This window comes from Hyperolius riggenbachi, chromosome 11 (genome assembly GCF_040937935.1).
Source record: "Hyperolius riggenbachi isolate aHypRig1 chromosome 11, aHypRig1.pri, whole genome shotgun sequence".
NCBI classification, from domain to species: Eukaryota; Metazoa; Chordata; class Amphibia; order Anura; family Hyperoliidae; genus Hyperolius; species Hyperolius riggenbachi.
Window position 1 is genome coordinate 234,981,845 of NC_090656.1, and position 72,089 is coordinate 235,053,933.

At 44.1% G+C, this 72,089-nt stretch overlaps 1 long non-coding RNA gene across 1 annotated transcript; it reads left to right on the forward strand.

The window, feature by feature from the left end:
• The first annotated feature begins 45,204 nt into the window (after positions 1 to 45,204).
• On the forward strand, positions 45,205 to 59,546 carry LOC137538391 (uncharacterized). Its single transcript, XR_011024777.1, has 3 exons — positions 45,205 to 45,466; positions 53,258 to 53,384; positions 58,948 to 59,546. It is a non-coding gene; the product is annotated as an uncharacterized lncRNA (long non-coding RNA).
• Positions 59,547 to 72,089: the final 12,543 nt, after the last annotated feature.

Below are 72,089 nucleotides of genomic sequence, written 5' to 3' on the forward strand. Positions count from 1 at the left end.
ACCTGTCAGTGCTACTCCCTTTTATTCCCTAATAACTTTATTACTACTTATCACATCAAAATGATCTATACCTCGTTTTTTTCGTCACAAATTAGGCTTTCTGTGGGTAGTACATGTTGCTAAGAATTTTCTTTATTCTAAATGCGTTTTAACGGGAAAAATAAGAAAATAATGGAATAAAATCATTATTTCTCAGTTTTTGGCCATTATAGTTTTAAAATTAAACGTTCTCCTGTGGTTAAAACAGACACATTTTGTTTGCCCAGTTGTCCCAATTATCATCACAATGCATGACGACAACATATTATGTGGAAATATAGGTGCTTTTTTTCTGTTTTGTCCGGTCCATAATTACAAGCCCCTATGTAGTAAAGCTTGGTGTATTTGCCTTCTTAAAACAGAAGAAAATCTGCAATAATTCAGCTATAAGTTATAGTAATATAAAAGCCCCTAAATTACTATATATGTATTTTTTTTTAAACTTATTTTTTTCACAAGTTTTTTTTTCTTGGGGGGGGGGGGGGCTTTGGAAGTATAAGTTATTTATTTTAGTAATATTGAGTGTAAGTGTATTTGTATGTATGTGCCTGTATGTGTAATTTTACTCTTTGGCCACAATATGGCGCTAGGGAACACATTCCCATTTAATAGGAAGGGTTCACTTTTTTTTTTTTTACATTTGGTTACACTGTGACGGCTTCCTGTTTAATGAATGGCCGCGGCCCCTGTTCGCGGTCACATCCTTTCATTCCAGGCATTGCGATTGGATAGAATACCTCGGTCTCGGTCCTCTTCCCCAATCATGGAACGCGGTGATCCGACGGTAAACTCCGGCAGGAGCGGCGCGCACAGATGCAGATTGGCGGCGGGAGCGAGCGACTTATGAAAACGTCCTGTTCCCGTTAACAGGGTAAAACAGGATGTTTTAATAAGTCAGATTGCCATTAATAGGTTAAAGAGAATATGAAAATTATCTCCTTGGAGATAACTTGGGTGAAAAAAATTATTGCATATGGGCTCGGTGTTTTAGTCGTGTGTTGGCCCATATGCAATTCACTTTTTCTCCTGAGTTTGTTGCCTTTTAACTCACAAGCAGACAACAACAAAAAAATACTGACAATAATTTTGATAGTACATTGTCACCTATGATTTAGTACTTTTTCCATTGCAAAGTCCTGAAAAGTTATTCTAAATCAAAGATGAAAAATTATCTCCTAGAAGAAAACTCACGAGGAAAAGTGAATTGCATATGGCCCTCGTATCTTGTTCTTTGAAGAGGCTGGAGGAAACTGGACAACCCTGCACTACCTTGTACTTGTACTAAGTTGACTTATAGTAGTCAAACTATATCCACATTTTTGTTAGTATTATCAACAAAAGCCAGTTTCCAATTCTTCAAGAAAGATGAAGCCCTTTAACCAGCATTTTTGTCCTTCACAGTGTTTCACGCCTTTTAGCAGAGATGCATAAATTCATCATTGACTTGGAACCAACAGAGGCAGCTACAACATCTAAACCAACAGAACTTTAACCCAGCGACCCCCGTGTCTTGAAATTGATAAGGTTTAAACTAAAAAGTGCAGATGAAGCCAAAATGTTTTCTTTCTCTTTCTGTGAAAATGAGAAATGTTATGCACAATGATTTCACCCATAGGCAAGTTTTATAATGAGGTCTCCAAGAATAAATATATACAAAGGGAAAAAAAGATGAAGGCTGTGGAATACAAGTAACCTTGAAAAACCACCAACTGAAAGAAACAGGTAAGAAGAAAAGAAAAAACCCAAGGACAAAATAAGGTAAGATGTATATAAGGGAGTGACAGGATGGGGAAACAATTCAAACCGACTTTTAGGTTTAACAGAAAATATAACAAACATTTATATAGCTCAGCAAAGTATTTAATCTGGTTCTTGAGAAAGGAACTCATTGTGGTTCTGAAACCTTGAGGCCGGTTTTATACTTGAGATGTGTGTTTGTGGTATTTTGCCCCGCCCCGCCGTATCGCACAACACAAAATTACAAACATATGACATACTGGTTGAATTCGATGGACGTATGTCTTTTTTCAACCAAAATAACTATGTAACTATGTAACTATGAACCCGCAGCAGAGTGCGACCGACAGGGTCATATTTATAGTGCCACTCTCCAGCACGCTCTTTGCTGCCTTTCTCCCAGTGATGTACTTCCTGCTGGACAGGAAGTATGTCACTGGGATTCCCAGGGATCCCTGTTGCATTCCGTCATTCTGCGCATGCGCGCCACAACACCATTGCCAACCTTTTTAACCACTCTGCGACCGGGGGATTAGCAAGGAAAAAGCATGCACATGTACACCCGCTCCCTCAAGATATTTTACTTTTTTATTTTTGAAAAAAAAACTACTTTTTTTCTTTGTACAGCACATATTATACATAATAAATTTAAAATCATGTTCTATTACTCGCATAATATCTGGGTTCTAGCATGAGCTTTTACTGACAGTACTAAACAAAGTAAAATCCCCATAGGCTTCAGTTCACTAAGTCTAAGATGCGTTTTGTCACAAAAAAAAAAATGGCAGTAAAATTCTACATTCAGGCCCATATGCAATTATTTATTCTCCTGAGTTTTCTCCTAGGTGCCAATAAAATGCCTTTTAATCAACCAGCAAATAAGAAAATACTCAAATTAATTTTGACACTACTTTTTTTTTTTTTTTACCTCGTGGTATTTTATTCAAAACCATTATTATTTTATTAACCATTTTTAATTAATAGTTTTCACCTTTTCTCTGCTCTGTTTTCTCCTTTTAATCACCTTACTGAATTGAGAATTGACATTTACGAGGTAGTTACCTCACAAATTGGTCATTTACTAGTTGGTCATTTCAGTTTTCCAAGCGGGAACAGGCTCATTGAATTGGCATTTCACAAAATATTCAGTAAAATCAGCTGTTCTCTGATTTACCACATGTGGTAATGCTTACTGAATCTAAGCTATAGAAGCTGGGGGCTCAGGCAATAACATGGACAGCCTTTCTGGGGTCCTTCCAGCCCAACGGGTGCTGATGATTGCAGGAAAAAAAAGAATGATGGAGTTAAACAACAAAAACAAAAAGCCTTTCAGCTTGTAAAACTCCCTCTAACGATATCAATTTTGAGAGTGCTGAGTCGTGTCATTATGAGCGCACATTTGTGACTGATGCTGTTTAACACCTCTTATTATCATTCAATTAAATTACTGATTGCTAGCTTTCCAAAATGCTTTATGCTGGTAATAAATACTTCTGTATGGTAACATTGTCAATGGAAATGCTTTTCTGAACTCATTCAAAAGTTGAAAAACCTCTTATTTATTCAATTAGCAATTCAAAAAACTGCCATTTGACAATTATTTATTAAGACGGAAAATTCTGTGCTCGCCCTATTATATTTTCTAATTGAATGTTCCTTTTACAGATTACAGTCTATGCTTAGCTTGCCAACTATTGGTTCATTTATTTTTGTTCTTTTTTTATTTAATTGTATTTCAAATCCCTGTGTTGATTTAAAAATTGCAAACTCACTGATGTAGAGGCTGAGCAAAGTAAATGGTAATAGAAGCTTCAATTATTTTTGAACTCAGTGTACAGTATTTGAGCGTTCTGTTGGGGAGGGGCGGGCTACCGTGTAAAAATGAATGCCGGCTTATGGCGACGGAGATGGCTTGGTTTCAGGAAGCAGAATAAAAATAGTATCCCTACATTTTTATTCAGAGTTAATAACATTACTGCACAGTTCCTCTAGGTCTCCAAAATCAAATAAAACTCAACCTGCTGACATGGACAGGCTTCTACTTAGAGGTTAAAAAATTCACTCTGGGCAGAATCTTCACGTGAAGGTCACAGTCAGGAGCTGATATAATTTCACAGAAGAAAAACAGTTAAACTTTAAGCAAAAAGCTGAATATATAGTTAAAGTGTAACCGAGACAGATGATACCTCAACCCTTGCCACGCATGGACCCCTAAAAGAGATCCATCAGCAAGAGCTTGTCGGATTGCTGATAGTGACACTCTGAAGAAAGGAGCTAAGAAGTGAAGATGTGTCCAGATTTACTTCCACAGTCATGCCCATTTATCTATTATTTGTGGTACCTTATTGCTTGGGAGCAGACCATAGGAGAACGGAGGGAAGCTGTGAGTTGTGATCCAGAGGACGAGCTGAATCAGGTGAATTGGTCAGTAAATGGTTTACTGACCATGGTATTACTGTGCTCAATTGGCCTGCCAACTCTTCTGACCTAAACCCCATAGAGAATCTGTGGGATATTGTGAAGAGAAAGTTGAGAGGCGCAAGACCCAACACTCTGGATGAGCTTAAGGCCGCTATCGAAGCATCCTGGGTCTCCATAACACCTGAGAAGTGCCACAGGCTGATTGCCTCCATGCCACGCCGCATTGAAGCAGTCATTTCTGCAAAAGGATTCCCGACCAAGTATTGAGTGCATAACTGAACATAATTATTTGAAGGTTGACTTTTTTTGTTTTAAAAACACTTTTTTTTTATCGGTCGGATGAAATATGCTAATTTTTTGAGATAGGAATTGCGTGTTTTCATGATCTGTATGCCAAAATCATCAATATTAAAACAATAAAAGGCTTGAACTACTTCAGTTGTGTGTAATGAATCTAAAATATATGAAAGTCTAATTTTTTTCAGTACATTACAGAAAATAATGAACTTTATTGGCTAGCTCTCCTTGTCTACCTGTTTATCAGAGCGGTATGGAAGAATAGATTGCACTGTGCCCATAAAACACGCCTCTTTCACCCCTCTGGCCCCGCCCTTGTATCCTATTTACCTCCTTCTCTGCCTCTCAGATCTCACACATGTGCGCCTGCGCCGCTTCACTACAGTCCTCAGCAGCGAGATCTGAGAGGCGGTAACAGAATAGGGCGTATCACCCGGCATCAATGACACCCGGCGTGTAAGATGACCCCTGACTTTTCAGATGATTTTCAAGGGTTAAAAAGTAGTCTTGTATGCCAGAATATACAGTGTATGTATATATATATATATATATATATATATATATATACATACATATATATATATACATACATATATATATATATATATATATACATACATATATATATATATATGTATATATATATATATATATATATATATATATATATAATCTTTATATATAACCTTTATATATTAACCACTTTACCCCCGCGCGTACGTATTTCTCCGCCCCTTTTTCCATCCTTTAAAAAAACCAGGGACGGAGAAACACGTACTTTCCGCGTTCCCGACGCTGCCCGCGCTCCCGCTCGTAAACACGCCGCCCGCCGCTAGTAAAACCGCCGCCGCCCGCTCGCCCAGAGATCAATGAATGGGAAAATCCATTCCCGTTCGTTGATCTAAGCCCCGCAATGATCAGCTGCTCTCCTATGGGCAGCGCGATCATTGTGAGAAAAAACTCACGTGTCCAGCCTCCTTATCCTTCCGGAAGCTTGGAGGTCGCATTAAAACAAAAAGTTACTGTGGCCATCTTGTGGCCAAATAGTAAACTACACCCTACACATTTTTCACATACAAATAAATGACTTTTACACATAAAATTAACTCATTACCTCCCACACTCCCCATTTTTTTTTTTTTTTGTAATTAAAAAAAAATTTAAAAATTTACAATTAAAAAAAATACATAAATAGTTACCTTAGGGACTGAACTTTTTAAATATTTATGTCAAGAGGGTATAACACTGTTACTTTATAAACTATGGGCTTGTAATTAGGGATGGACGCAAAACTGAAAAAAATGCACCTTTATTTCCAAATAAAATATTGGCGCCAAACATTGTGATAGGGACATAATTTAAATGGTTTTATAACCGGGACAAAAGGGCAAATACGTTTCATGGGTTTTAATTACAGTAGCATGCATTATTTAAAAACTATAATGGCCGAAAACTGAAAAATAATTATTTTTTCCCCCACATTTTTCCTATTTTTCCATTAAAACACATTTAGAAAAAAATAATTCTTGGCATAATGTCCCACCTAAAGAAAGCCTAATTGGTGGCGAAAAAAACAAGATATAGTTCATTTCATTGCGATAAGTAATAATAAAGTTATAGACGAATGAATGGAAGGAGCGCTGAAAGGTGAAAATTGCTCTGGTGCTCAGGGGGTAAAACCCCTCAGTGGTGAAGTGGTTAATATAACCTTTAGCATGGTTGGGCGGGAGTACTTATGACATAGTGAGCTTTGTGGTGGTTGGGGGGGTGGGGGTGATGGGAAGTTTCATAATTTCATTCCGGGGCTATTTCAAACCAATAACACATCTCGCTATCAGCGGCGCATCAATATCACCCTCGCTGCTGAAGGCTCCGGGGAAAGGTCACATGGTGAAGGCAAATAACATTTGCTGATATTTTCACTTAATCAGGGTGTCATCATTGCTCTCAGATCCTCTCTGAGAAAATAAGCAACAGAGGATCATTTTAAAGGTAAACTATATTGTATATTTCTATAGAGTGCCTAAGCCGAGTTCTCCTCTCTGTTTGCCTTGAAGGCATTTTTCGAGCTGACATTTCCATTTCTATGGGGATATCTCTGTGCCATTTCTATGTTTGTATTACCTTTACTTAGGTGCCTATTCTCACTAAATCATTTCATTTTCATCGCTGAGATTTTTGCCCCGGTGAACAGATGCTGAGATAAAACCTCAGGCTCCGGGATGGATGAACTGCTCAGCCCACTTGCCAAACATCAGTTTTTTCTTCTTTGTAGAAAGTGACAATTTCACACATTTCTAATTAGCATTCAGCATTGATTTATTGAACAAGACAGATTGTTTTTTCTTCCCGCAACATGTCATCTAGTTAAACACTTGCCACACTATACTGTATATTAGTACAGTATCATTATTGATTTATAAACCACCACCATATTCCGTGGTGCTGTACAAAGTAAAAAACCAACATGGGGGTACATAATAATAAAGACAATGATGTACACCATTATACAAAATACAAAATTGGTGCAAACAGGGTTGGATCTATTAACAATGGGGCCCCTGGGCAAAATTAACCAGGGGCCCCTCAATAGACAGACCCTGACCAAAAAGCGGCAGTAGGGATCCTTTGTTGCAGCCAAAGTTCCCCCCAGGGCCCCCCTGGAACAACAGTCAAGTTGGGAGGAAGACACCTTGTGGGCCCCTACAGGCACTGGGGCCCTGGGGAAATTGCCTCCTTTGCCTCTATGGTAGCGCCGGCCCTGGGTACAAAAAACAGAAATGGTTATTAGTGACAAAGATAACATGATTAATAAAATGTTCAACCAATTCCAAGACACAAAAGGGTGTAAGAGCCCAGCCCTTGCATGCTTACAATCTAAAGGAATAGGCGGGAAACAAGAGGTGTAGTAATATACAATAATCATACAAAAATCATACCTAGAGGAGGTCAAAGAAGGAATGTACTAAGGTAGAGCATATGCTTGTTAGAAAACGTTAATTTTGAGAGAGCATTTAAAGATATAAAAAGTTGGAGAGTGACAGACGTGTTGTGGAAGGGCATTCCAGAGGAGGGGGTAAAGCCCTATCTACACCATACCATTTTTTGTGCGATTCGATTCAGTTAAATTGGATTCATTGATTTGATTTGATTCAATCCGACATGTCCGAGCGGGATTCGATTCGATTTATTTTGCCTTTGCAGAACAATGGCAAAATGAATCGAATCAAATTGAATCCCGATCGGACATGTCGGATTGAATCGGAGTGAATTGTATGGTGTAGATGGGGCTTTAGACTTGTGAGAAATCTTGTACACATGATTTAAGGAGATGATTCTAGAGTAGGTAGTAGGCAGTGGGGAGACTGCAGTTGGGTTGGTATCTGGAAACTACTGAGGAGGAGATGTACACAGGAGAGAGATTGTGGAGAGCTTTGTAGATTATGGTTAAGAGTTTGAACTGGATCCTCTGGCTAATTGGCAGCCAATGAAGAGCTTGACAGAGAGTAGCAGCAGAGGAAGAGTTAGAAAAAAGATAAATGAGACAATGGGCCGTATGCAATTCACTTTTTCTCCTGAGTTTTCTCCTAGGAGATAATTTTCCATCTTTAATTTAATCTCCTTGGCGGTATGGACTAGCTTAGCTCGTCCATGTACGCCAAGGAGGATTGCTCAGCCCCTGGAGGGTCTTTTTACTTAGTTTTTTTTTCAGAACATGTAGCTAGCACTTTGCTAGCTACATGTTCTGTCCGATCGCTGCCACTACCCGCCGATCCTCCGTGATGCACCGCTAAAGGGGCTGCCCCCCCCAAAAAAAGCCTAGCGAATCACCGTCAGGCTGCGCAATGGGAAGGATTGGAGCTCCCCATGATGTCATGTCCGATCATCACCATGGCAATGGGAGAAGCGACGATAAGAAGTCACGCTTCTCGCGGGATCTCGGACGCGTAAGTATGCCCGGCGGGCATTGGGAGGGTGGATGCGGACGGCGTGGCGTACTGCTGTAGCTAGCAATACGCTAGCTACAGCAAGCGGAAAAAAAATATTAAACAAAAAGGGTAATCCGTACTTATGTACGCATTACCCAGAACGTCAGGGAGGTTAAATGAACTTTCCAGCACTTTACAATTAAAAAAGTACCAAGAATAGGTGAAAAAGCACTGTCAAAACTATTTTGAGCATTTGTTTGCTTGCTGGTGGTTTAGAGGGCATTTTATTTACAAGTTGTCAAAATATAACCTAGGAGAAAACCCACGTGAAAAAGTGAGTTGCATATGGCCCAATGTATATCTATCTATCTATCTATCTATCTATCTATCTATATACTAGCTGATTGCCCGGCGTTGCCCGGGTATGTATTTGGCTGGTGTTGGCTCTGCATGCTTTTTCTAACCCTAACACACAATTACTTAATGACCAAGTTTGTGAGCTTTGCTGTCTTTGGTATCAATAATTTGCATTGAAATGAAAAAATCAGAATAGCTGTTTGTGGCTCCACACCCTTTTCTGAATTTGAACCCCAGTCACCCAATAACCAACTGTACCAGGTTTGAGGCCTGTGCCATTAACAGTTCAAGAATGGTAGCAATTAAATATTCCCCTTGAAAAGCAATAGGTGGAGCCTAATTTTGTAGGCTCCAACCACTTTTCTGAATATTAATCCCAGTCACCCAGTGACCAACTGTGCAAAGTTTAAAAACCCTGCCATTAACAATGTAAGAATGGCTGCAGTTTACATTTTCCCAGTGAAATTTGTATTTGTCTCCACCCACTGATGACCCGGCGTTGCCCAGGTATGTATTTGACTGTTGTGGGCTCCACCCACTTTCTAACCCTAACACACAAACACTCAATGACTAAGTTTGTGAGATTTGGGGTCCTTGGCATCAATAATTTGTATATTCCCATAGAAATTAAACACATCAGATAGGCCATTTGTGGCTCCGCCCCTCTCCAGCATTTGAACCCCAGTCACCCAATGACCAACTGTAGCAGGTTTGAGGCATCTGCTATTAACAGTGTAAAAATGGCAGCAATTTAAATATTCCATTTGAAAATCAACAGGTGAATTTTGATTGGCTGCTGTAGGCTCCACCCACTTTTCTGAATATTAGTCCCAGTCACCCAGTGGCCAACTGTGTCACGTTTTAGAACCCTGCCAATAACAGAATGGCTGAAATCAATCTAACAAATCTGATTGGCTGTTTGTGGCTCCACCCCTTTAGTGAATTTGGACCCTAGTCACTCAATGACTGACTGTATCAGGTTTGAGGCCTCTGCCACTAACAGTGTGAGAATAGTAGCAATGGGAATATTCCCCTTGAAAATCAATAGGTACATTTTGATTGACTGTTGTAGGCTCCACCCACATTTCTGAATATTCATCCCAGTCACCCAGTGGCCAATTGTGTAAAGTTTGGAAACCCTGCAATGTTAAAAATGTAGTTGTTGGCACCGCCCACTTTTTCTAACCTTGACATACAGTCACTCAGTTATCAAGTTTATCGGCTTTGGGGTCCTTGGTATCAATACTTTATATATTCCCATTGAAAAATAAACAAATATGGCTGTTTGTGGCTCCGCCCCCTTTCCGAATTTGGACCCCAGTCACCCAGCGACCAACTGTACCAGGTTTGAGGAATCTGCTTTTCACAGTATAAGAGAATGGTAGCAGATGAAATATTCCCTTTGAAAATCAAAAGGTGAATTTTTATTGGCTGTTGTAGGCTCCACCCACCTTCCAAAATCTTAATCTCAGTCACCCAGTGACCAGCAAAGTTTGAGAACCCTGCCATTAACGGTGTAAAAATGGCTGCAGCTTATATTTTCCCAATAAAAGTTTTTTTTGGCTCCGCCCACTTTTTGTAACCTTGACACACACAGTCACTCAATGACCAAGTTTGTGAGCTTTCAGGTTCCTGGCATAAAAAATATGTGAATGGAAGCAGTTTATTCACCAAGGAAATCTGATTGGCTGTATGTGGCCCCGCCCCTTTAGTGAATTTGGACCCCAGTCACCCAATGACCGACTATAGCAGGTTTGAAGCCTCTGCCATTAAAAGTGTAAGAATAGCAGCAGTTTAAATATTCCCCTTGAAAATCAATAGGTGAATTTTGATTGGCTGTTGTAGGCTCCACCCATTTTCTTGAATCGTAATCGTATTCACCCAGTGACCAAGTGTACCAAGTTTGAGAACCCTGCGATTAACAGTCTAAGAATGGCTGCAGTTTACATTTTCCCATTTAAATGAATGGCTGAAATTTAATTGGCAGTTTTATGCTCCACCCACTTTTCCTGGATTTGTAACCTCGGTCACCAAGTGACTAACTGTGCCATGTGTGGGGACTCTGGCTTGATTACTGTGAGAATGGCAGCCTTTTACATTTTTTCCATTGACTTGAATGGGTGAAATCTGATTTGCTGTTTGTAGCTCCGCCCACGTGTGCAGGGGGGCCGCGAGACCCCCAGAACATATCATCCCAGGTAGTAAGGGATCTGTGTACCAAGTTTCGTTCAAATCGGTCAAGCCGTTTTCGCGTGATCGCGGCACATACATACATACATACACAAACACACACACACATACATACATACACACATACACACATCCGATTTTATATATATAGATATATATCCTAATCAGGTTGTGGGTAGGGTTGCGGCTACTGTGAGCAAGCAAGCATGAGATAATTTAGCCATAATTTAGTCAAAAGTAAAAAAAAAAAAATATCTTACACTTCTTTGGCTTTGGTTTGTGTATAAAAATAGGTTTAACTTAATTTACAGCCTTCCACTGAGACTACCAATGTATATTTTATAATAAATTGGGAAAATCGGGTCGCGGGTCAGTTGCAAGTCTGGAGCCCTGCAGGTCGGATAGTTTACCAGAATTACCTGAAAGCGGGTTGGGGGTCGGATGCGGGTAGCGGGGGGCTGTGGATGCAGGTCAGGTGCAGGTCTGAAAAATTAGACCTGCGCAGGCCTCGTATCGTAAAGTTTTCATTACTACCTACTACCTAGAAGTTTTTGGGTATATTGATGAATGGCTATCAATGTCATCACTGATCTCTAAGTGCATGATGTTGAGAGATTATGCCAGAAGCGATTACAATCAGGCTGTTGCCTTTGTTGTGAAATTTGAGCCATTGGCCAGGGCTCAAATCCTGGCTCAAGCTAGTACATAAAACAGTAAGGAGTCTTTGGCAAGGCTCCCTAATGATCCTGCGTGCCCTAAGTGGTTGCAGCCCTAAAGGGCTTTCAGTCCGCTAGGAGAAAAACATGATATAAATGCAAGTGTGTAAAGTAAAGTGTGAGACTGGAAGGATTGAGGCTTGCAGTGTGATAAAGTCGCTGGATAGTTTATTGGTTAAGGACCTTTGACATGGGACACCAAGGTTCAAATCCTGGCTAGGGTCAGTACTTGCTCAGTAAGGAGATCAAGGCATAACTCCCTAACACTGCAGGGTGGCCTTTTGAGCGTTTCCCAGTGGCTGCAGCTTTTTAACGTGGCTTTTGAGCCCAACAGGAGAAAAGCACTATACAAATGTTCAGATTATTATTAATGTTCTTGCATTTGAAGGGTAATCGTGCCCATAGTACCCAACCAAAAAATCCTGTTCCAGCTATGTCAGCATCTGCCTTGAGAAGTCAAATAGGGCTTGAGTCACTAAAGTGTGCTAGCACGTGATATCATGTGCTACGTATCATTATCACGTGAAGTCATTGCATTGACGTGCATGGAATGTAAATCATGAATTATTACTGTATACATGTGCTTACATTAACATGTGAGTTAATGTAATACGGCGCACGCAAAGTCTAATGCGCATCGCTTTATGTACTGTATACAGTAATAATTCATGATCTACATTCCGATCGTGTGATCTGCAGTGACTTCATGTGATAATGATACTTAGCACGTGATAATTACATGTATGTGCTGATATAGTAATTCCTTTTCCTTCCTTTTTCTTTGTATAGTAATAAAAAAAGACTATTGCAACTTAAACGGTGTGCTAGCCTGGATCTACATTTGGCTATATGTATTTGGTGCTTGGGCTGAGCACCTACAGCACCCGCTTTACGGATAAGGTGTGCCACTTCCACCGCTGTTTTGCCTTAGCACGTGATAATGATACATAGCACGTGATAATGATACTTAGCACGTGATAATGATATGTTGCATGTGCAAAGCCTTTACACATGATAACTGAGTTATCACGCTTTTGTGAATTAAGCCCATAGTATTTGTTTGTGAAAAGGGGATAGCGAACCTGAAAACCCGGCATGCAGACACCTTAGACATGTGCAGCTCAGCTTGAATAATTTTCCACACACGACCATAACTGAGGCCAGTTTCATTCATGATCATTTGGCTGGTTGTCCATCTGTCTTCCAGGTTTAACCTCTCCACTTTCTTCACTGTGGCGGCATTGTCCCTCAGTGATGGCCTTCCTGGTCTTGGCCCGTCTATGGAGGACATGTGACCACTTTGGAAATTCCACCTCGCAATAGTGTCATAAGATGGCCAATCGTTTCCATAAACTGCCGTCATCTCATCATGAATTTACCGGCCACTATTACCCTTCACATGCAGGAACTTTATCACGCTGCGAGCCTCCGTCTTTTCCATCTCACGCTTTAGTCACTTCCGGCACAATCTGCAAAAGAAATAAAGCGTATGATGAGCTGATTTTCTAAACATCACACACTTAGGGACCAATGATGAAACTGACAACATTTCATCAATATACCATAACAACTTCCGGGTGATAATTAAAACCTAATGTTACCCCCTCATACTTCCTATATATGTGATTGTTCGTGTTTCATGAAAAGCACTGAAATGGTTAAACACTTTGAATTCTTCGACAAATGCACTTTCTCATAGACTATTAAATCATTACATTTTAACCAAATCGATGCTAGGCTGTCTTTCAACAACATGAAATATATTTCACAATCAATTATTCTTTAATCAATATCTATTGATTGTGTCTAGTACATTAGTGGTATTAAATAAAGGGAAAAAAAGAGCAAAATGAATGCCAAAACATACTAACATATGATTTTAGTGAGGGGCTTTTAGATTATTACAGTGTTATGCTTTACCATCCAGTAAAACCCAAAATGGAAATGGAAATTCTAAAAGTGCCCATACACAGTACAATCAAATCGCTTGAGTTCCCTGTTGTTTCGACCAAAACAATCGAATAGAGTAGAAATTGAAAATCTCTTTTTCATTTTATAAAAAACAACAATTGATTATTCCGTTTTTTCAATTACAACCTTATTGGATGTGTTTTAAAAATCAGGTTGATTGCTTTGAAAATTGAATGGTGCATGCAGAACCGGGACAAGGCCCTCCAGCACCCAAGGCTGAGACACCAAAGTGCGCCCCTCCATCCCTCCCACCCCAGCCGTCACACACTAATTGCTATTAGGCTAAGAGGCACCCCAGGGTGCATGATAGGTTTGATAAATAACCTAATAGATTAAAATCTTTTTTGAAAACATTTAATGATTGAATTGTGTATGGCCATATAATACAATATAAGCCGTGTACAGAAGCACAACACTGAACAAATGACCATTTTCATAAGCTTTCCCTCCTCAGCTGCTGATTGAGTCCGTAAGACATACTACATTAGCTTCTGTAAGTAGTCTTGTATTCCGACGAAGACCTTAAAAGTCATGGGGCCCCCCAGCAAATCTTCGAGGGGGCACCCCAATGTTCCCACCCTTTCCCTTGCCTACCCTTGTGACCCACACAGCCTGTGGGCCCATCTCACAAGGGTCATTAGATAAGTGTAGTCACAAAAACACCTGATCGGAACAATGGACCCCTTTATTGGAGTGAGTGAAGTAGTAGTTGGGGCTCGCTAACTGCTCTGTAAGGATGGTCGGAAATGCCGATTTCCGATTCAGCAGAAATTCCAATTTCCGTCAAAGGCTGATTACGATTTTGCAGATTTCCAAATTTTTATGGTAATTTTTTTTTTAGCATTCTCTGATTGGCCAAATCCTTCCAAGTTGACTCTCCAGTCTCTGATTGGTCCAGTGCTTCAGAGTTCTGTGATTGGGCTAAAATTCCCAAGTTGCGGTAATTTTGGTATTTCTGCAGAAAGCTGATTTCCGTTTTCTGACCAGAACTGCTGATTTTGAATCAGAAATGCGGAAATTTCAATTCCACAACATCCAAAACCCTAGTGGCTGCAGCTCTCACACTTTGAGTATGCAAAGTGAGAAAAGCGCAATGTAAATGCTCTTTCTCTTTTACTTGGTATCAAGTTGGAGATGCACAGCCATTTCAATATCTTGATTGTGGGTGTAAGGGCCCGTTTCCACTATAGTAAATCTGCATGTGTTTCCTGCATGCAGATTCGCATAACCCAATACAAGTGAATTGGCCTGTTTCCACTTGATAATAATTATTTGTGGTTTTCTGTGCAGGAAACATCTGCATGGCAGAGCCATCACAATTCGTGCACCGCCTAGCGGTGTGCAATTCGCATACAATGTATATAATAGGAAATTTGCATGTGTTTTTGCTATGCAAATTTTCCATGCGAATTCGCGTACGTTGTTACCTAAAAAACAATGTAAAAGCACACAGGCACTGACATGGTTAAATTTGCATACTTACACAAAAATGCGAAAATGTACGGGAATTTGCGGTAAAATTTGCATACAAATTCATTTTCCCAATTTTCGCAACGAATTCCCACTGCACAAGTGGAAACGGGCCCTTAACGATAAACCGTTATTGAAAAAGAAAAAAAAAAAAAAAAGAGACACTGGCAGCCCAGATGGTGTAGTATGTTCCAATATTTAAAATGGAGTAATATACAAAACTGTGGTACTCACGAGGGTAGGTTGCAGTATTGGGCAACCATCCAATAATCACCTGTGGATAATAACCATCTCCAGACAGGTACGTGAGAACCCGCACATCAGTCGCTCTCTCTGAAAAAAGGGCCCAAGCACTTGGGGGTTTCACCCCTCGCAGAAGGGGAAGCAAGGACGACACGGGGGAGAGGTGCCCAAGAGATAACATAATTAAAATGTTAGAATGATGAGGCAATGACAACACTTACGGCCCTGTTCAAAAGAGTTTATTAGCATAAGACAGCGCGTTTCGTGGACTTAAATGTCCCAATTCTTCAGGCCGACAAGCTGCGCCTAAAAATAAGTACGTCACTTTTTCACACGTGTCCAATGTTCCCATTCCGCTACCAAAGTGGGTGGCCATCTTGAATGTAGCAAACGATGTATACGCTACTCAGTCAGCCATATTAACTGGGGCATCCTGTTGGAATCTAATTGTAAGTGGGATGCAGATGTGTGATACGAGTACAACCTCACCATACCGCTGCCGATGCGGCACCATCTTGGATGTGGCGAGCAGCATGTATGCCCCTCAGCCATCTTGGATGGGGCCTCTTATTATTATATATAGAACCCATAAATAAATGATAAGTATACCTATTAAAAATAAAATTGAAAACAAAATGTTATTATAACCAGCCCTCTAAAAAATAGAATGGGCTGTGATATAAAAATAAGAATGAATGAAGAGTAATGAGTGAAGCTTAGATAAAAGCGCCTCTCCACTGTGTCTTCCTTTTCAATAAATATCCGGAAGGGGGCAACTTAATGTTTACTAACAAGGATGGAAAATTACATGCTCAGAGCCGGTTCTAGACTTTTTGCTGCCTGAGGTGGATGGGCCAGATCTGATCAGTGGTCAGGCCAGATATGATCGGTGGTTGGGCGAAATATGATCGGTGGATGGGCCAGATATAATCAGTGGTCGGGCCAGATATGATCGGTGGTCGGGACAGATATGATCGGTGGTCAGGCCAGATATGATCGGAGGTCGGGCCAGATATAATTGGTGGTCGGGACAGATATGATCGGTGGATGGGCCAGATATAATCAGCGGTCTGGACATATATGATCGGTGGTCGGGACAGATATGATCAGTGGTCGGGACAGATATAATCGGTGGTCAGGCCAGATATGATCAGTGGTCAGGCCAGATATAATCGGTGGTCAGGCCAGATATGATCGGTGGTCAGGCCAGATATGATCGGTGGTCAGGTCAGATATAATCAGTGGTCAGGCCAGATATAATTGGTGGTCAGGCCAGATATAATTAGTGGTCAGGCCAGATATAATCACAGGTCAGGCCAGATATAATTGGTGGTCGGGTCAGATATGATCAGTGGTCAGGCCAGATATAATCACAGGTCAGGCCAGATATAATTGGTGGTCGGGTCAGATATGATCAGTGGTCGGGCCAGATATAATCACAGGTCAGGCCAGATATAATTGGTGGTCATGCCAGATATGATCGGTGGTCAGGTCAGATATAATCAATGGTCAGGCCAGATATAATCGGTGGTCGGGCCAGATATAATCAGTGGTCAGGCCAGATATAATCAGTGGTCAGGCCAGATATAATCACAGGTCAGGCCAGATATAATTGGTGGTCGGGCCAGATATAATCGGTGGTCAGGCCAGATATAATCAGTGGTCAGGCCAGATATAACCACAGGTCAGGTCAGATATAATCGGTGGTTGGGCCAGATATAGTAGTGGTCGGGCCAGATATAATCGGTGGTCAGGCCAGATATAATCAGTGGTCAGGCCAGATATAATCAGTGGTCAGGCCAGATATAATCAGTGGTCAGGCCAGATATAACCACAGGTCAGGTCAGATATAATCGGTGGTTGGGCCAGATATAATAGTGGTCGGGCCAGATATAATCGGTGGTCAGGCCAGATATAATCAGTGGTCAGGCCAGATATAATCAGTGGTCAGGCCAGATATAATCGGTAGTCGGGCCAGATATGATTGGTAGTCGGGCCAGATATAGTAGTGGTTGCTCACATCGCATTAGTTCTCCATCGTAAATCATGCAGCGTTTTACTCCATCCATCTGTACCACTACCGCCTACAACGTCCCCAGCAACACAACTGCTGCCACTTCTCGTTTGTTCATCGCAAAGAGCGACAGCATAATTCTCCTAATTATTTTTCTGTCAGGGGAATTTCTGGGCTTTATTTTTCATGTATTTATGTTTTCTTTTAATATTTGAAATTGCCAGATCCCCCCTTTTATTTGTATCTCTCCATAAAGTTGTTAATTAACACAGATTCTAGGCTGTGTGCACTAAAAGATTTGCTGTTCAATTAATCAACCCTGAGATGAATATTTAACTGAACACGAAGCAGTTTATGTAATAAGCGCAATCAGTAACAATCAATACATTTGTGCGAGATTTGTAGCCGCCGCAAGCGTGTGCCGTTGTACAAGTAAATTGTTAACTCTGAGTGACCCAGGCTATATAAATCGAGTATATATATATATACTGGTTGAACTCGATGGACGTATGTCTTTTTTCAACCAAAATAACTATGTAACTATGTAACTATATATATATATATATATATATGTATATACAATATATACTGGGTGGCCAAAAAATGGAGACACTCCTTATTTGAAATTAAACCAGTCCAACAGTGACGCAGAATGACATAACCATGCAGAGTTGCCTATGCGAGGAACGCTCAGTTTCAGACATTGGCCTCAATTCACTAAGATCATGCTGGAGATAATAAGGCAAGAGAAAACTTACCACCTCACAGTGAGAGAGTTATCTTATCTCTTCATTCCTTAAATTACCTCCTCTGTAGTTAATTTACCTCCTCTGTAGTTATTTTCACACACAGTTAATAAACAGCCTGTCTTTAACTGTGGAGTTATTTTAAGGATTGAAGCATTAACTTAAAGAGGAACTCCAGTGAAAATAATTTAATAAAAAAAAGTGCTTCATTTTTACAATAATTATGTATAAATGATTTAGTCAGTGTTTGCTCATTGTAAAATCTTTCCTCTCCCAGATTCACATTCTGACATGTATTACATGGTGACATTGTTACTGTGGGCAAGTTATGTAGCTGTTTCTAGCTGCTCTGGCTGTTACAGACAGCTTTAAACAGCCATTTCCTGTCTGTGAACATTGTTACATTGTGGCAGTTTGCCCAGAGTACCGCGGTATTCAGAGCCTCTTGTGGGAGGGGTTTCAGCACAAAATTAGTCACACAGCGCCCCCTGATGGTCTGTTTGTGAAAATCATTCAATTTCTCATGTAAAAGGGGGTATCAGCTACTGATTGGGATAAAGTTCAATTCTTGGTTGGAGTTTCTCTTTAAAGACAGAAGAGTTAACTTTAGGTTTGCCTGAGGTAAAATGTTTCCTGAGTACTACATGCCTCATCACCATGGTGACAACGCTAGAAACGTTATTAAAGACAGGAGATAAGCTTTGTGAATTGAGGCCTATGTAGTTATCATGGAAGTTCATGTCAAAATGGGTAAGACAAAAGATTTAAGTGATTTTGGGATAGGATGAGCTGGTGCTAGCAATTCTGAAACATTGGCCTCAATTCACTAAGATCATGCTGGAGATAATAAGGCAAGAGATAACTTACCTCCACACAGTGACAGAGTTATCTTATCTCTTCATTCCTTAACTTACCTCCTCTGTAGTTATTTTCACATGCAGTTAATTAACAGCCTGGCCCATATGCAATTCACTTTTTCACCTGAGTTTTCTCCTAGGTGATATTTTCACACAATAAAATGTCCTGTAAGCCACCAGCGAGGAAGAAAATACTCAGAATTATTTGCCAGGACTTGTTCGCCTACCTTTTTAGTATCTTTTCAATTGTAGAGTGCTAAAAAGTTATTTTCAACAGAAGATGAAAAATTATCTTCTAGGAGAAAACATAGGAGAAAAAGTGAATTGCATATTTTCTTTTTAATTTTTCCTGTTTTTAACTTTAGAATTCTGGTGTTATTTTAAGGATTGAAGAGTTAACTTAGAGATCTCTCCTTAAAGAGGAACCTCGGCCTAAACAAGCATACTGTCATTAAGTTACATTAGTTATGTTAATTACAATACATAGGTAATATCATCTCTTGCCCATCCTGTTTTAAAAGAACAGGCAAAGGTTTGTGATTTCATGAGGGCCGCCATCTTTTTATTAGAAAGGAGGTGACAGGGAACATGAGACACAGTTCCAACTGTCCTGTGTCCTGAGCACTTCTCCCAGTTGCTAGGCAATGTGAATAACAACATAGGAAATCCCATCATGCTTTGCACAGGATAAGGGAAAAAAAGTCCAGGCAGTTTTCTTTGATGGGTGGAGCTTAGCTAAAAATGCAGCTAAAAATGATGCTTTGGTAAGAAAAACAAAGTTCTGATGTTGTGAAAATGACACTTTGTGAAAAAAAAACAATTAAAATCAATTTCCGCTTACTTGTGACAAAAAATAAAATCTTCTATGAACTCACCGTACTCCTAACGGAATACCTTGGGGTGTCTTCTTTCTAAAATGAGGTCATTTGTCGGGTTCCTATACTGCACTGGCATTTTAGGGGCCCTAAACCGTGAGGAGTAGTCTTGAAACCAAATGTCGCAAAATGACCTGTGAAATCCTAAAGGTACTCATTGGACTTTGGGCCCTTTAGTGCAGTTAGGGTGCAAAAAAGTGCCACACATGTGGTATCGCCGTACTCAGGAGAAGTAGTATAATGTGTTTTGGGGTGTATTTTTACACATACCCATGCTGAGTGGGAGAAATATCTCTGTAAATGGACAATTGTGTGTAAAAAAAAAATCAAAAAATTGTCATTTACAGCGATATTTCTCCCAACCAGCATGGATATGTGTAAAAATATACCCCAAAACACATTATACTACTTCTCCTGAGTACGGCAATACCACATGTGTGGCACTTTTTTGCACCATTGCAAAATGGGAAAATTCTTCTTTTGCACCTTAGTTTGTAAACGCTATAACTTTTACCCAAACCAATAAATATACACTGAATGGTTTTTTTTTTTTTTTTCTTTTATCAAAGACATGTAGCAGAATAACTTTCGCGCTCAAATGTATAGGAAATGCTACTTTATTTGAAAAATGTCAGCACAGAAAGCTAAAAAATTCATTTTTTTTGACAAAATTCATGTCTTTTTTGATGAATATAATAAAAAGTAAAAATCGCAGCAGCAATCAAATAGCACCAAAAGAAAGCTGTATTAGTGACAAGAAAAGGAGGTAAAATTCATTTAGATGGTAGGTTGTATGACCGAGCAATAAACCGTGAAAGCTGCAGTGGTCTGAATGGAAAAAAAAAGGCTCTGTTCCTTAAGGGGTTTTATGACTGCAGTCCTTAAGTGGTTAATGAACCACCAAGACTTTTCAGTTCTGCTGAGTAGATTTTTAGTCTGGAGGTTCACTTTAACTTAAAGACAGAAGAGTTAGCTTTAGGTTTTCCCTGAGGTAAAATGTTTCCTGAATACTACATGCCTCATCACCATGGCGATAACTCTAGAAGTGTTATTATAAGACAGGAGATAAGCTTAGTGAATTGAAGCCATTGTCTCTTTTAGGATTTTCCTTTTTAAGAACAGTATCTCGGGTGCTTGGAGAGTGGCAGTTGAGAATAAAATTTCAAGTGATAAGAACTATTCTCGTTAAAAAAAAGCTGGTGAATGAGAGAAGTGAAAGGCAAGTAGCATGCATAGTCTGCAGCAATAGAAGGGCAACAACACACGAAATTACAGCTGAATTTAACCCCGTCGGGACCGGCCGCCTAATCCCCCCTTCAGGACCAGGCATTTTTGCAGAAGGGGGGGCGCGCTTTTGTGGGTCAGCCAGCCAGATCCCTGCAGGGTCTGGCTGGGCAGTGTCCCCCCCATGGTGGCCAGGTGTCCCACCTGTGTGCAGCAGCCTTCACTCACCTTACAGGCTCCAGCGACGAGCTGCAGCGGATCCCTCCGCTCCGGCCGGCATCTCCACTCCTACTGCCACTTAGTTCCGGGTCGCAGCTTGATGACGTCATCAAGCCGGGACTCGGTGCTGATGTCAGAAGGAGCAGAGATTGCGGTAAGAGTGGTGGGGGTCGCCGATTGTCACGGGAACGGCAGGGAGATGAGTGGATCCTCTTCTTTTCCCCCTACTGCCGCAGCTGTCAAATTGTTCACTACGATCTGACGGCGATCGTAGTGATCACGTGATCAGCAGCCATACGCGATGGCTGCTGATCACTGAGGGGAGATGCCAGCTGTCATATGACAGCTTAATCTCCCCTCTCTGGTGCGCACGATTGCGTAGGGACGATTCGTTAACGTGGACGTTGAATCAACGTCTGGTCAGAACGGTGGCACCACCTGCTGGACGTTGATTCAACGTACCTGGTCCCCAAAAGGTTAATGCAAGTGCATCAGGAAGCATATCCTAATGCACAACAAAGTATAACCATGGATGCCAAGCAACACCCAGAGAACAGTCCAGTAGTAGAAGAAATTGGTTAGCACTCCAGGTTCTCAGTGAGCAAAATTTATTCTCAAATCGTATGTCAACACTCAAGTTAACAATTGTTTTGGGGCCATCAAGGGTCCCCTTCTTCAGAACAGTGCACTGTTCTGAAGAAGGGGACCCTTGATGGCCCCCTTTTTTTGAGAATACATTTTGCTCACTGAGAAGCTGGAGTGCTAACCAATTTCTTCTACTACTATAATGCACAACAAGACGGATTTTGCAAAGAATGGGCTTTAGCAGCAGGAGGCTATCAAGAGTGCCTTTGTTATCACAGAAAAATAGGAAAAGATGCCTGCTGATTGTAATTATCCGCTCAGCTGGATGCACTGGCAGACAGCTGTTTGACCATCCCTCTAGTCTGTGGGTTGCAGGTCTCTGCAAGAGAGACCTGTCTTTCCATTACAAGTTTCTGAACTGTTCTGCTGCTGAGGAATTTGCATACACCCGTTATGCAAATCCCCTACCTGCCTCCTTTGATGACTGGCAGTATAAAGAGCTATGTTTCCCAGAGTCTTTTGCTGGTCATAAGAGTTAGTCCTGTGGAACACTCCTGGGTGTCAGCCTTGCTCATTGTTTGAAGATTAGCTTAGAGTAATTCCTGGAACTGCACTAGGCAGTTTCCCTAGTGCAGTTAGGATTGCATATCTGTTTTGCTTGTCTGTTGCGATTGTCCTGTCCTAGCGGTGGTCGACAGGAAGTCGTTCTGATCTGTTGTTCTTGGAGTATAGCTGGAGCAGCGGTTGCTACCAGCTATCTCATCTGATCTGTCTTGCCAGGATCGCACTCACCTTGCGCTAGTGGTGTGGATCCGTCTGATCTCCATCTCTCTTTCTATACTTGGATCGCACTCGCCTTGCGCTAGTGGTGTGGATCCTTCTGTTCTGCTACTCTCTTGCTGTACTTGGATCGCACTCGCCTTGCGCTAGTGCTGTGGATCCTTCTGTTCTGTCTTCCTGGATCGCACTAGCCTCTTGCGCTAGTGCTGTGGATCCTATCTCTCACTTATTCCTGTTTTCGTGTATCTGTCTTGTCTGCTACGAACGCTTGCTGGAGGCTCGGTGAGGTAACCGTTAAGCAAGCGCTCGCGTCCCCTGTTTCATGTTTGTCTGTCGGTGGTTAGTTAGACATGCTTGTCTCTGTTGTGCTTATCACGCGGAGACCGCACATAAACGCGTGCACTGTTGCGAATGAGTGCGGTGTTCGCGTTTAGCTAGCGTTTGTTATTTTCCGTATCTTCTCATTGTATGATTTGCTGTGCCTTTGCTACTCTCGTGCTCTGCCTTGCTGTAGCCTTGTGTCGCCTCTGGCAATCGCCTCTCTCGCGATTGCGTTCCTACTTCATATCTGCTGTTGTGTATGCACCGTCGCGGGTTGGCGACTAGTTTGGTGCACACACATACAATCTGTCCCTTTGCTCAATCTCATTCAGGGCTATCTTGCCCTGCGTTTCTTCCCTTCATGCAATTCCTGTCTGGCGTGTGTGGTAGGGCAGAGGAGCGGTTCCTCTGCACTCCACAGCTCCACCTGCCGACAGGAATTTCCCTCTACAGGTGCATTGCACCTTTTGCTGGGTTCCCTCAAATTACACGCTTGTGGAGGATTTATGCAGTGTCAGCGCACGTCTTGTGCGCTGATCACGGAGAGAATTCCACAATCGTTACATTGATGGTCTCAGATTGGTTTGAGGAATATCAATCACTAGAGTTGGGCCGAACGGTTCGCCTGTGAACGGTTCCATGCGAACTTCCGTGGTTCGCGTTCGCGTCCCGCAGGCGAACGTTTGCAGGAGTTCGGTTCGCCCCATAATGCACCATGGAGGGTCAACTTTGACCCTCTACATCACAGTCAGCAGGCCCAGTGTAGCCAATTAGGCTACACTAGCCCCTAGAGCCCCACCCCCCTTATATAAGGCAGGCAGCGGCGGCCATTACGGTCACTCGTGTGCCTGCATTAGTGAGAGTAGGGCGAGCTGCTGCAGACTGTCTCTCATAGGGAAAGATTAGTTAGGCTTAGCTTATTCCTGGCTGCATACCTGTTCTGTGAACCCACCACTGCATACCTGTACTGTGAACCCACCACTGCATACCTGTTCAATGAACCTGCCACTGCATACCTGTTCAGTGAACCTGCCACTGCATACCTGTTCTGTGAACCCACCACTGCATACCTGTTCTGTGAACCCACCACTGCATACCTGTTCTGTGAACCCACCACTGCATACCTGTACTGTGAACCCACCACTGCATACCTGTTCAGTGAACCTGCCACTGCATACCTGTTCAGTGAACCTTCCACTGCATACCTGTTCTGTGAACCCACCACTGCATACCTGTTCAGTGAACCCACCACTGCATACCTGTTCAGTGAACCCACCACTGCATACCTGTTCTGTGAACCCGCCACTGTATACCTTTTCTGTTCAGTGAACCCGCCACTGCATACCTGTTCTCGCCATGGTGCGCACCAGTCCAGCACGGCCGTCACTACACAAACAGCTGTTTGTGGTGCGTTACACGGTGAGTTTGGTGTGTCAGTGTGAAGCAGTACCTTAATTACACTACTTGATTGATGTATACACATGCAAGATGTTTTAAAGCACTTTAGGCCTGTCATTTAGCATTCAATGTGATTGCTGCCCTTAAAACGCTGCTTTGCGTCAAATCCAGATTTTTCCCGGGGACTTTTGGCATGTATCCCACTCCTCCACCTGGGGGTCCAGGTGTTAGACCCCTTGAAACATCTTTTCCATCACTTTTGTGGCCTGCATAATTTTTTTTTTCAAAGTTCGCATCCCCATTGAAGTCTATGGCGGTTCGCGAACTTTTACGCGAACCGAACCTTCCGCGGAAGTTCGCGAACCCGGTTCGCGAACCTAAAATCAGAGGTTCGGCCCAACTCTATCAATCACCTGCTTCCATGGCCATCTCAGTCCTTGCCCTGACCTCATTCGTATAGAGCATGTGTAGGATGAAGTCAAAAGATCACTTCAAAGCTTGGAAATGCCACCATCCAATCTGACCCAACTTAGAGCTGCTATTATGTCAGCATGGGCCAACATTCCTCAGCAACGGTATCAGTATTTTTATTGAGTCTATCCCAAGAAAAATATTGGCTATATTCAGAGATAAAGGTGGATGTTGATGCATCTAATTGCCATGTATGTTGGGTATGATGTCAGTACTGTCCAGCGATGTGTGACATGATAGAAAAGCCATTTAACCCTTTGCACACTGACATGCAAATATTCATGCAGCACATATCCTGACGTCCTCTCTTGGGACAGTGCATCAAACTAATAAGCCAACAAGGAAGCTCATAAAAGACATGAGTGTGCACCATACGCACCAGCATAAGCTGTGTGCATGCTGACAATGGTCACAGACAGGGGAAGAGGGAATGTAACGGACTAAACCCTGACCACAAGGGTTAGGTGGAAGGAACACATAGATCCAGGCATATCACCTCAAGTTAGGACATTTAAATAACTTACAGCGGAAGTCCATCAGTGATTGTCACAGGCTACACCTGCAGCACCTGACCCGTTTCTATGGGCGAGCGAGGTGGGGGCTTGCCCGGGGCTCTGTGAGGGAGGAGGGCACATTCAGAGCAGGGATGGAGGGGGGAGCAGCAGCACACTTGGACTCTGCCCCCGGAAAGGGGAAACCGACTCCTCCCTTCCTCCCTCAACTCAGTGCCCCCCACAATGCATGGCAGCCGGAGCAGTTAAGTAAAGACTCACCTTCCGGGCTACATGCAAAGATCACTGCCGCTGGGAATGTTCTGTCTCCAGCCACTTACTCTTACTACTTCCCGATTACAAGGAAGTAGTAAGCGCCTGGAGACAAAACATCCCCACTGCAGTGATCTTCGCATGGAGCCCGGAAGGTGAGTCTTTACTTCACCACTCCCGCTGCCAGGCATTGCTATGATGGAGGGGGGAAGCACAGAGGGGACCCACGAGGTGAGGGAGGGAGGAGTTGGGTCCCCCCTCCCAGCGGCAGAGTCCCAGCATTCTGTGTCTCCCCCCCTCCAGCGGGGTCACCTATACCTAAGCTAAGCTATACCGCGACACCTATACCTGGCTAAGCTATTGTGGGGTCACCTATAACTGGCTAAGCTATCCTGGGGTCACCTTTACCTGGCTATGCTATATTGGGAGCACTTATACCTGGCTAAGCTATACTGGGGCACCCATATCTGACTAAGCTATACTGGGGCACCTATACCTGGCTAATCTATATGGGGGTACCTATACCTGGTAAGCTATACTGGGGTCACTTATACCTGGCTAACCTATACTGGGACATCTCTACCTTGCTAATCTATACTGGGGGCACCGATACCTGGCTAACCTATACTGGGGGTACCAATACCTGGCTAAACTATACCGGGGACATCTATGCCTGGCTACCTATACTGGAGGGCTAAATACTACATTGAAAATAACATTCTTGAGCTTGATTTGGGGAGGGAGGGGGGGGGGGGCTCAATTTTGACAACCTTCCCTTGAAACAATTTAGCCTATAAACTGCCCTGTGCAGCACATACACTGCGGCAATCCATCAGTAATTACCACAAGCTCCAACTGCAGCACATGCACAGCGGCAGCCCATCAGTGATTACCACAAGCCACAACTGCAGCACATGCACAGCGGCAGCCCATCAATGATTACCACAAGCCACAACTGCAGCACATGCACAGCGGCAGTCCATCGGTGATTACCACAAACCACAACTGCAGCACATGCACAGCGGCAGTCCATCAGTGATTACCACAAGCCACAACTGCAGCACATGCACAGCGGCAGCCCATCAGTGATTACCACAAGCCACAACTGCAGCACATGCACAGCGGCAGTAGATCAGTGATTACCACAAGCCACACCTGCAGCACATGCACATCGGCAGTCCATTAGTGATTACCACAAGTCACAACTGCAGCACATGCACAGCGGCAGCCCATCAGTGATTACCACAAGCCACAGCTGCAGCACATGCACAGCGGCAGTCCATCAATGATTACCACAAGCCACAGCTGCAGCACATGCACAGTGGCAGTCCATCAGTGATTACCACAAGTCACAACTGCAGCGCATACACAGCGGCAGCCCATCAGTGATTACCACAAGCCACAACTGCAGCACATGCACAGCGGCAGCCCATCAGTGATGACCACGAGCCACAGCTGCAGCACATGAACAGCGGCAGTCCATCAGTGATTACCACACGCCACAACTGCAGCACATGAACAGCCGCAGTCCATCAGTGATTACCACACGCCACAACTGCAGCACATGAACAGCCGCAGTCCATCAGTGATTACCACAAGCCACACCTGCAGCACATGCACAGCGGCAGTCCATCAGTGATTACCACAAGCCACAACTGCAGCACATGCACAGTGGCAGTCCATCAGTGATCACCACAAGCCACAACTGCAGCACATGTACAGAGGCAGTGCATCAGTGAGTACCATAAGCCACACCTGCAGTACATGCACAACAGCAGTGCATCAGTGATTACCACAAGCCACAACTGCAGCACATGCACAGCGGCAGCCTATCAGTGATTACCACAAGCCACACCTGCAGCACATGCACAGCAGCAGTCCATCAGTGATTACCACAAGCCACAACTGCAGCACATGCAAAGCGGCAGTCCATCAGTGAATACCACAAGCCACAGCTGGAGCACATGCACAGTGGCAGTCCATCAGTGAATACCACAAGCCACAACTGCAGCACATGCACAGAGGCAGTCCATCAGTGATTACCACTAGCCACAACTGCAGCACATGCACAGTGGCAGTCCATCAGTGCACATGCACAGTGGCAGTCCATCAGTGAATACCACAAGCCACAACTGCAACACATGCACAGCGGCAGTCCATCAGTGATTACCACGACCCACAACTGCAGCACATGCACAGCGGCAGTCAATCAGTGATGACCACTAGTGTTGGGCGAACAGTGTTCGCCACTGTTCGGGTTCTGCAGAACATCACCCTGTTCGGGTGATGTTCGCGTTCGGCCGAACACCTGGTGGTGTTCGGCCAAACTGTTCGGGTTCGCCCGAACGGCTCATTGCCTGGCCGAACAGGGCCCCTGTCCGGCACGAACAGGGCCCTGTTCGCCCGAATACTGCCCCCCTATGGGGTCGCAGGCATAAGGGGGGAGCATGCCCCGATCGCGGGGGGGGGGGGGTCGGAAATTCCCCCCACCCCCTCCGCTAGCGCTCCCCCCTCTGCCCGCTTCCCCATTCAAAAGTTAGGAAGTGAAACTGTACCTGTGCGGTAGTGGGTGGCTGGCAGTGGGCGGCACTATGGAGTGACTGAGGAGGAGGAGGAGTCCGGAGAGTGACGCGTTGAGGGAGGCCGGGCAGTGGGCGGATCAGCAGTAGTACCGTACTACTGCTGATCCGCCCGCTGCCCGGCCTCCCTCAACGCGTCACTCTCCGGACTCCTCCTCCTCCTCAGTCACTCCATAGTGCCGCCCACTGCCAGCCACCCACTACCGCACAGGTACAGTTTCACTTCCTAACTTTTGAATGGGGAAGCGGGCAGAGGGGGGAGCGCTAGCGGAGGGGGTGGGGGGAATTTCCGACCCCCCCCCCCCCGCGATCGGGGCATGCTCCCCCCTTATGCCTGCGACCCCATAGGGCCCCCAAAAGCGGGATGTTCGGGGAGTTCGGGGTTCGGCCCGAACATGCCGAACATTGCGGCCATGTTCGGCGAACTTTCCCGAACCCGAACATCCAGGTGTTCGCCCAACACTAATGACCACAAGCAACAACTGCAGCACATGCATAGCGGCAGTCCATCAGTGATTACCACAAGTCACACCTGCAGCACATGAACAGCGGCAGTCCATCAGTGATTACCACAAGCCACAACTGCAGCACATGCACAGCGGCAGCCCATCAGTGATTACCACAAGCCACAACTGCAGCACATGCACAGCGGCAGCCCATCAGTGATTACCACAAGCTACAACTGCAGCACATGCACAGCGGCAGTCCATCAGTGATTACCACAAGCCACACCTGCAGCACATGCACAGCGGCAGTCCATCAGTGATTACCACAAGCCACAACTGCAGCACATGCACAGCGGCAGTCCATCAGTGATTACCACAAGCCACAACTGCAGCACATGCACAGCGGCAGTCCATCAGTGATTACCACAAACCACAACTACAGCACATGCACTGCGGCAGTCGATCAGTGATTACCACACGCCACAACTGCAGCACGTGCACAGCAGCAGTCCATCAGTGAATACCACAAGCCACAACTGCAGCACATGCAGAGCGGCAGTACATCAGTGATTACCAGAAGCCATATCTGCAGTACATGCACAGCGGCAGTCCATCAGTGATTACCAGAAGCCATATCTGCAGCACATGAACAGCGGCAGTCCATCAGTGATTACCAGAAGCCATATCTGCAGCACATGCACAGCGGCAGTCCATCAGTGATTACCACACCCCACAACTGCAGCACATGCATAGCGGCAGTCCATCAGTGATTACCACAAGCCACAACTGCAGCACATGCACAGCAGCAGTCCATCAGTGATTACCACAAGCCACACCTGCAGCACATGCACAGCGGCAGTCCATCAGTGATTACCACAAGCCACAGCTGCAGCACAGTCACAGCAGCAGTCCATCAGTGATTACCACAAGCCACAACTGCAGCACATGCACAGCGGCAGTCCATCAGTGATTACCACAAGCCACAACTGCAGCACATGCACAGCAGCAGTCCATCAGTGATTACCACACCCCACAACTGCAGCACATGCATAGCGGCAGTCCATCAGTGAATACCACAAGCCACAACTGCAGCACATGCACAGCGGCAGTCCATCAGTGATTACCACAAGCCACAACTGCAGCACATGCACAGCAGCAGTCCATCAGTGATTACCACAAGCCACAACTGCAGCACATGCACAGCGGCAGTCCATCAGTGATTACCACAAACCACAACTACAGCACATGCACTGCGGCAGTCGATCAGTGATTACCACACGCCACAACTGCAGCACGTGCACAGCAGCAGTCCATCAGTGAATACCACAAGCCACAACTGCAGCACATGCAGAGCGGCAGTACATCAGTGATTACCAGAAGCCATATCTGCAGTACATGCACAGCGGCAGTCCATCAGTGATTACCAGAAGCCATATCTGCAGCACATGAACAGCGGCAGTCCATCAGTGATTACCAGAAGCCATATCTGCAGCACATGCACAGCGGCAGTCCATCAGTGATTACCACACCCCACAACTGCAGCACATGCATAGCGGCAGTCCATCAGTGATTACCACAAGCCACAACTGCAGCACATGCACAGCAGCAGTCCATCAGTGATTACCACAAGCCACACCTGCAGCACATGCACAGCAGCAGTCCATCAGTGATTACCACAAGCCACAGCTGCAGCACAGTCACAGCAGCAGTCCATCAGTGATTACCACAAGCCACAACTGCAGCACATGCACAGCGGCAGTCCATCAGTGATTACCACAAGCCACAACTGCAGCACATGCACAGCAGCAGTCCATCAGTGATTACCACACCCCACAACTGCAGCACATGCATAGCGGCAGTCCATCAGTGAATACCACAAGCCACAACTGCAGCACATGCACAGCGGCAGTCCATCAGTGATTACCACAAGCCACAACTGCAGCACATGCACAGCGGCAGTCCATCAGTGATTACCACAAACCACAACTACAGCACATGCACTGCGGCAGTCGATCAGTGATTACCACACGCCACAACTGCAGCACGTGCACAGCAGCAGTCCATCAGTGAATACCACAAGCCACAACTGCAGCACATGCAGAGCGGCAGTACATCAGTGATTACCAGAAGCCATATCTGCAGTACATGCACAGCGGCAGTCCATCAGTGATTACCAGAAGCCATATCTGCAGCACATGAACAGCGGCAGTCCATCAGTGATTACCAGAAGCCATATCTGCAGCACATGCACAGCGGCAGTCCATCAGTGATTACCACACCCCACAACTGCAGCACATGCATAGCGGCAGTCCATCAGTGATTACCACAAGCCACAACTGCAGCACATGCACAGCAGCAGTCCATCAGTGATTACCACAAGCCACACCTGCAGCACATGCACAGCAGCAGTCCATCAGTGATTACCACAAGCCACAGCTGCAGCACAGTCACAGCAGCAGTCCATCAGTGATTACCACAAGCCACAACTGCAGCACATGCACAGCGGCAGTCCATCAGTGATTACCACAAGCCACAACTGCAGCACATGCACAGCAGCAGTCCATCAGTGATTACCACACCCCACAACTGCAGCACATGCATAGCGGCAGTCCATCAGTGAATACCACAAGCCACAACTGCAGCACATGCACAGCGGCAGTCCATCAGTGATTACCACAAGCCACAACTGCAGCACATGCACAGCGGCAGTCCATCAGTGATTACCACAAGCCAGAACTGCAGCACATGAACAGCCGCAGTCCATCAGGGATTACCACAAGCCACACCTGCAGCACATGAACAGCGGCAGCCTATCAGTGATTACCACAAGCCACAGCTGCAGCACAGTCACAGCAGCAGTCCATCAGTGATTACCACAAGCCACAACTGCAGCACATGCACAGCGGCAGTCCATCAGTGATTACCACAAGCCACAACTGCAGCACATGCACAGCGGCAGTCCATCAGTGATTACCACAAGCCACAACTGCAGCACAGTCACAGCAGCAGTCCATCAGTGATTACCACAAGCCACAACTGCAGCACATGCACAGCGGCAGTCCATCAGTGATTACCACAAGCCACAACTGCAGCACATGCAGAGCGGCAGTACATCAGTGATTACCAGAAGCCATATCTGCAGTACATGCACAGCGGCAGTCCATCAGTGATTACCAGAAGCCATATCTGCAGTACATGAACAGCGGCAGTCCATCAGTGATTACCAGAAGCCATATCTGCAGCACATGCACAGCGGCAGTCCATCAGTGATTACCACACCCCACAACTGCAGCACATGCATAGCGGCAGTCCATCAGTGATTACCACAAGCCACAACTGCAGCACATGCACAGCAGCAGTCCATCAGTGATTACCACAAGCCACACCTGCAGCACATGCACAGCAGCAGTCCATCAGTGATTACCACAAGCCACAGCTGCAGCACAGTCACAGCAGCAGTCCATCAGTGATTACCACAAGCCACAACTGCAGCACATGCACAGCGGCAGTCCATCAGTGATTACCACAAGCCACAACTGCAGCACATGCACAGCAGCAGTCCATCAGTGATTACCACACCCCACAACTGCAGCACATGCATAGCGGCAGTCCATCAGTGAATACCACAAGCCACAACTGCAGCACATGCACAGCGGCAGTCCATCAGTGATTACCACAAGCCACAACTGCAGCACATGCACAGCGGCAGTCCATCAGTGATTACCACAAACCACAACTACAGCACATGCACTGCGGCAGTCGATCAGTGATTACCACACGCCACAACTGCAGCACGTGCACAGCAGCAGTCCATCAGTGAATACCACAAGCCACAATTGCAGCACATGCAGAGCGGCAGTACATCAGTGATTACCAGAAGCCATATCTGCAGTACATGCACAGCGGCAGTCCATCAGTGATTACCAGAAGCCATATCTGCAGCACATGAACAGCGGCAGTCCATCAGTGATTACCAGAAGCCATATCTGCAGCACATGCACAGCGGCAGTCCATCAGTGATTACCACACCCCACAACTGCAGCACATGCATAGCGGCAGTCCATCAGTGATTACCACAAGCCACAACTGCAGCACATGCACAGCAGCAGTCCATCAGTGATTACCACAAGCCACACCTGCAGCACATGCACAGCAGCAGTCCATCAGTGATTACCACAAGCCACAGCTGCAGCACAGTCACAGCAGCAGTCCATCAGTGATTACCACAAGCCACAACTGCAGCACATGCACAGCGGCAGTCCATCAGTGATTACCACAAGCCACAACTGCAGCACATGCACAGCAGCAGTCCATCAGTGATTACCACACCCCACAACTGCAGCACATGCATAGCGGCAGTCCATCAGTGAATACCACAAGCCACAACTGCAGCACATGCACAGCGGCAGTCCATCAGTGATTACCACAAGCCACAACTGCAGCACATGCACAGCGGCAGTCCATCAGTGATTACCACAAGCCACAACTGCAGCACATGAACAGCCGCAGTCCATCAGGGATTACCACAAGCCACACCTGCAGCACATGAACAGCGGCAGCCTATCAGTGATTACCACAAGCCACAGCTGCAGCACAGTCACAGCAGCAGTCCATCAGTGATTACCACAAGCCACAACTGCAGCACATGCACAGCGGCAGTCCATCAGTGATTACCACAAGCCACAACTGCAGCACATGCACAGCGGCAGTCCATCAGTGATTACCACAAGCCACAACTGCAGCACAGTCACAGCAGCAGTCCATCAGTGATTACCACAAGCCACAACTGCAGCACATGCACAGCGGCAGTCCATCAGTGATTACCACAAGCCACAACTGCAGCACATGCACAGCAGCAGTCCATCAGTGATTACCACAAGCCACAACTGCAGCACATGCACAGCAGCAGTCCATCAGTGATTACCACAAGCCACAACTGCAGCACATGCACAGCGGCAGTCCATCAGTGATTACCACAAGCCACAACTGCAGCACATGCACAGCGGCAGTCCATCAGTGATTACCACAAGCCACAACTGCAGCACATGAACAGCCGCAGTCCATCAGTGATTACCACAAGCCACACCTGCAGCACATGAACAGCGGCAGCCTATCAGTGATTACCACAAGCCACAGCTGCAGCACAGTCACAGCAGCAGTCCATCAGTGATTACCAGAAGCCACATCTGCAGCACATAGACAGAAAATTTGCATATTCAGCAGTGATGCATCATGGGAGACATCACATGCTCACTACAACCTGAATTATCGCAAATACCTTTTGTTTTAAGAAGGCAAACTAGTCTTGCTTAACATTTTAGTAAGAGGGCTTTTTGGTCCTTTGTAGCCCCGTACACACTCCAATGAGTTCTGGTTCATCCTCAGCTTGCTGAGGTAGTCTGTAACATAAAAAAAATTAACAAAAAAAACCCTACAAAAAAAAACAAACATTTTGCTAAATTATTTTTGAAGGCATTTTTCCTTGAAAGTTGAATTTTACATTATTTTCACAAAAAAGCATAAAAGCGAAAAGCATATCAGCATTTTCACTCACTCAATGCCCGTGATCTACCATTCTACGCCGTAGGGTGGGGTCACAACATAGGCAGGTCCCAAAACTCACATGTAATCTTTGCTTTATTGGGCGGCACAATTGATACTCCAAGCCGTCATGTGAGAGGCTGAGCCAGCCCTCCTGCATCCGCTGGTATTAGAATTCTGCAGACTGACCACACATAATCATTTCTGTAAGAATTACCTACAAAATAAAACCTCATTATCGATAAACCCTTACGCACTGTGGTTAAACCTGAACGCCTCTTGCTTGTTAACCATAGGTTCCAAACTTACATAGACTTCGGGCCTTCAGTTAACATTCCTGCAAATGTGACTTCTTTGTATTGATAAAACAAACTTTGCTCGAGGTTCTTCCAGCGAGCACGGAGGAGAGAATATTTTTTATTTTGTCTACGTTATGACTCCCCTGTTCTGTTCTCATGCAGAATCCCGCTGCCCAGCCATGCTGAAAATGATCCCAGGGCGGCTAAGTCCTAATGACGGATTACCCCTCGAATGGCCCCAGCGATGCAGTCGAATAGGGACTGCTTGTAATTCAACGCTGCATTAAAAATGACGGATGGGTCACAGAGCTGGCTGGTGATCATAAAAATGATTGCCAGTGCAAACTCTAACATGGACTTCCTATAGAGAAAATGATTAGTTTGTTGTTGATGATCAGTCACACTAATTTAACTCGATAATCTGCACGGGGCGGCACAGGCCAGGCCGATGATGAATCCACACTGGGAGGAGAAAGACAATAAAATAATGGGAGCTTGTTCCTCGTTATTTCATCAAATGTTCTCAGGGATGAACTCACAACGGAGGTGCGAAGGATCTTAACACAGCAAGGTCAGCCAGGAAGGATGTGTTTTACCGCCAAACTCCAGGCGAAAGTATTACTATTCCTTCCAAAGGCTGATGCGATAAGTTTTAGAGTAGGGGTGGTCGGAAATGCCAATATCCAATTCCGCTGTAATTCCGGGTTCCGCCAATGCAAAGAACGGTTTCATAGATTTCCGTTTTCTGATTCCGATTTCCAAGGAGTTTTTTTTGTGCTCATTTTTTGCATTCTCTGATTGGCCAAATACTTTTGAGTTGACTCTGCATTCTCTGATTGGTCCAATGCTTCCGAGTTCTGTGATTGGGCTAAAATTATTGAGTTGTGGTAATGCGGTATTTCTGCAGAAATCCGACTTCTGGTTTTCGTTTTTCCAATTTCCGAGGAGTCTTTTTTTGGTCATTTCTTGCATCCTGTGATTGGCCAAATGCTTCCAAGTTGACTCTGCATTCTCTGATTGGTCCAATGCTTCTGAGTTCTGTGATTGGGCTAAAATTACTGAGTTGCAGTAATGCGGTATTTCTGAAAAAAAAAATCTGATTTCCGATCAAAAATACTGAATTTTTATTTCCATGGAATCCCAATGAGCATCCTTTTTTTAGAGTCCACCTAAACCCACTATAGAAGGAGGAAAAGTCTGTAAGCAAATTGAAAGGAAAGGAGGAGTCCCAAAAATATACAAAATATCTAAAAACTGTTTAAAAAATAAGAAAACTTACCTAAAGAATGAAGCACAGTAAGAATGAATGTAGTACATTTATTGAAAAACACCCCAGACAATGGGCTTGATTCACTAAGACAAATAGCACGCCTTATCAAAGTTAACACGCCTTATCAGAGTAGCATAGCAAACTTATGCCTGCTAATTGGCAATGGCACTTGTCCTGCCCTGAGATCCCGCGGGTTCGTAGCGCTCACTATGCTACTCTGATAAGGCGTGTTAACTTTGATAAGGCGAGTTAACTTTGATAAGGTGTGCTATTTGTCTTAGTGAATCAAGCCCAATGTGTTTTACGGATATCACCACCACCTGCTTCATCAAGTCAATGCACAGTGTCTTGAAGTAAATATAGCATGACTATGACTTTGACCTGATGAAGTACTTGATACCCATGAAATGTGTTGTCTGGTATGTTTTTCAATAAATGGAATACCTTTATTTCTACTGTGCTTCATTCTCGAGGAAAGCTTTCATACATTTAAAACTCATATTAGCTATGTTATATATTTGGGGGATGTAGGGACAGAGGAGTGAAAACACACTACTTTGCGTAATAGAGGAGTATGTATTGTGGTGGCATTGCTTGAGTTGTGTGCCAAATGGTGTCGTTACTTAGTAGTAAAATATCAGTAATTGCATCACCAGTATTTTACGATGCAATACTCGGCACACATTCTCACTTAAACCCTCTCATCGGAGTGCAGAATGAGGAGCACACATGGGGGTTGGTTCACAAAAGCGTGATAACTGCTATCACAGCAGTTATCGCGTGATCTGCGCGCGCAAAGCATTACTCCGTGTGGTAAACTAATGTTTGTGCACGAACAAGCGTGTGATCGTGCGCAAACGTTTGTTTATCACATGGAGTAATGCTTTGCGCGCGCAAAGCTCGCGTGATAACTGCTGTTATCACGCTTTTGTGAATCAACCCCATAGTGTGGTGGAACAGAAGAACAGTGACAACAGGAAGTAGGTTGGAATAGATGGCCATAACATGGAACACACAGGGGTTAGTGGGTCAGGCCAGTGAGAACATGCAGTAGGGTAGAATAGATGACAGGAACATGGAACATACAGGGAGTGGTGGTACAGAACAGTAAGAACATGCAGTAGGGTACAATAGAGGACTGGGATGAGGAGCACACAGGGGGTGGTGGGACAGGATCGTGAGAACACACAGTAGGGTAGAATAGATGACAGGAACATGGAACATACAGGGAGTGGTGGGACAGAACAGTGAGAACACACAGTAGGGTAGAATAGATGACAGGAACATGGAACATACAGGGAGTGGTGGGACAGAACAGTGAGAACACGCAGTAGGATAGAATAGATGAGTGGAATGAGGAACACACTGTGGGTGTGGGACAGGACTGCGAGAACAAGCAGTAGGGTAGAATACATGACAGGAACAGACAGGGGGTGGTGGGACAGGACAGTGAGAAAACACAGCATGATAGAATAGAGGGTCAGAATGAGGAGCATACAGGGGGTGGTGGGACAGTGAGAACATGCAGTAGGGCATAATAGATGACAGGAACAAGGAGCCCACAGGCAGTGGTGGGACAGGACAGTAAGAACATGCAGTAGGGTAGAATAGATGACAGGAACAATGAGAATTCAGGGGGTGGTGGGACAGGACAGTGAGAACATGAATAGGGTAGAATAGATGACAGGAACAAGGAGCCCACAGGCGGTGGTGGGACAGGAGGACAGTGAGAACATGCAGTAGGGCAGAATAGATGACAGGAACAATGAGCATTCAGGGGGTGGTGGGAAAGGACAGTGAGAACATGCAGTAAGATAGAGTAAAGGACCAGAATGAAGTGCAAATCTATCTGATGCAGGTGAACAGAAGTGCCAACAGGATAAAATAATAATACAAAAAAGTTTAAAACATGGACATGGTAGATGTCATAGGAGCCCTAGTGGTCGTAACACAATTTGCCTTCCAGTCGGTTTCAGCACACGGATCATGCAAGCTGTGGTCGCGATCTTTGCGCAGAAACCGACAGAAATTTGGGCAGCAGCCCGACCAGAAGGGAGCCTGTGGGGTTACGGAAATACAACTTTACACACTATTTCAGGGTATCTGCCACCACCACTGGCATGGGCCAGTGGACCCGACTGACTGGTCCTGCAAATAAAAACGGTTAAACACACTCTATTCTGTCTGACTAGTAACAACAGTACAATAGTAACGTCTCTCCAGAAGTCTGGTTCAGTTTGTGCGGCTGAGAAGCAGGGTAGCGGAACAATGAATGATTTTGATAAAGTCTTTATTCACGGGAAATATAAATAATTAATATATACAGACAATTATTAAAATCAACAATTATTGAATCATTAATAGCCAGTATGAAAAATAAAAGAAAGGGGGAAAAATACTTAGTTTTATGGAAAGATGTCCTTTTGTGGGAAGAATCATAAAGTCCTAGGTAAAGTCCTTTGTTCAGCTCAATTCTAAAGTCCAAGCAAAATGGCCACCATTTGTTCCTCACGGTGGCCATGAGTTCATCAAGGTGGAAAATGGAGGAATGAGGGAAGGGCCCCTCGCAGATACTTTTGATGAAGCTGGTTTGGGGGTGTGGCAATGCCGGCCCCCTCTGAATTACCCACCAATGACAGTTCACTCCTTCTGAGAGATTTTGGGTTTAAACTTATAAAATGCCATAACTCACAAACTATACAAGTCATATTTAGTTGGATAACAGGTTCATACTTGTCAGAAAATACAGATTAATATGACATCAGACATGGCTAGTGCAGCTTCTCAGGTTCCTGAGAAGATTTATACCGCAATAACCAGACGAGATATTGCCATGAGCGTTATATCAGCGCGTTGGGCAGACTTTAACGAATAAGACTATATGAATTTTATAGCTGTGCGATATACGGTCTCCATTTTATAGGTAAGAAACCATATCCCACGTGCTTTCATATTTGCCTTGTCGGTGCCGCTCCGGCTGCTTTGTTATGGCCCCCCTGGAGAGCCAGTTTCCTTTCTCTTTTCAGAGAGCCATCTGGCTGTGGGGGGAAGGATCTGGTCCCTGCAGGGAATCCAGCCACGTGTGACATTCCTGAGGGGGGAGGCATTCCTGAGGGGTGAGGGGAATACTTTGCTCACAGGGGAACAGATCTCTGGTTTTAAAAAAAACACAAAAATGTCATTTCTAATCACTTGCACGACTACACAACCTATCTAGATATAGCACGTCACTGGCAATCAGTGCAATAAACCGATTGCGATTGCGTTCTCGTTTCTCACGGCTGTTCCGTGACAGTAGAGGTGGACTCTTAGCCACTCCAAAGGACACGACAACAGGCACATCTTAACGTATAACATAAAAATGTATTTATACACTCCACAGTATTGCAACACGTTTTACAGGCATGACCCTGCTTCCTCAGGCAGTTCCTACAGAAGAATACAGCAATTGCTGTCCAGGTCTGTACTAAGCGCCTCTGAGGCGCCACAGAGGCGCTTAGTACAGACCCGGACAGCAATTCCTGTATTCTCCTGTCTGACCTGCCTGAGGAAGTGGGGTGATGCCCATGAAAAGCGTTGCAATACTGTGGAGTGTATAAATACATTTTTGTGTTATACGTTAAGACGTGCCTGTTGTCGTGTCCTTTGGAGTGGCTAAGAGTCCACCTCTACCACGCCCATGTTTTAAACTTTTTATATTATTTTATCCTGTTGGTGCCTCTGTTCACCTGCATCATATACCAGCCCACCCTTGGTGGAAGGGCGGAAATATTTATCTTTCTTCCTATCTACAGAGAGCGACTTCTTACTCCTGAGTGGGGACAGGCTTGTTCTACCCACCTGCTGTTATAGTGGCTGCCCACGGGGACCTTTACACCCTCCTTTCCCTAATCCAACACATACTACACTATATTGAGCTCTCTGTGTCCCTGTGTTTTCTCTTCCAAATCTATCTATACATTTAATGCGGTTGGGTTGATTTTCAAGATGATCTGTGGTTGGCTTCTCAGCAGCCCTCTGCATTCCCCCTGGCTGCGTTTAGCCCTGCTTTTGTGCCTACTTCAGGACAAGCTCACTCAAACAAAACAAAGGGAAAAAAATAATGAAAATCAGAGCGGCAATGGGAGCAATTCATAGGAAACAGTAAATACAATATCACAGATTTCAATTTAAAACAAGCTGTTTGCCCAGAGGAGACGAGAGGGAAGTAAATGGCAATAAACGCTGAGAGATAACGGCAGGCTGTTCCTGGGGGACGGGAGGTGAATGTGCACGCCATCTGCTGAGCCAGGCCCGCATTTTATTCTTAGAAAGCTGTACACTCATGGCTCACAGGCATTCCCATAGACGCCCGCGCACCAGGCTTCAGCTTCTGCCCACACTGCACTTACTGCAACTTACTTCTGGGGCCTCTTCCAAGAGGCAGAATGTGCGGAAAGTATCAGAAAGTTCATCGAGAGTTTCTCGTACATGGGTGTCCTGTGTCTCTCCAAACATATAAATAACAGAGCTGAAGTCGCACACCATTCCCGAGGTGCTGGACCAATGTAGCAAACAGAGCAATCCAAAGGCTCCACACACTCAATAGTAGAATAAATATTTGTTTATTCACAAATCGTGACAACAGTCAATGAAATCAACCAACGGCCACTTTTCGGGGGCCACAGCAGGTCCCCTTTGTCAAGGTAACAGAACAGAATGGTGTTTTGATTATAACATTCTGTTCTCTTACTTTGACATAGTTGACCCGCTGTGGCCCCAAAATGGTTGCTGGTTGATTGAATGGACTATTATTATGATTTGTGAATAAACACAGATTTATTTTACTGTAGAGTGTACAAACCTTCTAGATAGTTCTTAAAATATAGTTGTTGTTTTTTCCAGGGACCCATGTATGTTCTGTGGTGTCTACAAAGTGCACTTACCTCTGTTATAAACACCCGCTCAGCATACAGTACCATTTATTATTTGGATTCAGTCATTTTACTTAGCTTTAAAAAACATTTGGGATTTTAAGACTTCAAAGTTTTATTGATCACTTTTGTTTAAAAATTTATTTCTACCTTTTTTAAACTGATTTTGGACAGATCATTGACATGATCACACTGCTTTGTAATTTCATATTAAAGAGGCACTGTAACGACATAAAGTAGAATGCAGCAGTGATGGGCACAAATTTCACATAAATGTAATTTTGCATCGTAATACGACACAAAATCGAAATGCACATTTTTGGGGAAAATGGTAACTATTTTAGCATGTAAACGTAATCAGGGACCCTCATTTTACAATTTCAAGTAATTTTCGTGTAATTTCTTGCCAAATTTAGCAGTTAATAGCAAAGCCCTCATATATGCTATCATCACCAACATTGCTACGTATGTTGATGATAATAGTGGGAACTAAGAAAAAAAGAAATTGTTCAAAAATACCTTGTAATTTTTGAGAAAATTGATTTTGAAAATGCAAAGGAAAAATGTTTTTTAAACTAATTTTTAGAAAAACCTTTTCCTTTGCATTTTTAAAATAGAGTTTCTTAAAAACTACAAGGTCTTTTTGAAAAATTGTGGTTTGGACTTATGCCCAGTGCCCACTATCCTCCTTAACATGCATAGCAATTTTGTGACAATAAGCTGTATGGAGCCTTTGCTATTGAGCGCTAATTTGGCACAAAATTATGCGTAAATTACACAAACCTTATGCGAAATTATGGATGGATCACACAAAATCAATCGAAATTACAAATCGTTATTGCGCATAGCCGTAATTGTAAAAAATTACATGAAATTTGGCATAATCATAATTAGCAGCTTACGATCGTTACTAGGATGCAGTACGTTATTCAGGATAACCAAATACTTTCTATATATATATATATATATATATATTGCTGTATTTCAAAGGTAGTCCTGCCCTTCCAATGATGTTTAACTTAGGCTGATTAGCTATGGAGAATTCTTTCCCCAGAACATTCTGGGAGACCAGGTATATTTTGTACTGGCTTCAGAACTCTCAGCAACCAACCATTCCGCAGTGAAAAGATGTCACCACCTGTGATTTAATTTCAGAATGTAAATCAGGAAGAGGAAAGCTTTTACAATGGGTAAGTACCCACTAAATAGTTTATAAATTAATATTGTTAAAGAAAAAAAAAAAGCAATTGTATTTATTACATTATTTTTCTACAATTCCTCTTTAAAATGTACTTTTCTTCAGCCAGCTATGGTTCCTGAGAAATACTGAATTATGTGTTGTCATGGCAACGATCCAGCGTTTGTTTAGAAGTTTACATGGGCACCTCTGTTGGTGGTGCAGGATGGGCATCGCCAGTTGAATGATTTGAGTCAGGGGTATAAGTACAGGGGAGCAGTCCTTGTAATTGCAGAGGGGCCCAAAGCTGTACAGCCCCATCTACACCATACAATTTTTTGTGCGATTCAATTCATCGATTCGATTTAATCCGACATGTCCGATCTGGATTCGATTCAATTCAATTTGCCATTATTCTGCAATCACAAATCAAATTGAAACGAATCCCGATCGGTCATGTTGGATTGAATTGAATCAATGAATCGAATCAAATTGCACAAAAATTGTATGGTGTAGATGGGGCTTTAGGGCCCCAAATACTACTTCACTCCATCCTAGAGATGGTCGGAAATGCCAATTTCCAATTCTGTGGTAAATCCGCATTCCGCCTGTAACGGTCAGCCGACCGTAACATCACGGCTGGCACCGGCTCCTGCCCTGCGGAGTTGCAGAGGGACAGACGAATGGTCTAATGCAAGCCGGGTCGTTATCAGAATCAGATGGCAGAAGCACACAGGGGCGAGACAAAGAATGGTCGAAATACAAGCCTGGTCAAACACTGGTGTCAGATGACTGAGGTATAAAGGGACAAAACAGAGCGTGGTCTAACTACAAGCCGGGTCAAGCACAGGTATCAGATCAGGGAGCAATGACTGGAACTGAGTCACAGCAGCCAGGAACTCAGGCTAACCTAGCCAAGAGCAACGCTGGGACTCAGAAACCAAACAGAGGCTTATTACAATAACAAAGTCTAGAGCAGGCTCACACTAGCCTATATGCGGCAAAATACACGCTATAACAGGCGTGCGGCTGCGTTCCGGAAACACTTATAAGCCTACCGCACGTGTCACTTCCGCCGCGTCAGACGCGTACGTTCCGACGCGTCACTTCCGGTACGCCTGCCGCCTGCTCGCATAGGCTGAACGCGTACGTCCCATGCGTCCTTTGGAACGCACGCCCCTGCCCGCAGCCGCAGACTGAGACGGCGTGGAACGCAAGCTGGAAGAGCCCGACTCGTCGCAGGCACGGGGATCAGGTTGTATCGTTACACCGCCATTGCCAATTACCGCTACTGCTACTGATTCCGCTTTCCGCTACCAATTTTTGCATTCCAATGCGGATTTCCATCGGAAATCGTGGAAATTTCCACCGACTTTAACATCGATTTTCTCAAAAACTATAAGGTCTTTTTGAAAACAAAAATGGAATTTTGGAAATTGCATTTCCGCTGAATCCAAATGAGCATCCCTACTCCATCCGATAAAGGGGTCCATCCTTCAGATCAGGTGTTTTGGTGACTACACTTGTTTTGGAGTTGAAAATAATGATGTCCACACTTGTTTTTTGACCCTTGCAAATGGTCCCCTGGCTTCGAAGGTCACAAAGGGGTTGGCAAGGGTGTGAACATTGGGACGCCCATCAAAGTTTTGCTGGGGGGCCCCGGCCCCATGATTTGTAGTCACATTCCTGATTTGAGTGCTGCACTTTATTTTCCGGCATGTCATTAGGGTTGGAGGTTGAGGGACATGGACTCTGAAGCTCAGCAGTAGTGCCCAGATCCTTCCATGGCTCTAAATAGTCCCACTTTAGATCTCCCTTGCGCAGACTAGAAGCAGATCAGCAGCAGAGTGGTCAGCCACATGTCGAGGTGCATACATGTAAAAAAGCCACCCTGGTAATTGGGGGATTGGTATACCCGCTAGTAGAGTATCGCTAAATTACCAATGTTCCACTATTGAGCATGAGCAGTGGCTAATCCCGATAGTAAAATATTGGTAATTTTTACCGATATTTTACTATCACCTAACCTAACCCTCTTCTCACTAACCCTCCCTCTACTGATGCCTAGGACTAACCTACTCACTACGTCGCAATCTTGGCCGATAACTGTGGTGCCTTCCCCGCTAAAAACTCCTTCCACCGATATTTGTGCCTTCTACTACCAATATTTATTGTGCACCGCTGCAGCCCACATTACCCCCTGGGCACTAATATTAACATTGCTAGAGCTCAATTTACCAGCTTCGTCCTCGGTTGTCTTTAAGTGAGTGATGCAGAGGGATATGTGCTGCAGACGCATCACCTGGGAATTCATTATAGTATGGCCCTACAGGCAAGTATACTATTTAATCGTAAACATATTTCGTTCACCCACAGCAGTTTCAGCACCCTTGCCTCAGATCCATATGCTCAGTATTCACAGTGCAAGCTTTGGATTGTTGTTAAAGAGAATCTGTATTGTTAAAATCGCACAAAAGTAAACATATCAGTGCGTTAGGGGACATCTCCTATTACCCTCTGACACAATTTCGCCGCTCCTCGCTGCATTAAAAGTGGTTAAAAACAGTTTTAAAAAGTTTGTTTATAAACAAACAAAATGGCCACCAAAACAGGAAGTAGGTTGATGTACAGTATGTCCACACATAGAAAATACATCCATACACAAGCAGGCTGTATACACCCTTCCTTTTGAATCTCAAGAGATCATTTGTGTGTTTCTTTCCCCCTGTTCTCATGCACTGAAGTTTCAGGCTGCTGTTTCTCCTGCAAACAGCTTTGCCTTTGTCTGTAATTCTTCAGTATGTGAAAGCCCAGCCAGCTCAGAGGACAATTTATCCAGCTTGTAAAAGATAAGAGAGCAGAGAGAAGCTGCACTAATCTAAATAACACACAGGCAGTGTGCAGAGAGGGGCCTGGAGGGGGGAGATGCATCACAGAACCACAACACTGAAGAACTTGGCAGCCTTCCAGACACAGGCTGACAAGTCTGACAAGAGAGAGATAAGTTGATTTATTACAGAGACAGTGATAGTATAAAATGCTGCAGTAAGCCAGAACACATTAGAATAGCTTTTGGAACTTGTAGGATGATAAAAAACAGGATGCAATTTTTGTTACGGAGTCTCTTTAACTTTGCAGTTGTTTGGCTGCCACATTATGCAATGAGATAATCCCTCTGTCTGGAACTGTCCTTTAAACTGTAGTTATTCCTTTCCCTCCGCTTCTAAAGTTCCGTTAAATATCCATGGCGGTACGTGTGTTTGCCTTCATTACCCCGGCAACAACCAATATTTGTTCGGCTTTGGCAAGCCTTAGATAAACTCCCAGAAACAGCTCTTTAGAGAACATCCAATTGTATTATTTTGGCTGAACAGTGAAGACATTGGCTGAGTTACAAACCAATATCACATACAAAGGTTCTAACATCGGGAGGACAATGCTAAGGCGTCCATCATTGCTTCTTCATTCCATCCTTGTACGCATTTGCTGAATGAGCTGGAAATTACAATCCCCCTGATATTGGAGGCCAGATGCCCTGACAAACGGAGGAACAAAGGCTGTGCCGTGTCTACATGTGTTTTCCCCCGGCTCAGAGATGGACTTTATCCTTTCTAAAGGTAGTTTGGCTCCATCGTATAGAATAACCATTACAGATGAAGAGAAAGGAGGGTGTAAAGTTCATCAGTAAAAGAGGCCTTCAACCTGAATACTTCTCATTAGCAGATCCCTGTGGACAGTAGACAATTACTATTATTATTATTACTACTAATATTTACTAAGTATCAGAGCAGTGATGAGCTTTTCGCATTAATTTTCACAAAAATTATGTAAAATTCGACTTTTGAGCAAAAATGCTCTTCAAAAATCATTTCCTAATATGTTTATGAATTTGTTTTTTGCGTTTTTAGCAACTTTTCACTTTAAAATGTGTGGTTTTTCGAGTTTTTGCTATTTTTAGCTTAAAAGGGTAATTTGCACTTAATTCATGAATGGCACTTAAAGGGGAACTTCAGCCTAAACAAACATACTGTCATCAAGTTACTTTAGTTATGTTAATTAGAATAGATAGGTAATATAATCTCTTACCCACCCTGTTTTAAAAGAACAGGCAAATATTTGTGATTCATGGGGGCAGCCATCTTTGTCATGGGGGCAGCCATCTTTTTGGTTGAAAGGAGGCGACAGGGAACAGGAGACACAGTTCCAACTATCCTATTTCCTGATTACCCCTCCCAGCTGCACACGCTAGGCTTCAAATGTCAAATTCAAAATGTAAAAAAAAAAAAGTTTGCACCAAAACAGCAGAACGAGAACAACAAAATCAGAAATCCCATCATGCTTTGTACAGCATCAGGGGAAAAAAGCCCGGGCAGTTTTCTTCTGTGCAGCTAAAAATGAGGCTTGTGTAAGAGAAACAAAGTTCTGATGCTGTGAAACTGTTAAAGAAACACAAAGCCTTTTCAGTGATGCTGAGTCGATTTTTAGTCCGGTGGTTCACTTTAAGGTGAAAATTCTGGCAACTTTCGCAAACATCTTTTTTTTCGAAAATTTACATTGCGAAAATAAAATGTATTTTCGCAAATATACTTTCAAAGTCGAAAATAGCATTTTCAATGTGAACATTTAAAAGCAACACTGAATCAGCGAGGCAAAAAAGAGGACCTGTAGTTAAAATAACACAATGATTCATTTTTTTTTTTTTTTACAACATTTTTACAATATTCAGTTATAGATGATTTAGTCAGTGTTTGCCCACTGTAAAATCTTTCCTCTCCCTGATTTACATTCTGAAATGTATCCCTGGTGGTGACATCTTTAGTCCTGTCAGGGGACACTCTGCCAAACGTTGTTTCTGAGAGTTCAGAAGCCAGTGAAAATAAGACATGGTCTCCCAGAATGCTCTAGGAGGAGAATGTTGAATAGCTAAACAGCCTAGGGTAAACATCACTGGGAGGGTGGGGCTACATACCAATATACAGCAATAAATAGATACAAATCACATAAAGAATTACCAACTACTGAATAATTCAGTATTTTATGATTGTGAAACTAAGCAGAGTTATTCTTTAATCAGAGCTAGATTGTTGGTAAGAGTAACCCTTTATGTTTCCTCTTCTCCACAGTAAGCCTGCCTGTTCCCTGTATAAGGCTACATTTATATTATGATAAGCACTGGAGAAGTGTTCAGATTTCACTTAGTTCTTGCTGCAATGCAACACACACAGCAGAAGCCCTAAGCCTGCTATAAGCTGATATATGTTAATTGGGTATAGTGAACATTAGAGTTGGGCCGAACCTCCGATTTTAGGTTCGCGAACTTCCGCGGAAGGTTCGGTTCGCGTTAAAGTTCGCGAACCGCAATAGACTTCAATGGGGATGCGAACTTTGAAAAAAAAAAAAATTATGCTGGCCACAAAAGTGATGGAAAAGATGTTTCAAGAGGTCTAACACCTGGAGGGGGGCATGGCGGAGTGGGATACACGCCAAAAGTCCCAGGGAAAAATCTGGATTTGACGCAAAGCAGCGTTTTAAGGGCAGAAATCACATTGAATGCTAAATGACAGGCCTAAAGTGCTTTAAAACATCTTGCATGTGTATACATCAATCAGGTAGTGTAATTAAGGTACTGCTTCACACTGACACACCAAACTCACCGTGTAACGCACCGCAAACAGCTGTTTGTGTAGTGACGGCAGTGGCGGGTTCACTGAACAGAACAGGTATACAGTGGCGGGTTCACTGAACAGAACAGGAATACAGTGGCGGGTTCACTGAACAGAACAGGTATACAGTGGCGGGTTCACTGAACAGAACAGGTATACAGTGGCGGGTTCACTGAACAGAACAGGTATGCAGTGGTGGGTTCACTGAACAGAACAGGTATGCAGTGGCGGGTTCACTGAACAGAACAGGTATGCAGTGGCAGGTTCACAGAACAGGTATGCAGTGGTGGGTTCACTGAACAGGTATGCAGTGGTGGGTTCACAGAACAGGTATGCAGTGGTGGGTTCACTGAACAGGTATGCAGTGGTGGGTTCACAGAACAGGTATGCAGTGGCGGGTTCACAGAACAGGTATGCAGTGGTGGGTTCACAGAACAGGTATGCAGTGGTGGGTTCACAGAACAGGTATGCAGTGGTGGGTTCACAGAACAGGTATGCAGTGGTGGGTTCACTGAACAGGTATGCAGTGGTGGGTTCACTGAACAGGTATGCAGTGGTGGGTTCACAGAACAGGTATGCAGTGGCAGGTTCACTGAACAGGTATGCAGTGGCAGGTTCACTGAACAGGTATGCAGTGGTGGGTTCACAGAACAGGTATGCAGTGGTGGGTTCACAGAACAGGTATGCAGTGGTGGGTTCACTGAACAGGTATGCAGTGGTGGGTTCACAGAACAGGTATGCAGTGGCAGGTTCACTGAACAGGTATGCAGTGGTGGGTTCACAGAACAGGTATGCAGTGGTGGGTTCACAGAACAGGTATGCAGTGGTGGGTTCACTGAACAGGTATGCAGTGGTGGGTTCACAGAACAGGTATGCAGTGGTGGATTCACAGAACAGGTATGCAGTGGTGGGTTCACAGAACAGGTATGCAGTGGTGGGTTCACAGAACAGGTATGCAGTGGTGGGTTCACAGAACAGGTATGCAGTGGTGGATTCACAGAACAGGTATGCAGTGGTGGGTTCACAGAACAGGTATGCAGTGGTGGGTTCACAAAACAGGTATGCAGTGGTGGGTTCACAGTACAGGTATGCAGTGGTGGGTTCACAGAACAGGTATGCAGTGGTGGGTTCACAGAACAGGTATGCAGCCAGGGACAAGCTAAGCCTAACTAATCTTTCCCTATGAGAGAGTGTGCAGCAGCTCGCCCTACTCTAACTAATGCAGGCACACGAGTGACCGTAATGGTCGCCGCTGCCTGCCTTTTAGTAGGGGGGGAGTGGCTCCAGGGGCTAGTGTAGCCTAATTGGCTACACTGGGCCTGCTGACTGTGATGTAGAGGGTCAAAGTTGACCCTCCATGGTGCATTATGGGGCGAACCGAACTTCCGCAAACGTTCGCCTGCGGGACGCGAACGCGAACCACGGAAGTTCGCATGGAACCGTTCGCAGGCGAACCGTTCGGCCCAACTCTAGTGAACATAGAGCTATTCATTAATGAGTTGATTAATAATGGACCTATATATATTAAATTACCGTATTTTCTGGTGTATAAGACAACTGGGCGTATAAGCCGACCCCCAACTTTTCCAGTTACAATATCAATTTTGCGAAATACTCACCGTATAAGACTACCCCTCTTGACTGTTGGACATTTGTATACTGTACTGTATGTACTGGTGCTATACCGTATAAACAGGTACAGATACTGGTGCTGTACTGTATGTGGTACCCAGTATACAACAAGCAGCCAATGACGGCAAGTGATGTACCTTACCGGCGATTGGCTGGTTGTTGTAAACAAAGCCTGCTTGGATTGGTCAGCTATCCCTGTCTCCAAGACTATTAGAGTGGTAACGCAAACATGCCCCTTTCACCCCTCTGGCCCACCCTTGTATACTATTACCTCCATCTCTGCCTTTCAGATCTCGCACATGTCCGCCTGCGCCGCTTTACTGCGAGATCTGAGAGGCAGAGAAGGGGGTACAGTAATAGGGTAAAAGGGCGGGCAAGACGGGTGAAAGAGGCGTGTTTTTCTAGGCATTGCGCCACTCTTTCTCTTTTTTTCATACCTCGGGCGTCCCGGACGCCTGCAGCTTGCTCCGCCCTTCATTTACACCTTCCTAGTGAGATGCCCTCTCACCTCGTCATCGGGAACGTGTTAAGTTAAGTCACTTCTTTCCACGAATCCTGGTGAGTGTATTTTCTTCTACCATACTTGTACAGCACCGCCCTTGCTGCTTTCATACCCCACCATATGCGGCAACTGCAGATTCTCCAGTCCGGCTCAAAAGTTTCAGCAGCCACCCTATGAGACAACACCCGGCGTATAAGACAACCCCCAACTTTTGAGTAGAATTTTTCTGGGTTAAAAAGTAGTCGTATACGCCATGAATTACAACAAATGGCTGTTTGTTATGAATACAAAAACAAAAGATTAAAACCATGTGACCCCTCAGATGACATAAAGACAATCCCTGTTAAGTAATGATTTACCAAAGAACATATCAACTTCCTAAAATAAGATACGTTATGAACATACGTGATTTATTTTGGCTTACCTAACTCCGGTTAGGAGTATCAGATCTAAATAGATGTCATAAGGACAACACTTGTGTCATAAGATCTAATTAAAATGTTTATTGATGTCATTTTGATTAAAAAAATATGGAGGTTGTTTATGTTAAATAAGCCAAGTGACGTCATATATATATATAACGCACCTGCTCAGATAATCTGATAGTTTAAAATGTCACAATTTGGAGAATGTACAAACTAAAAATAAGTATAATTATTGTGCGTCACATTTTTTTCAGTTGAGCCTCAAAACTCGACTGAGGACTAGCTGAAAGAGAGACTGCCTTCCACTGTGATTCTAGAATCCAAGAGAGGGGATATGCATTATTCTTGGTGATTTATTGACAATCCTCTATAATAAAACCCCTGTGTCTCTGCGTCCCGTGTCCGTGTGTGTGTGTGCCTGCGTTTGCGCTACTTCGCATGTGCCGCAGGGACACCCTTTGGACAGGGAGCAGGACGGGCCAAGGTGGCCGCCGCCGGACGGGCGTGCGCGTGCGGCGGGCATGTGCGCGTGGTGGGGGCGTGCGCGTGGGCGCGTTAGTGCGCGCTTACTGTGTGCAGTGGCGGCGGTCACAGGGAAGGGAGGGGAGGAGAGAAGAGGGGAGGGAGGGGGCATTCCAACACAGACCTAGAGCCCATTTTTAAAAGGGCTTAGGTCTACTAGTAGCTTATATAAATGCTAAGAACTTGTCATTTCAAATCTTCAGCAATTTAAAGTTTTTAATATCATTTTTTTATACCAATCAGTAAGCATTACTATTTACAGTACATATAATTGAAAGCTTAGGAACAACTACCCAGCTTTATCTACTTAAAATCTTTATATAAGAAGAGAACTCTATATACTACTGATAAGGATAAAGCTATATCTGTGTGCACCATACATCGTACAATCTCGAGATAGCAATTATCGATGGAGGATAAAACCTACAGTAGAAGAGTTGCTATATTAACCACTTAAGTACCAGCGGTCTCTGCCCCCTTAAGGACCAGAGACAGCTGGTACCAGAAGCGGTTGAATTGTGACGAATACCGACGAATCGCCGCACATAGTCGTCACAATCGCCATCACCGCCGCACGTCGGGAACCTGGGCCACCCACGTCTCTATGGCGGCAGAGTCATGTGAGCAAGTTAGGAGCCGCTTTCATTGGCTCCTGACGCTGCCAACAATGTAAGCCAATGGGAGCGGCTTATGTTGATAGACAGGGTCAGGAGCCAATGAAATGGCTCCTGACCCGCTCTCAGGGTGAGCTGCGCCAGGGAGACAGCGGTGAGATCATCGGGAGTGACAAAAGAGGTGAAAACGTGCGGTGTCTGTGGATTGAAGTCTACGCCCTGGCAGCCAGGTAGCCATCAAAAGAGGGCGTAGATTTCAGTCACTAAGGTCCTTAAAGGGAAGGTCCAGGCTAAAAAAGAAAAAAAAAATCCACTTACCTGGGGCATCCTCCAGCCCCTCCCTGCCGTCCTGTGCCCTCGCCGCAGCTCCGATGGCTCCCGCTGTCCAGTGCTGCAGAAGCCGACCTCGCCAGGTCGGCTTCTGGGTCGGCTTCTTGTGCGCTCCACAGTCAGGTGGTCCCGCCGACATCATCAGCATTGTACTGCGCAGTACCTATCAACGTCAGCGAGATCACGTGACTCGCACCGTGGAACACAGCAGCAGCAGACCCAGAATCCAACCTGGTAAGGTCGGCTTTGCCAGCGTCAGGGCCGGATTTCTGGGAAGGCCACCAAGGTCAAGGCCTAGGGCGATAAAAATCAGCAGGGCGCTGGACTTTGAGAGATAAGAGGTCACATGTCAAAGTAAATCATCTCCCCTGCTTTGCTCTGGTCTGCCTGAATTCCAGAGATCCATGCATCTCTCTCACTTGTGTAGAGTGTTTGAGGACAGTCAGTATGTGTTATCACCTGAAGATTATGCCGTATGTATGATGGTGGGGATATACAAGCTTTTGGGAGAAATGCCAGCCTGGGTTTAGTAGCAGAACTCTTGAGTTCTGTAAGTTTTTTTCATGCACAAATTCAGAATCACAAACAGGAATCTTCTCCCTCCGCTGTCAGATTTATTACTGGTCTGGTCAGCTCTTAAAGACCTGTGACCTGTTGAATTTATGGTTTGTTTGTTTTTTCCTAGGGAATGACCACATCATTCTGGGTGCTACAGTTTAACTCTTTCCTGACTCATTTTAGAAGAGCATTGTACTTTGCTAGCTAGCTATCAGTGAAACAGGATGGCAATTATATTATATTTATTTATATTTGCAAAACAAACTATGTATCTCCTTCTGATGCTGAATGTATATATAGCTGTGTGCTTTAACATCTTGTTAGTATAAAGTCTACAAACATATACAAAGTCTGAAGAAGCCAAAGGCTCACTTTTATATTTACAGTTAGCTAATAAATGTTATCATTCTGTTTTAATAACTTCAAAACTTCCTACTGACTCATCTGTCCTTCATTGCCTTGCCCTAAGTACTATATTGTCACTGTTTAAAGCACATCTATGTCAGCAAGTGTAGTTTTAGATCTTCTACTCACATGTTCTCTGTTTTGGATGAGCGTCTTTCAATAGCGTTGCGCTGTCACCTGTTTGTGGCTCTGACTGTCTGTAGCAAGTCGCACAGAGGACAAAGAAGCAGCACATGCTCTGGCTACTCGTGCTCCTTGCAATTTCGCACTCAGATGTGCACAGCAGCCGAGGCCGGGAATGCATTGGGCATGCACTGCTTTTTTGCCAAATGAGGGGCAGAGCAGCAAAACAGAGGGGCGCTCATTCAAACCAGTTATTGCTACTCAGAGGGTTTGAGAGAATTTGATGGGGGGGGGGGGGCGGTTGGTGTCAGCTGGCCTAGGGCACTTGGAAGTACAAATCCAGCCCTGGCCAGCGTAGGAGACCGGGAGGCACCAAAGCTGCGGCGAGGGTACAGGATAGCTGCAAGGGGCTGGAGGAAGCCCCAGGTAAGTGGATGTTTATTTTTTTTTCCTGCCTGGACCTTTACTTTAAAGGGGGCCTTAGGCAAGGTAATGGGTTTGACTTCTCCAGCTTTTTACGTGGTGAGTCTATCTATCTATCTATCTATCTATCTATCTATCTATCTATCTATCTATCTATTTATCTATCAAGTATGAGTGTGCAGTAATAAACTTGTGTCCTCTCTGCATTCAGGCTCACAGTCTATACGAGAAGGAGAAGCTGGTATTCAGGGAAGATCCTCAGAGTTTTGTCACTCAGCCAAGCATGAAAGTGACACTCAGAATGGCGGACGGCCTGTCATCTGGATCCATTAACACTGGTAATGTAGGGAAAACATGTAATCACGGCAGCCGATATAACCGGCACTGTCGGCCCAATGCTCTTATTCCAATTGGATTGGGCTGTAATGGTATTTTTATTTATTTATTTACTCACCCGGGGTCTTCATGGAAAATGATTGAGGGGTGCATCAAATTTTTTTGTCTGTCCTTCAGACAGGCCAGATAAACACAGGTTACGATACGGAATATGAAGAGGAATGCAAGCAAAGAAAATGGATTTGTTTATTGTAACAGGATGGGATTTATTGATGCAGAAAACACTTTGGGAGCTCTTGCAGAGTCTTAGCTACCAATCTTGGATTATTTTAACCACTTCCCTACCAGAGGTTTTTTTTCTCCTTAAAAACAAGAGCAATTTTCACACCATGCTCCTCCCATGTATTCGCCAATAACTTTATTGTTACTTATCCCACCAAAATGATCTATATAATGTTTGTTTGTTTTTGTTGTTTTTTTAGGTGGTAGTTTTTGCTAAGAATTATTTTATTTTATATGCATTTAATTAAAAGGAACAGTGAGAAAAAAAATGAAAAAAAAATCATAATTTCTCAGGTTTCAGCCATTATAGTTTCAAAATAAAATATGCATTGATACATAAAACCTACATGTTTAGTTTACCCATTTGTCCCAGTTATTAAAATGTTTAAAGTGAACCAGAGACGTTGGACAAAAGTTTTTATACATACCTGGGGCTTCCTCCAGCCCCATAAGCCTGGATTGCTCCCACGCCGCCATCCTCCGCTGCTTCTATCCACTGGTACCGGGTCCCGTACTTACGGCCAGTCGAGCCAGTCCACTGCTGGTGGATGCGGCCAATTGTACGCAAGAACAGGGACTTCTCCATACCCTTACGCATGCGCCTCCATACTACGCAGGCGCATGCATAAGGATATGGAGGGAGCCCCTATTCATGCGTACAATTGGCTGCGTCTGCCAGAAGTGACGGGACCCGGTAGCGGCAGAGGATGTCGGTGTGGGAGCGATCCATGCTTATGGGTCTGGAGGAAGCCCCAGGTATGTATAAAAGCTTTTTCATTTTTTATACACTGGTCGTCTCTGGTTCCCTTTAAATTGTGTCCCTAGTACAATGTATGGTGATAATATTTTATTTGGAAATAAAGGTGTATTTTTTTCAGTTTACTGATTTTAAATACTATATCAGTAATTACAAGCCTTTATTTGAAAAATAACAGTAATATACCCTCATGACATACATAATAAAAAGTCCATAAGGTAACTAATTTTTTTTTTTATTTTTTTTTTTTACAAGTGCTTTATTTTGGTAATTATGGAGTAGGGGTGTAAGGGGTTAGAAATGTATACAAATGTATGGAATTCTATACATAATAGTAAATGTGCATACATTTTTACTTTTTGGCTACAAGATGGCGTTACAGTAAATTCCAGATTATTGTCAACAATAAATGAAAGTGTTTACTTTCACTTTGTTAATTAATTATTAATATTATTTAGTATTTATATAGCGCCGACATATTACGCAGCGCTGTACAGTGTATATATATATATATTGTCTTGTCAATTAATGCTGGTGTCTCGCTGACACAGGCTTTCAGTCATCACAGGCACTGCGATTGGGTTTGGGAACAAGCTGTTCCCATTCACTGATCATAAAATGGCGGGATTGCAATGGAAATGAATGGCAGTGGTTACAGCGATCAGGAACGCCGAGGTAAATAAATGAGTACGGTATGTATACTTATCTACATAAATATATGTACCAGCAGTGGGGAACTGGTTAAAGAAATCATCCCACACTATTGTCCATATAAAGCAAACCTGTGACGAAAAAAAAAAAAAAAGGAAAAACCTTGGTAAAGAGAAGCCTCTAAAGAGAATAATTCATATTGGTCTGTTAAGGAACCGATGAGGAAATACAGCAATACTTTAAAGATGCTATACTTTAACCACTCTGCAACTGCCTAACGCAGGATGGCAGCTGCAAAGAGGATTCCTTGTTCCTCGATCATGCCAGGGGGCGTGATCTTGCAAGGAGTGAGATTTTCAGGGAACGAGCGCTCACTCGAGCATGCGTTTTCCTGCTGTAAGCAAAGCATGGCTCTGTGATCAGCCTGCCAGTCATGATTGGTGCTGGCAGGCTGATTTTAAGAATAAAGAAATAAATATGTGTACATCGCTGTGACTGTCCCCTGCGCTGTACAGGGGACAGCACTGTCACTTAACTGTCCCTCCTAATGGCTGACAATCTAATCTCTATCATAGGCTGATGCCTATTTATGTGTAGCAGGGCAGGATTTACCATAAGGCATTGTAGGCACGTGCCTGCAGGCACCTGATGATGGAAAGGCGGCTCAATCCCCTCCTTGAGAGCCTCCCTCTCTCTTTCCCTATGCAGGGTCCTGATGAGAGTGTAAATAAGAGGTTACTCACCCAGCTCTCGGCATTCCAATGAGGACATCTTCCTTCACTCAGGGGCACCTCTAGCTACCTAATACTTAGGGGCACCTCTAGCTACTTAAAGGGAACCAGAGATGAACGTTTCACACAAAATAAACATATCAGTCGATAGCTTGTAAAGAATAAATGCTCTACCTGATAATTTTGCCGCTCTGGTGTGCCTTTTTTAGTGTTTTTATCCATTATTGCTCCAGGAAAAATCAAATATGGCCGCCGGCTCATATCCCTTCTGCTTCCGGGTTATAAGTTGTTCTGGATGTGCTGTCTAGGCTATATGAGACTATGCTGCTATCTAGGCTAAATGCAGCCTTTCATCTATGTGCTTTCATATTGGTATGATCTGCCTGTAGGAAGTGTCACTGATAATAACTGCAGTTTCATTCCTATGAGAATCTAGTGCACACAGAGCACACAGGGATCATATTACAGTCACAGAGCTTCTCTCAGGAGCAGCAGCCCCTCCCAGTCATCACAGCTCTCAGTATGCAAAGCAGAAGATCTAAGCCAGGAGGGGGAAGGCTTGGGCTTGAAAGGACTCCACAGAAGAGTTACTCAGCTATAATGATTCCAGGTCAAACCTCGACTGAATAGTCAGTGGATTCTTATCACAGTTGCTAATAGACTAATTAAGCAGATAACAATGAAACTAAAAGCAGGGTAGGTGTTTACTGTCATGTTCCCACTGATAAATGTAATAAAATACATGAGGGTGCTTCATCTCTGGTTCTCTTTAATTTTGAGGGTACTTCTGGCTACCTAATACTAAGAGGCACCTGTAGCTACCTATGACGGGCATGGTAAGTAAGGGAGGAGTGACAGCTGGGACAGGCTGCACACTTGCAGTTTGGCCGGGGTTTGTTGGTTCATGGAAGGCGGAGTCTAGGGTGACTGGACATCTGTGCCTATAGGCTTCTGTGAGGTAAATCCGGGCCTGATGTGTTGTGTAGTGTATGGATCGCAGTCTAGGGCCAATTTAAGGGGGAGGGGGGAATAAGAGAGAGGGGTTTTTTAATAAAAAATTGAACAAATATTGATTAAAAAAATTAAATGGCAGCAGCAATCAGAGACCACCAAAAGACTGCTTTATTAGTAGGAAGAAAAGAAGGTAAACATTCATTTGGGTGGTAAGTTGTATGACTGAGCAATAAACTGTTAAAGCTGTGAAGTGCTGAATTGCAAAAAAAAAAAAAAGGCCTGGTTACTAGGGGGTATGAACTCGTAGTCCTCATGAGGTTAATATAGCAAGCCTCCACCCTACAACAGCCAAAGACAGGGGGGGGGGGGGTCAGGCAGGTCTCTTGCCCCAGGTACAGTTTGTTTAATTCTTAAAAAGGCAGAAAAATTTGGATGGGGAATGGCAGTTTAGGCGCCAAAACCTGACCTTGCCCCAGGCGCAACTTGGTCTAGATCCGTCCCTGACAACAGCTGCCAGCACCCACACCATCATAAACCCCTCCCCTAGGCACTACATCCACAGGCATGGGGATAGTTACCCCCAGGGCAGCTTTCCGCCCCTCTCTCCCAGAGTCCCCCCATTATCATAGACCATGTGCGGTGGTATAGCTCAGGTTGCGGAGCCCCATGAGGTCTCTGAATTCTGTCTATACCAGCTTGCATGAGTGACAAGGGGTTACAAAGGCTTTGTGGGGGGACCCCACATCATTTTTCTTCATTATTACTCTTATTAGTGCATTCAATAGGTATATTTGCCAGGGATCCTTATACAGCAGTATTGCGGCTGTACAGCCATCCCTGGCCAGAGTGTTGCCACTTTCACCGGGATTCTGCGCTCCTCTGAGGACAGTCAGTGACATGACTATGTACTCTGTAAAGTGCTGCAGAAGATGTCAGTGCTATATAAATAATAATAATAATAATAATGATAATGATAATAAAATAATATGGTAGAACATTAGACTATGACTATGGTAGGATTAGAGTGTGAGCTCCTCTGAGGACAGTCAGTGACATGACTATCAGTGTTGCCAACTCAATCCTTTAATTACTGACACATCTAAGTTATACAGGTTCTGGGGATACTTACACATAATCAGTGCCTTACCTGCATCTACCTAGCCATGAAACCTGTATAATTCATATGTGTCAGTAATTAAAGGGATGAGTTGGCAACATTGATGACTATGTACTCTGTAAAGTGCTGCAGAAGATGCCAGTGCTATATAAATACATAATAATAATATGGTAGGACGTTAGATTATGACTATGGCAGGATTAGACTGTGAGCTCCTCTGAGGACAGTCAGTGACATGGCTATGTACTCTGTAACGTGCTGCAGAAGATGTCAGTGCTATATAAATACATAATAATAATGTAGTAGGGCGTTAGATTATGACTATGGTAAGATTAGATTGTGAGCTCCTCTGAGGACAGTCAGTGATAGGACTATGTACTCTGTACAGTGCTGCAGAAGATGTCAGTGCTATGTAAACAGAAAAATAATCTTAAAGGATACCCGAGGTGACACGATGAGATAGACATGGGTATGTACAGTGCCTAGCACACAAATAACTATTCTGTGTTCCTTATTTTCTTTCTCTGCCTGAAAGAGTTAAATATCAGGTATGTAAGTGGCTGACTCAGTCCTGACTCAGACAGGAAGTGACTACAGTGTGACCCTCACTGATAAGAAATTCCCCCTTTTTATCTCTTTCCTGCTCTCAGAAGCCATTTTCTGCTAGAAAAGTGTTTTGTAGTTGTAATTTCTTATCAGTGAGGGTCACACTGTAGTTCCTTCCTGTCTGAGTCAGGACTGAGTTAGCCACTTGCATACCTTCTATTTAACTCTTTCAGGCAGAGAAAGAAAAAAAGGAACACAGCATAGTTATTTGTGTACTAGGCACTGTACATACACATGTCTATCTCATTATGTCACATTTCAGTTGGGGTATCCTTTAAGTCCCAACCTTGCATTCTCATGCCTGAATATGATCCACAATATCTGCATGCCTTACAGCAGTCTTACAAACATCTTCCCTTGACCTCTGCTGTCTTCTTTCCCCAGACTCCAGTTGAGTAAAAATGTTGCAAACTGCCTTTTTGCGCTCAGTTTTTTCCATAACGCTCTTACATCTATGTATTGTCTAGGTCCAGGCCTGATCAATAAAGTGATGTATTGATCCCACAGACCATTTTATACAGAAGGCTGGATCGGGATTTCATGATGAATGTGGCAGGAGCCCTAATTAAAACAGACGGTAGATGATATATATTTTTTTCCTTTTCCCGGTTGAGGGTCTCTACCTTGCCTTCGGCGCTATAGGATTTCAATGCAACACCTTGCTTTTGATTAAGAGTGCTGTAGAGAGCGGGGAGAACAGGAGGGGGGGACTCTGAGAAGAACAAGCAAAAACTTCGCTAGCCTTGGGCAAAAAAATAAAGCACATTTAAACAGAGGCTTGTGACAGCTCTGCAGGCTGCAGCATTGAGCCGGCGAGAGAGAGAGGAGGGAGGAAGAGACGGAATCTTTATAGGACGATGAAATTGCAACTTTCTCCCACTGAGGTTTTTGGAGATCATGAGAAGAGTAAACAGCGGATGAGGGTTTTATAGCTCTCTGGAGGCCGTGTGTGTTACAGTGGAGTCATTAGCCTACTTCTCTTGTAAATGATGATTTGTGCCACTAGCAGCAGCTCTGGATGCCAGAGAAATCTGTCTTTACAAAGAAATAAAGATTACACTCTAAACATCCTGATTTCGGGTGCTTCACTGGCAATGCTGTCTGGGCTATAGAAAGAAAGAAATATACTACTAGCTGCAATTCAGTATTTTAGTTTTCTGTAAGAAATATCATCCCTCCTTAGTGGCTGGATAGCGTAATGGTTAAGGGCTCTGCCTGTAATACAGGTGATCTGGGTTCCAATCTTGGCTCGGCTTGCTCAGTAAGTCAGCACCTATTCAGTAGGAGACCTTGGGTAAGACTCCCTAAGGGCTGGTGCGCACCAGAGTGGTTCTGGAGTGTTTTTGAAAACGCTAGCTGTTTGAAAACCGCTTGGCTAATGAAAGTGAATGGGATGGTGCACACGAGAGCGGTTCCTTTTTTTCCACAAACGTAAACTCGGGGGCTGCAGCATTTTTTAGATTTCTGAGGCGTTTCTGGCTCAATGTTAAAATATAGGAAAGTGGAAAACAGCTCAGAAAAACGCTAGATCGGAGCAGTTTTCCAGGCGTTTTTGTTACAGAAGCTGTTCAGTAACAGCTTTACTGTAACAATATATGAAATCTACTACACCAAAAATGCTCCAAGAAACCCTAGGCATGTATAGAAATCCTCTCTAAACATGCCTAGAATTGCTCTGAAATCTGCTTCAAAAACCTCTAGCGTTTTGCGGATCTGCTAGAGGGTTTTGGTGTGCACTGGGCCTAACACTGCTACTGCCTATAGAGCGCGTCCTAGTGGCTGTAGCTCTGGCGCTTTGAGTCCGTCAGTAGAAAAGTGTAATATAAATGTTCTGTGTCTCATATTTTTATGGCAAAGATGGGCCCAGAAGAACATAATGAATAGAATGGTATGCTTTTTATTGTAAGAATTTGAGAGTACAGATTCTCTTTAAACAAACAAGAAACAGTGAGAGACAGGCGGAGATAAAGTGCTCCAGAAAATAAAATTGCTCTCTAACTAAATTAGCCGGGGAGCTCAGAGAAGCTCTTTTGCATAGATAACTACTGACGTTTCTTAAAGAGACTCTGTAACAAAATTTTGAGCCTTATTTCTTCTATCCTATAAGTTCCTATACCTGTTCTAATGTGGTCTGGCTTACTGCAGCCTTTTCTAGTTGCACTGTTTCTGTAATAAATCTTATCTTCTTTCCTCTGTCGGCTCTGTCGGGCTCAGGCTGGAATGTATGGAATGTGCAGCACTGCTTGTGATAGGCAGAAGCCTTACACACCCTCTCCAAGCTCTCCTCTCAGCCTATCACACTCTGGTTAGCAGCCATGTCTTTTGTTTGTAAACACTGCCTAAAACTGGCAATTACAAGCCAGGATTGCAGCAGGGAGTGGCAGAAACAGCACAGAGGGGCCCAGGAGAACATAAGGAATAGAATGGTATGCTTTTTATTGTAAGAATTTTGGAGTACAGATTCTCTTTAAAGAGAAACCGTAACTAAGAATTGTGCTTCATCCCAATCAGTAGCTGATACCCGCTTTCCCATGAGAAATCTATTCCTTTTCACAAACGGATCATCAGGGGGCGCTGTATGGCTGATATTGTGGTGAAACCCCTCCCACAGTGTGATGTCAGGACCATGCTACACATACAAATCATTATATTAAAAGTTTATTTTCACTTCAGATTCCCTTTAAAGAGGTGAGAGAAATACCCAGAAAGAGGCCCAGTGCACACCAAATACCTCTAGCAGATCTGCAAAACGCTAGAGGTTTTTGAAGCAGATTTCAGAGCGATTCTAGGCGTGTTTAGAGACATTTTCTAAACATGCCAGGCGTTTTTTGGAGCGTTTTTATGTAGCAGATGACAAATATTGTTACAGTAAAGCTGTTACTGAACAGATTCTGTAACAAAAACGCCTGGAAAACCGCTCAGATCTGACGTTTTTCAGAGCGGTTTTCCACTCTCCTATACTTTAACATTGAGGCAGAAATGCCTTAGAAATCTAAAAAATGCTGCAGCCCGGGAGTTTGTGTTTGTGGAAAAAACAACCCGCTCTGGTGTGCACCGTCCTATTCACTTTCATTAGCCAAGCGGTTTTCCCCCAGCAAGCGTTTTAAAAAACGCTTCAGAACCGCTCTGGTGTGCACCAGCCCTGTCAGGTTGGTACATATAACATATACATACAGATAACTCCCTTACGCCTTCCAACACACAATATAACTAACCGGCACCAGGAATGGGCAGAAAAACAAAAGTTTGCTTTCCTACAACAGAAAGAATTTGCGATAATTCAGGTTGGAGTGAGCTTGAGATGTCTCCCAGTGCATCACTGCTGAATATATGCAAATTAACCATTGTTACCCTTAGAAGCTAAACACACCTCCAGAACCGCTGGAATGCAATGATGTGTCAGATTGTTAATTTGTACAGAGCCATAAAAATCCAACATGCATACAGACAGTTTGGATTGTTTGATCCTCATCAGTGCATGGCATGGATTAATATGGCTCTATGGAGTAGAGCTTGTAACACCGAGAGTAGAGTTGGGCCGAACGGGTCGCCGGCGAACCTGGTTCGCGCGAACCTGGTTCGCGCGAACCTAGGTGGTTCGCGTGCGGGTACCGCACGCGAACTTTATTGCGGAAAAGTTCGCCCCATTGCGGTTCGCCCCATAATGCACTGAGGGTCAACTTTGACCCTCTACATCACAGTCAGCAGGCCCAGTGTAGCCAATTAGGCTACACTAGCCCCTGGAGCCCCACCCCCCCTTATATAGGCAGGCAGCGGCGGCCGTGGCCACTCGTGTGCCTGCATTAGTTAGAGTAGGGCGAGCTACTGCAGTCTCTCATAGGGAAAGATTAGTTAGCCTTAGCTTGTCCCTGGCTGCATACCTGTTCATTGATCCTGCCACTGCATACCTGTTCATTGATCCTGCCACTGCATACCTGTTCATTGATCCTGCCACTGCATACCTGTTCATTGATCCTGCCACTGCATACCTGTTCAGTGATCCTGCCACTGCATACCTGTTCATTGATCCTGCCACTGCATACCTGTTCATTGATCCTGCCACTGCATACCTGTTCATTGATCCTGCCACTGCATACCTGTTCATTGATCCTGCCACTGCATACCTGTTCATTGATCCTGCCACTGCATACCTGTTCAGTGATCCTGCCACTGCATACCTGTTCATTGATCCTGCCACTGCATACCTGTTCTGTGAACCCACCACTGCATACCTGTTCTGTTCAGTGGACCCGCCACTGTATACCTGTTTAGTGAACCCGCCACTGCATACCTGTTCTGTTCAGTGGACCCGCCACTGTATACCTGTTCAGTGGACCCGCCACTGCATACCTGTTCTGTTCAGTGAACCCGCCACTGCATACCTGTTCTGTTCAGTGGAGTTTGGTGTGTCAGTGTGAAGCAGTACCTTAATTACACTCCCTGATTGATGTATACACATGCAAGATGTTTTAAAGCACTTTAGGCCTGTCATTTAGCATTCAATGTGATTTCTGCCCTTAAAACGCTGCTTTGCGTCAAATCCAGATTTTTCCCGGTGACTTTTGGCGTGTATCCCACTCCGCCATGCCCCCCTCCAGGTGTTAGACCCCTTGAAACATCTTTTCCATCACTTTTGTGGCCAGCATAATTTTTTTTTTTTTTCAAAGTTCGCATCCCCATTGAAGTCTATTGCGGTTCGCGAACTTTAACGCGAACCGAACCTTCCGCGAAAGTTCGCGAACCCGGTTCGCGAACCTAAAATCGGAGGTTCGGCCCAACTCTAACCGAGAGGTATAGACTAACCAGCAAGCTCATGGAGACCCAGAACTCATTGGAGTGTGTAAGGAACTACCAATGAGTTCTGGGTCCCCATGAGCTTGCTGGTTAGTCTGTCCCTCTAGGAATGGGCAGAAATGCTTTTTCCGATTCCATAGAAACTCCGATTTCTGCCAATGCCAGTTAACAATTCCCCAGATTTTCGTTTTCCGATTTCAAAGTCGTATATATTTGGTTCATTTTTCACATTCTCTGATTGACCAAATACTTCCGAGTTGACTCTGCATTCTCTGATTGGTGCAATACTTCCAAGTTCTGTCATTTGGCTAAAATTACTGAGTTGCAGTAATTCAGTATTTCTGCAGAAATCCGATTTTCGAGTTCCGTTTTCTGAGTTTTTGATTGGTAATATCCATTTATCGGAAATGCGGAAATTTCGATTTCTAGAAATCCAAATGAGCATCCCTAACCAGTCCAGCACTGAATAGGAAGACGTTAACCGTTTATGTCCCCTGGCTGCATGAAGGAAGGTTGAGTCTTTGAGATGTCAGGAAAAAGGCTCCCATAAGAGCTCAGGAGTTTTGATAGAGTAGATCAGGGATGTTGAGTTTCAGTTCTCAAAGGCCATATCCATGTCAGTGATCAGGATGGACTGAGAAATGGTCTTCTACTTGATGAACCACATTTTTCCTGACATAAGGTGCGTACACACATGCGACTATAGTCGTTTGAAACGATCGTTCCCCGATCATTTCAAACGATGATCTTTTAAAAATAAGCAGCCAACGACCATTAAGTCTAACGACGGACGAGCTAGATCGTTAAAAACGAACGATCTAGCTTGGTGGATTTTTTCCAATGACGATCGTTTGCAAAAGTAGTACATCGTTGGAAACGGCTGTTCGTACTAGACTTGACAAGCGCATTTCACTATTTCTCCATGGAACTTTTCATTTTTATGCGCAGTCGCAATAGCTGCTTTTACGTGATGTAATGTTCGTTTTAACGACCTGATCGTTACACACCTTTTAAAACTAACTTTACTTAGGTCGTTCTTTCATCAATTAAAAGTTCGTTCGTCGTTGACAATGAACGATCGTTGTCGCATGTGTGTACGTAGCATTAGTCAAATAATTTGACCTGTGCCATAACTGCTTGAAGACCTCTTCCCCTCTGCCCTTAAAGGACACCCGATGAGAAAATAAACTAATGAAATAAACAATTGTATCTATCTTCCTTCTCCTAAAAATTACTTTTTAAGATATTCCAAAGTTTTATTTTATGTTTAAATCTACTTTTTAAGTTTTAACTGTTTTATTGTTTTTGATCAATGACACATTCATTGAAGTATGCCAGAGCTAAAATCTATGAACTATTGACCTTGTTTTATAGTTGGAACTTATCAGTGAAGGTCACACTGTAGTCACTTTCTGTCTGAGTCAGCCACTTACATACCTGATATTTAATGCTTTCATGAAGAGAAAGAAAAAAAGTAACACAGCATAGTTATTTGTGTGCTAGGTACTGTACATACCCATGTCTATCTCATCATGTTACATGTCACCTCTGGTATCTTTTAAGGAATAGAGTTGGATATCTCTGTGTTAGATACTTAATTTGATATTAACATGGTATCTAAAGAAAAACTAAAGATGACCAAAGTAGTTTTTTGTAAAGAGGCCAATCATAACTCAATAACGGGAGGGCATTCTTTTGATGATCGATCATGGGGGATGGGGGGACGGGGCAGCTGGACAATGGACAGCTCAATAGCTTTGTATTGCATTTAAGGGGACAAATCTAGTACTGAGATGTCTAGTGAAAAAAACCTCCTCGTTTATACCTGCTTGTGGTGGGATCACTTCTCATTAGCTGCTGAACCTTGCTGTGCATCCTGGGAGAAAATGATTTGCTCAGCATATGCCAATTCCTTCACACCAATTTTTTTCCACCATACCACCCCCAGTTTTGCCTGCACTTGTTCAGTGAAAAAGTGACTGAGTGGCTAATCATTGGGCCTTTCTTATGGGCCCTTCCCATGGGCCTTTCTCTTCAATAAGTGAGAAAGGTGGATCGGACTTACAAATCTTGCTCGTTCATCCCAAGCATACACATGTATTTTACAACGTTTCACGGTCCTCCTTTGCTATCTTGAAAAAAATAAATTAATTAAATAAATAAATTATATATATATATATATATATATATATATATATATATATATATATATATATATATATATATATATATATATATATATATATATAGACTCACCTAGACAATTATTAGGAACACCTGCTCAATTTATCATTAATGCAGTTATCTAATCAACCAATCACATGGCAGTTGCTTCAATGCATTTAAGGGGGGTCCTGGTAAAGTCAATCTCCTGAACTCCAAACTGATTGTTAGAATGGGAAAGAATCGTGATTTAAGCAATTTTGAGCGTGGCATGGTTGTTGGTGCCAGATGGGCCGGTCTGAGTATTTCACAATCTGCTCAGTTACTGGGATTTTCACGCACAACCATTTCTAGGGTTTACAAAGAATGGTGTGAAAAGGGAAAAACATTCAGTATGCGGCAGTCCTGTGGGCGAAAATGCCTTGTTGATGCTAGAGGTCAGAGGAAAATGGTCCGACTGATTCAAGCTGATCGAAGAGCAACGTTGACTGAAATAACCACTTGTTACAACCGAGGTATGCAGCAAAGCATTTGTGAAGCCACAACATGCACAACCTTGAGGCGGATGGGCTACTACAGCAGAAGACCCCATCGGGTACCACTCATCTCTACTACAAATAGGAAAAAGAGGCTACAATTTGCACAAGCTCACCAAAACTGGACAGTTGAAGACTGGAAAAATGTTGCCTGGTCTGATGAGTCTCGATAGAGTCAGAATTTGGTGTAAACAGAATGAGAACATGGATCCATCATGCCTTGTTACTACTGTGCAGGCTGGTGGTGGTGGTGCAATAGTGTGGGGGAAGATTTCTTGGCACACTTTAGGCCCCTTAGTGCCAGTTGGGCAACCTGAGCATTATTTTTGACCATGTCCATCCCTTCGTGACCACCATGTATCCATCCTCTGATGGCTACTTCCAGCAGGATAATGCACAATGTCACAAAGCTCGAATAATTTCAAATGGGTTTCTTGAACATGACAATGAGTTCACTGTACTAAAATGGCCTCCACACCCACCACATCTCAACACAATAGAGCATATTTGAGATGTGATGGAACGGGAGCTTCATGCGCTGAATGTGCATCCCACAAATATCTATCAACTGCAAGATGCTATCGCATCAATATGGGCCAACATTTCTAAAGAATGCTTTCAGCACCTTGTTGAATCAGTGCCACGTAGAATGAAGGCAGTTCTGAAGGTGAAAGGGGTTCAAACACCGTATTAGTATGGTGTTCCTAATAATCCTTTAGGTGAGTGTTTATATTACCGTATTTAGAACTAAAAAATCACATTCAACTTTCTTATCACCTTCAATGTCAAGAGTCGGAATTCCATCAGACTTATGATCAGACGCAGTCGTAATTTTGTAGAAGTTTGAATTTGCCAATTCCAACCATCTCCAGTGTCCTGAAAGAGCGATGATCCTGTGCTTCTGAGGCAAAGTAAGAGCCATAAGTCATTCTACTGCCCACAAAATTAATAGCATTCTTTGGTCTTTGAATCTCTTTCTATAATAGACAAAAGGCAAAGCAACAAGACACCCAGAAGAGAAATAAAAAAAAAGAAAATTGAAATATTGTGCTTTAATACCTACAATGTCGGTGAAAGAAAATAAATTCAGTTTTTCTTTTAATATCGTGCCAGCGATATGATCTAATCTTCCTTTTGGCATGGGCCGATAGCAAACACAGCAGCGGCCATGTCAGAGCATTGTGTAATTTATACTGTGTTTATAACTTGTCAAGCGATACAATCTTTTGTTTAATATTGTGGATCTCTAAATCATGTCGGCGGAATATAAATATGCCGGAGAGTTTAACAAAATTCAGCTGGCCTAGACTGATGGCAGGATATTTATTAAGGGTCCACCAGGGTATGTCAGTGTTAAAGAGGAGCTGTAGTCAAAACGACATAATGAATTAAATCACTTATTGTTTACAATATTCATTTATAGATTATTTTGTCAGTGTTTGCCCACTGTAGAATCTCTCCTCTCCCTGATTTACATTCTAAGGGCTGGTGCACACCGAGCGGGTTTTTTTTGGCGTTTTTGCAGCCTCTTGCGGCTGTGGATATGCTTGGTTAATGTATCTCAATGGGGTGGGTCACACCAGAACGGGAGGCATTTTGCTGAAACGCATACTCCCGGGGTGAGGCATTTTTTGGATTGCGGAGGCGTTTTTGCCTCCAATGTTAAGTATAGGGAAAAACGCAAACCGCTCTGAAAAACAGCAGTTCAGAGCGGTTTTCCAGGCGTTTTTGTTACAGAAGCTGTTCAGTAACAGCTTTACTGTAACAATATATGAAATCTACTACACCAAAAACGCTTCACAAAACCGCAAAATGCTAGCTGAAACGCTACAGAAAAATAAGAAAAAACGTTTCAAAATCTGCTAGCATTTTGCGGATCTGCTAGCGGGTTTTGGTGTGCACCAGGCCTAACACAGTAACCAAACAGCTTTGTGGTGACTCAAAACCACAAGAAAGGTATGGGGACTTACAGAGACCAAAAAGCCCTCCTACTAAAAAGCAATGCTAAGTGTGGTTTGCCTTCTTAAAACAGAAGGAAGTTTCTATAATTCAACTTCAAGTGAACATCTTATATATAGAACATAAGGGGCTTGATTCACAAAGCGGTGCTAACTGTTAGCACGCCTGTGAAAACCCCCTTAGCACGTCTAAACAAGCTTTTCGTGCATAAAACTTTACGCACGCAAAACTTTACGCGCATACTGCACAGAGCACAGGGCGCTCCATGCGAAGTGCCCATTAAAGCCTATGGGACTTAGCGCGCGTAAAACTTTGCGCGCGCAAAGTTAGCGCGCAATCTGATTGAGAAATCCGGTGCTAACCTACTTAGCACTCTGGTTAGCACGTCTAAAGACTTTAGACGTGCTAAGTAGGTTAGCACCGCTTTGTGAATCAAGCCCCAGGTGCGCTGAGAAGTCCAATTTAACAAATGATCACCTACTACAGTTCCCTTAAAGAGTAAATGTTTTATTATAAAAATTTAAATCGAAGAATATATGTGGTAATATCACAACGTAGAGGTTTCTCTCATAACATTCATCAAAACAAATACTGCATCACTGTTCCATACACCCAAACATACATGAGTGATCTTGTTCCCCTTTAAATAGATAGCCTTAAAAATATCATGTGCACATTTCAAAAAATAAAAATGAAAGTCTCATATAAAAGTCTCTATATCCTAGAGTTACAACAAATATAACGGATCTATTCCTTCCAAAGTCCTTCCTGTCTCCAGCATAACAAAATCCGTACTGCGGAGCAGATTTAACTTTGTAAAGGACACTATTAGTATAACACCGTCCACTGTGCTGCAAATACTACATGCTATTGTGCTGGAGAACTCTGGAGGCCTGATTCACAAAGCGGTGCAAACTGTTTAGCACCGGTGTGCTAAACAGTTAGCACGGGAAGTGCATTTCGCGGACTGAGAATCCCCCTTAAAAAGATGGACTGGCCCAAAACCTGTCATCTGTCACATTTTTTAACTGCCTACTTTTTTCGCGAAAGAACCCCTTTAAGGAGAATAATGGGTACAAGTTACAAAAATAATTGTTCAAAATACTCTGTAGTTTTTGAGAAAATCTATTTTAAAAATACAAAAAATGTTTTTTAAACTATTTTTTTTTAGATTTAAAAAGCATTTTTCTTTATTCACAATACTCCATTGTGCAATGCATTTTTCTGGTTTGATCCTGCTTCATCAGGCAACAAAAGTAGTGCTAAGGAACAAAGGTCTATAGCAAAGTCAAACCCCTCTGTGTGTCACTGTGTGTCACACTACCTCCTCTTTTTAAACAGTTTTTAACCACTTGTATTCTATTTTGGCGCCTCTGTTATACATCTCGGTGCATTGTCTAGTCAACCCTCGGGGGAGGGGTGTTACTCCTTTCCAATCTAAAGAGAGCGACTTCTTAAACCAGAGTGGGATCAGGTCTAATCTCCCGACCTACCATTACAGTGGTTACCTTTGTGGTAACCCTGGTTTGTGAGTATACTTTTATACAGGGATGAGCAGAAACTACGCCAGTGTGAATGTACGCATCGTAGTTTGCAGGTGAAGTTTCAAAACTACGCTTAAGAATTTACGTGTAGCGAAGTACGCATAGTTAACATGTGTATTGCGCAGTGAACTACGAATGCGTTAATCCAGTCTAATTTTCCACTTGCGGTTGCATGCTTACAAATTTATGCAATGGAAGGGGCAATGTACGCATAGAAGAGGTACCGGTATAAGCAGTAAATGAAGAATTAATGCGTACAATTTTCTGCATATGGGCATAAGCATCCGCATACACTTATTTTTCGCCGTATGAGACGCTCCGGAATATAAGACGCACCCAAGTTTGGAGGGCAAAAACCAGGGAAAAAAAAAAATACTAAACCTGGTGCGTCCATATTCCAGGAGCGTCTTGTACATGTCCTTCTGTGTGTCCTCATGTGTGCTCCTGTGCTTTCCATATCCCCATGTGTCCTTCTGTGTGTCCTCCTGTGCCCCCCATGTGTCCTCCTGTGCCCCCCATGTGTCCTCCTGTGCCCCCCATGTGTCCTGTGTGTCCTCATGTGCCCCCCATGTGTCCCGTGTGTCCTTCTGTGCCCCCTCATGTGTGCTTATGTGCCCTCCATATGTCCTCCTGTGGCCCCCAATGTGTCCTCATTTGCCCCTCATGTTGCCTCTGTGCCCCCATATGTCCTCCTGTGGCCCCCAATGTGTCCTCCTGTGGCTCCCATGTGTCTTCCTGTGCCCCCATGTGTCCTCCTGTGCCCCCATGTGTCCTCCTGTGCCCCCCATGTGTCCTGTGTGTCCTTATGTGCCCCCTCATGTGTGCTTCTGTGTCCTCCTGTGGCCCCCAATGTGTCCTCATTTGCCCCTCATGTCTCCACTGTGCCCCCCATATGTCCTCCTGTGGCCCCCAAAGTGTCACCATTTGCCCCTCATGTCGTCTCTGTGCCCCCATATGTCCTCCTGTGGCCCCCAATGTGTCCTCCTGTGCCCCCCATGTGTCCTCCTGTGGCCCCCAATGTGTCCTCACTTGCCCCCCCATGTCGCCTCTGTCCCCCCATGTGTCCTCCTGTGCCCCCCTGCCTTCTTCCCTCCCTTTCGCCCGCCCGCGTTTCCTGATCCCCCCCCCCGCCCCCGAGTGTCAATAGCGGCAACTTACCTTTAACATGCTCCTGCGCCGATCCCGGATAATTGCGCTGCCCCCCGCTAGCATGCGCTCCCTCCCCCTTGCGGATCTGGCCCCCCCGGGTGTGTGAATCAGCAGCGGCAGCTTCGCGCTCTAGTGACTGGCTTGAACTGTGCAGTCACTAGAGCGCGAAGTGCCGGGGAGAGGGATGTCTCCATTCATCGCGGGCGCATTATGGAGGTAAGCTGCCGCTGCTGATTCACACACCCGGGGGGGCCAGATCCGCAAGGGGGGGAGCGCATGCTAGCGGGGGGCAGCGCAATTATCCGGGATCGGCGCGGGAGCATGTTAAAGGTAAGTTGCCGCTATTGACACTCGGGGACGGGGGGGGGGGGGGATCAGGAAACTCGAGCGGGCGGGCGGGAGGGAGGGAGGAAGGCAGGCACTGAAAGGCAGGGAATCCCCGACGTGGCGGTGGGTCAGCGGTTCTGTATCGGCGGGCGTTCGTAAGTCGGGGATTCCCTGCCTTTGCCGTATAAGACGCAGGGACTTTTTCTCCCTATTTTTGGGGGAGAAACAGTGCGTCTTATACGGCGAAAAATACGGTATGCGTAATTGCGTATTTTAACGTGTGGTCTACGAAATGCATACGTAGCGAATATTTGATTTCAAAGCCGTAGTTTGGCGAAGCGTAACTGCGTAAAACTGTGCGTAGTTCCAGCGTAGCAAACTTGGCTGACTACGACCATCCCTGCTTTTATACTATATTATTATTTCCACCTTGATATCAAGATTTACTATACTATATTGGGCTCAGTCTCGGTCAGTGGTGGGCCGAAATGTAGTGAATGAATTCGCACTTACACATCGTAATCGTAAAGTGAAATTTCAGGGAAAATCATAATTGATTTCATATGTAATAGTAGTATTTCATCATTTTGCGTAAATGTTGCGCAATTTCATGAAATTTTGTGCCAACTTTAGCGGTTAATAGCAAAGCCCCCGTATATGACATTGCTACCAAAATTGGTACATATGTTAAGGAGAATATTAGGTACAAGGCAGACAAATGATTTTTCAAAAAGACGTTGTACTTTTTGAGAAAATAAATGTTAAAAATGCAAAGTAAAATGGTTTTTAAACTGTCATTTTAAAGTTTCGAAACCATTTTTTGCCCCCTCCCAATAGCGCGCATGGGCTGCACGGTGGGCACTACAAAAAGACATGGCCCCCCCAGGCCCCTCCCCCGCCTCTTCAGGAGCCGGGCCCGGTCGCCGTGGCGACCGTTGCGGCCACAGGCCCTACGCCCCTGGATGCACCACAGCTCCCAGCATGCCTGTCATTGAGACAACACAGCTGACTCTCCCTGGGGGGGGGACATCTGGGGCACTCCAGAATAGATCCGGGGCACGTGCCACTGATCTTTGGGGCTAGCAACACCCCTGGATATAGTTCTGTTAGTTTATACAGGCCTGTCACACCCTCACA